General features: G+C 44.8%; 1 long non-coding RNA gene across 1 annotated transcript; it reads right to left on the reverse strand.

The window, feature by feature from the left end:
• Window positions 1-30,107: 30,107 nt before the first annotated feature.
• LOC129336715 (uncharacterized) lies at window positions 30,108-45,543 on the reverse strand. The gene is made up of 3 exons (XR_008597739.1): window positions 45,477-45,543; window positions 34,455-34,612; window positions 30,108-30,521 (listed from the first exon to the last, which is right to left on the reverse strand). It is a non-coding gene; the product is annotated as an uncharacterized LOC129336715 (long non-coding RNA).
• Between the last annotated feature and the right edge of the window lie 26,546 nt (window positions 45,544-72,089).

The following is a 72,089-nucleotide window of genomic DNA, read 5'->3' on the forward strand; positions in this document are numbered from 1 at the left end:
ATCTCTCAGTCCTGGGAAGCTGCTCTCCTTCAAGGCCAATGCTTGGTGGAACGGTGTTAGACAAAACAGTCGCCTCCGGTGGGAATGCTGCCTGGGAACTGGTGCACCTGGGAAGAAAGCACTTAAACACTAGAAGCATTAGAAAATGGAGTCAGTACAGTTTAGATATACACTGGACCTGACATTCTGCCCCCCTTAAAACAGATCCCCCCCTGGTTTATATGGGTAGCGAGTATGAAAAGCTTTGGTTAATTTAGGAGCATGAACATGTACAGAGTTCACCCACTCATCGTACCCAGAATCAAAGTCCTTCCATCTAATGAGGTAAAAAAGCTGATTACGTTTGAGTTTAGAGTCCAAAATTTGTTGCACCTCATAGTGTATTTGGTCGTCAATCAAAGTTGGAATGGGTGGAGCTTTGATGTGCCACTTGTCATCGGTAGGAGCTCTTTTTAAAAGACTGACATGGAACGTATCGTGTACGTGGCGTAAGTTCTTGGGCAAAGTTACAGCAACAGTCACTTTATTTATTATTTTGCGCACAGGGAAAGGTCCTAAGAATTTCAGAGCGAGTTTGCGGCTTGTCTGAGCTAGTTTCAGATTCTTTGTGGAAATATACACATGATCTCCAGGTTGCAAATCCCATTCGGCCACACGATGGCGATCTGCGTATTTTTTGTAATCCAGTTTGGCTTTTTCAAGATGTTTCTTAATAAGAGTCCATTGTTGCGCCGCCTCCCCCCACCACGAAGATACATCTGGCAAATTAGAGGAATGGAGAGGGGGAGCGTCCAACGGGAAGGGATTGAAGTGAGCTCCATAGACAATTTTGAAAGGGGCCTCTCCAGTTGAAGCGTGTACACTGTTGTTATATGAGAATTCGGCCAGAGGGAGAAGGTCTACCCAATTATCTTGTTGGAAATTAATGTAGCAACGAAGAAACTGTTCTAGTATCTGGTTTGTTTTTTCGGATTGTCCGTCGGTTTGTGGGTGGTGGCTTGAGCTGATGCCTTGCTCAATATTCAACATTCTCAAAAGCTCCCGCCAGAAGTTGGCAACGAACTGTCCGCCGCGATCCGAAATCACCTTGGACGGAAAAGAATGTAATTTTACGATGTGTTTTAAAAACAAATCTGCTAGTTTTCGAGCGGTGGGTATAGCAGTACAGGGAATAAAATGAGCTTGTTTGGAGAACAGATCTACCACGACTAAAATGCAATTATGTCCTTTTGAAACAGGTAGATCAGTGATAAAGTCCATAGATATTATTTCCCAAGGTCTGTTGGGTGTTTCCAATGGTTGCAGGAGACCCGGAGGTTTTCCTTTTCTGGTTTTGGCGCTGAGGCAAACGGGGCAGGAACTAACATATTGGGAAATGTCTTTGCGCATGCCCGGCCACCAGAACTGCCTTTGGATTAGATGCAATGTTTTCAGATATCCATAATGACCAGCAGTGGGAGCATCATGACAGCGCTGCAAAACCTCCAGCCGGAGGCTGTCTGGGACATAAAACTTGCTCCCCGCTAGCCAATCCCCTTGTGGGGATTGGACCAGCTTGTTTCGCGGAGCCTTATCCCCCTCCTTTTCCACCTCAGTTTTAAGTTTCGATTTCCACTCCTGGTTGGCCGGGAGGGGCTGTTTGGCTCGACTGCGAGTAGTCACCACGCCCCCAAGTTGCGTAGGCGAGAAGACCGTGTCGACAGTCTCCTCCCGTTTGCTCCTGTGTTGGGGCATGCGTGATAGGGCATCCGCCAAAAAGTTAGTCTTGCCCGGGAGATAATTTAGAGTGAAGTTGAATTTGGAAAAGAATTCCGCCCATCGCAATTGCTTGGCATTTAGTCTGCGTGGGCTTCGGAGGGCCTCCAGATTTTTATGATCTGTCCAAACCTCGAAGGGGTATCGCGCCCCCTCCAGCCAATGTCTCCAATTAGTAAGGGCTGCTTTTACTGCGAAAGCCTCCTTCTCCCACACATTCCAATTCCTTTCCGCCTCCGAAAATTTTCTAGACAAGAAAGCACAAGGCCGCAATTTTCCATCCTCCCCCTTCTGCAGTAAAACTCCCCCTATTGCCGTATCGCTGGCGTCGACTTGCACTACGAAAGGGGACTGTTCGTTGGGGTGGGAGAGGATGGGTTCCGTTACAAATTGCTTTTTCAGGCATTCGAAAGCAGTTTGGCAATCGGAGGTCCATTGTAGTTTGGAGGAGGGTTTTTTAGCTTGGTCCCCTTTATCTTTTGTTTTCAACAATTCTGTTAAGGGGAGCGTGATTTGGGCGAAATTTGCTATAAAGTCTCTATAGAAGTTGGCAAAACCCAGGAAGGATTGTAGTTCTTTACGGGTGGTGGGTGTTTGCCATTCTTGAATCGCTTGTATTTTGGTTGGATCCATTTTTAAACCCTCTTGGGAGATGCAATACCCAAGGTAAGTGAGTTCGGTTTTATGGAATTCACATTTGGACAACTTGATGGGTAGTTTATTATTCATCAAGGTGGCCAGGACCTTTTGTACCATTTGAATATGTTCTTCCTCTGTGTCTGAATAAATTAAGACATCATCAAGGTACACCACCACCCCTTTGTACAGAAATTCGTGTAGAACTTCGTTTATCATGGACATAAATACAGACGGGGCTCCCGTCAATCCAAAAGGCATAACTAGGTATTCATATTGTCCGAGGGGCGTATTAAATGCTGTTTTCCACTCATCCCCTGCTTTGATACGGACGTGGAAGTAAGCATCTTTTAAGTCTAATTTTGTAAAGATCTTACCTTGGGCCACGACGTTGAGAAGGTCTCGGATGAGTGGTATAGGATAGGCGTTGTTGGTGGACACTGCATTAAGTCCTCGAAAGTCCGTGCACAGTCGTAGTCCCCCATCCTTCTTTTTCACGAAGAGAACCGGAGCGGCGTGGGGGCTGTTGGCTGGGCGGATGAACCCTCGTTGGAGGTTGGTGTCGATGAATTTCCGGAGCTCTTCTCTTTCATGGAGACTCATGGGATAGAGTCGTCCTTTGGGCAGTGAGGCTCCGGGTAAAATTTCCACCGCACAGTCCGTTCGTCGGTGCGGGGGTAGAGTATCAGCTTCCTCCTCGGAAAAAGCGTTTAGAAAAGGCCAATACGGTTCGGGTATTTGGTTGATTTCTTCTTGAGTAAGAAGGGCCTTTTCAGTATGAGTTGGATCATTGCCCCAGTTTTGGTTCCAACGGTGATTTTTGCAGTTGGCATGACTGAAGGTGATACATCCTTGTGCCCAGTCTATGTAGGGATTGTGATCACATAGCCACTTGCTGCCTAGAATTAACGGGTATTTGGCAGTGGAGCTGATGACAAAAGACCTCTTTTCCCAATGTTGTCCCATGCCTGTGATCACTGGGATGGTCTCAGTGGTAACGGGGTTCATATTGGTGCCATCCATTTGTTCAAAGATTACTGGATTTTGTAATTCCCGAGTTGGTAAGACTAGTCCATTGACTAGAGCTGGGGCGATGATGTCTCTCGAACAGCCCGAGTCGATAAGGGCTTGCACTCGGATATGCATTTTTCTCTCTGGGTTGATTAGAGTTACTGGCATGAATAAGATGGACCCAGGCGGCCGGTTCCTTGCAGGGACGGGCTTGGGGTGGATCTGTCGTTTGGGCCCTTTTACGACAGATCCATCTCGTTTCCCGACTGGGGGCTTTCTGGATTGACTTCTGCGTTTGGGGAAGCGGGGTCGTATTCCATAACTTCTTCCGCTTCCAGTCCTCTCTCTGAGGCGGGCCTTTGGGAAGCGCCGCGGCCTCTGTTCGCGCGTGGCGCGGGAATCGGGCGTTGGAGAGTAGGAAATGGAGCAAGGGTTGGGCGCCGTAGTTGAAGCGGAGGTCTTTGCACAGGCCGGTAGGGGCATTGCGCTGCAAAGTGACCGGCTTGTCCGCATTGCAAACACAGCCCTTGTTGCCATCTAGCATCTCTCGCTCCACGGGTGGCGTACCCAGCTCCCCGTCCTCCCTTCTGTAAAGTCAAGGGTCTTCTTTGTCCCGTTTGTTGCTGTTGTTCAACCAAACGGACTTCCAAAATGCGATTCTCAACTTCGCATGCAAGTTGGATCCAACCTAACAACGTAGGGGGATTGTCCTGCATGAGGGCTCTGTCTAAAAGTCTCGGGTTTAGTCCTTGCTTGAACAGAATGATTTTGGTGGACTCCTCACACCTAGGGCATTTGGCGGCCAATTGTCGGAATTTCGTAATATAGTCTCTCGCCGACATGCTGCCCTGTTTGAGGGCTTGCAATTCTGTTCGGGCCCTGGTTTCCTCTAAGGGGTCTTCATATTGCGCTCGGATGGCATCCACCAACCCCTGGAGAGTATCGAGTTCCGGGGCCCCGATATTGTACAGTCCTACATACCAGTCAGCTGCTTTGCCTTGTAAGCGGGAGCCGAGATGTTCAATTTGACTGGCCTCGCTGCCGAAGAGGTGTCCCCACCGGTTGAAGAATTGCACTACTTGCACTAAGAAAAATCCCAGTTTGGAGGGATCTCCATCAAAAGTAGCTTCCAGTTTCACCCAACCCATCGGGAGGTCTTGCCTCGGAGCCGGTGCTGGGTAGAAGTCCGTTGGAAGCATCAATGGCACTTGAGGTATGGGGGGACCCGGTTGTGGTAGCGGTGCTGGCGGCGGCCTCACCGGTTGAGCCGGGGGTGGCGGTCTCGGCTGGGCTGGCGGCGGTGCTCTCGGCTGGGCCGGTGGCTGCAGTCGTGGTCGGACTTGTGGTGGCAATACAGGAGGTGCTGGCCGTAGCGGTTGAGGTGGAGGTGGCCTGTGCGGCTGAGTAATGACCGGCCGCTGAGGGATGGGTTGGTGGGGTCGTAGCGGTGTAGGTCCCACCGGTTGGTTCGGAGGTGGTAACACGGGTTGATCAAGTGGCAAACGTATCGGTTGCTGCAACGGGGTTAACTGCGGTCGGAGCGGAAGGGGCCGCAGCGGCGAAGGTCTGATGGGTGGTGGGTCGCGCGGGCTTGCCCCTCCCGACGCCGTGATCCTGGGAAGCAGAGGCTGATCTTGAGGTGCCGGTAGGCCATCCCTCGGGGTTAGTTGAATGGGGACCGTTTCTCGTGGTTGTTGTGGCAATTCCTCCCCAGGAGGAGCCGGAGGCTCTTCCGTCTGAGTTGGCCGTACCGTCGTTGTAGAAGCCGGAGGGGGTATCACCGTCGTCTCGGTTGGACGGGTTGGTCCTTCTTCCCCCTCTCCAGGCCGCTCAGCTGGAGTCTCCTCGGCAGGTGTATCCCCGTCTGATTTAGGGGTTTCCGTTGGAGTCTCTCCGGGTGCCTCAGCTGGAGTATCCCCGCTAGGCGGAATTTCGTCTAATCTAGGGGGTTCCTCGGGCGTTTCCCCCGGTTCTCCAACGTCCTCCACTGGATAGGACATAACGCTTTGGAGGGTAGCTATTTGTACAGCCATTTCTTCAGGTGAAAGCCTCTCTCCTGCCCCCATCGCTGAGATTAGGTGGATGGCATGAGCCAAACTTTCCTCCATATCAATCAGTCTAGCTTCCAACTGTTGCATTCGGCTTGGACCCGGTTGCCCCGTAGCGGAATCTCCCTCGGTTGCACTCACCGGGGAACTCGGCCCCCAAGGCGGAGGATCTCCTTGATCGACTCTCGATCTCGCTGCTAAAATTCCTTTGGCTAGACCCGTCACTGCCGAGATCCCGGAATCTACAGCATGGGTGCGACTTTGCATCTGCACCCAACTTTGTTCAGGAACTTCCGTTGGTTCTTTCCATGGAGCAAGTTCCGAATAATCCCAACTCAGGGCGCCGCGGTGGGATGTATTCCCGTCCGTACGTTCGGTCGTCCTGTTCCAAAACAGCCAAGGTTGGCTGCTATCCAGCTCAGGGACAGTTCCTAGGCTTCGGCGCCCGTCCATCGAAACTCTAGGATGTAGTCCTCCGGCCCGGCGCTCTCGCGTTTCTCGGGGTCTGGCTCCCCACTCCGACGGGGTGGGTAACGAGATCAAGGGGAGAGCGGTAGCCTTCGGCCTGGTCCCCTCACCGCCGAGGTCGATGAGAGGCGGTGTGGAGGTCGAAGCTCCGGCCCCGACCGACACCGTTTCTTGAGGTTCTTGGGGTTGCGCTGTTTGACTGTCGGGGGACGCATACGGATCAAACAAGGGATCCTTGTCCGGGACTCCCTTGGATTCCGCTGGGCCCGACTCAGGCATGATTGGTAACAAAATGTCAGCTTGTGGCTAGATAAGGCTCTTCCTACAGGTTCCCTTTCAAAAGCAAACAGGAGTCCATTGATTGAATAAGGAAACTTTACTGCAGAAAAGGTCCATTATAGTCCACAGTCCTGAATAGGAGACTCAGGATGGTACACAGTCATTGTTACCAATGAAGGGCAAAGCATGAGGTACAAAGTAACAATACCCATCTGGATTTGCCTCCCCCCACAGTTCTCAAAACAACATCTCTCAGTCCTGGGAAGCTGCTCTCCTTCAAGGCCAATGCTTGGTGGAACGGTGTTAGACAAAACAGTCGCCTCCGGTGGGAATGCTGCCTGGGAACTGGTGCACCTGGGAAGAAAGCACTTAAACACTAGAAGCATTAGAAAATGGAGTCAGTACAGTTTAGATATACACTGGACCTGACACTATAACACGGGGAAGGAAATGAGTCAGAGAACTGGAAAGAGCCTTCTAGGCCATCAAGCTCACCCCCCCCCCACACACACACACAGAGTGCTTCCCCAATAGATTGTGCCCATTGAAGTCCTTAGAGCTTCCGGAAGCTAATATCGGTGTCACCGAAATAAGTTCCCTCTTGCTTGCTTCTTATGAAGAAATGCATTTTATTTGGATGTTTGGGCTGCATCAAAACTCCCCAGTGAGTTTTATTTTATTTTTTTTTCATAGCTGAAAACAAGCAGAATCAAGCATTACTATTGGCCTCGCCAAGTGTTAATCTTCAAAGTTTTGGAAATCCTAAAGGCCTTCCTGGCCAGAGAGAATCAGGTGGACAGCTGACATTTTGTCTGGGAAACTAACACAAATGGAGGAGGGGAAGATTAGATTGCATCTTCTTTGACGCACAAGGGATGAGCTAACAGAGACAATGAAATCTCTTGGCATGGAGGGAGAAAGTCCAGTTTGGTTGATTCCAATTACGGAAAAGGGCTCTTACACCTGAACTCCCTCTTGATGGTTCACCATTGCCACATAGAACAGACCAATGTTCTGCTGCCTAGAAAGGTTCCAAAGTAATGAGAAGCTTTCAGAATCTGTAACTTTTAAGTTAAACAGTCTGCTACTAAATACATGCAGTCAGCGCATATATAGATTGAGGGACTCGGGCAGGACACATTTGCACCTTCTTTTTGTATTCTTCTCTTTGTCCCCTGCTTGTAAGAGAATATGTGTGCATGGATGTTTTTACTTTTAATTCAAATTCAGGTGCACCAGGAGCGTGGCATATTGCCATGTGGAGACTCGGGCATCTTATGCTTCCTAGATGCCACACAGAGCCAAACACAATTCGGCAGGGCCATTCCACCACACTCCTCATTGATCTATTGAGGTTGCTGTTGTCTATGCAGTTCTCCGATGTTTCAGTTCATGTAGTTTTAAGTTTTTATTGTTCATTTAAGTTTATATAGGTTTTTTTAATCCCATCTTTCAGGCAAGGTGTTCTGGTAAAATACACACAGTACATGTTCTATACCACAGGGAAGGAAATAAATAGAATCAGGCTAAGGAAGAAAACAATCAGGCCTGAAGCATCATCACGAAATTTAATGTTGTCATGTTAAATCATTCACATCCATGTCCCTCAACATATGTGTAAAACCAGAGCCAGTTTGGTGTAGTGGTTAAGAGCACGGGACTCTAATCTGGAGAGCCGGGTTTGATTCCCCACTCCTCCACAAAGCCAGCTGGGTGACCTTGGGTGAGTCACAGTTCTTTTGAGCTCTCTTAGCCCCACCCACCTCACAGGGAGATTGTTGTGGGGTAATAATAACACTTTGTAAACCGCTCTGAGTGGGCATTAAGTTGTCCTGAAGGGTGGTATATAAATCAAATGTTATTATTATTATTATATTATTATTCCAGAGATTCATGTTCATTCCACATTGTCCACATCCTGTTCGGGACATCAGCAAACTGGATAAGTCTGGTGGACATTTCCTGTGAGGAGGTGAAGGAACTGGGTATGTTTGAGAAGGAGAAGAGAAGCTTCCAAGGGTACATGATAACATTCTTCAAGAACCGAAATGACTATCACATAGAAGACGGGAAAGACGCGTTTGCTCATCCTCAAGAGGCCAAGATTAGGCTAGATTTCAGGAGGCTAGATTTCAATGGATCCGTAGGAGAAATTTCCTAATGGTAAAAGAAGTTCTACACACAACCAAATATCTTTGTGGAAAGGAGGTTCTTCTTCAATGGGGGTCTTCAAGCAGCAACAGAATTGTTATCTGTAGGGACTTCATTCAATAGCCCAAAATATTGGGGAACAGTTGATGATCTGTCTTGCTGAGATGGTCATGAATTTATGTTTCTGTACATCAGAGAAGAGAAATGGTCTAGCCTCTTACCTGAACATGCCAAATAGGGTCAAGAGACCTAGAAGTCAATAACCTTGCAGAGGTGTAAGAAAGAAATGAGTAACAAAATAACAGGACCTTTTGTGTATTAGAAACACTCTATATCAAAGGATAGCATGTGTTGAAATCCAGATGCAGAAGTCCCTGAGACTGACAAAAAGGTTAAACTTCGCAGAATTGAAGATATAGCTCAAATATGGGGGGATATTCCCCAACATTCCAGTGGCTCCAATAAATAAATCTTTGTGTGACCCCATTGTTTATTTTCACCACGGCAGGAACTGTCCATCTGCTCCTCTTATTTACTTTCTGTCATTTAACTAATCGTTGATCCAATAGAAGAACCACAATTAGAAGAACCATTAGCATGGAGTTCAGGTATGAGAGCGTGATCCCCTAGATGGAGTTATTCAAAATGGATCTTCTCCATTCATACCAGGAGATTTTATTATCTCTGTTTGCCCATCCCTTGTGGGTCAAAGAATCTTTTCCTGAAATTTCCAGGAAGGTGCACTCTCGCTTCCCCTCTTCCCTCAAATCTGTGTTCCATTTAGGTTTCAGATTCCCTGATAAGGTGTCCGCTGACCATTTCAGTCTCCCTGGGCTGGAATCGTACTATATAATTGAGTAAGCGTATTTCAGACAACTCTCTTTATACCCTGGTGCACCACCAGAGGGTGCTGCCATGGAGGGAAGCCTAGGCAAGGCACAATGTCCCTCCAGAAAATGTGCCACAGTGGGAAGCCCAGGATGGGAGCAAGATGAGAGCAAGCGACAATGCCCGCCTCCCACCTTTACCAGTTGGACATTTTAGTTGCGGCAATTGCCGGGTGTGCCAACTGATTGTCAGGGTCTGTTTGCATAGTACCTGAAGGGAAGCAACCTGAGTAATGCTATGTTTAATTCTGTAGTTGTTTAGTCTTCTTTTCCCTCTAGGCCCCACCACCTGCGAGGAGCCGATTCCATGGGAGAGGATACTGTTTTATCTATTCTTCGAGCTGATTCAACCTTGGCCAGTGTTCCCACAGAGAACTTTCCTGCTATGTGAACTCTGGGGAGAGGCTGGGCTCTGAGAGTGTGAAATGTAACAACTTTTGTTCTGTGTCTCATTCCTAACAATGCCTTGTTCAGCCAGGATCTCAAATCCTGGAATATGGACGTCTGGGCCTGAATGCTGTCTTTCAAAATAAAACCTTTTGAAATCAAAAGACCTTGTCTTCTTGCAGAAGGGAGTAAGACAGACACTCGTGTCTGGAATGCCATAGTCTGACACTGATGATGAAGTCGAGTGACAGATTGTGCCTGGGACTGCCCCCCTCAATAGATTCATGAACTGCAACACCCAAAATGTGGTTTACTTGATCCAGTGTCCGTGTCGTTTGTTGTACATTGGCAAAACTAACAGGTCCATTAAATTACGCATATTGGAGCATCTCTCTCGATTGAGAAATAAATTGCTGGAAGCTCCCATGGTCACTCATTGTTTGGAAAGGGGACACAAGGAGGCAGACCTTAAATATACTATCCTTTATGCTTCTTTGCAACATTTCCCTGATGCCATTAATGTGGATCTACTTAGGAGAGAGACCTTTTGGATCTATAAATTAAATACTATTATGCCAAATGGCTTAAACATCACGTCTGATTTCTCATGTTTCCTGTAATGACTGCATCCCAGGTCAATTTCCTTTAAGTGTTTTTTCCCTTTTGTTTGCCAGCTGTAATGGAGTGAGTGAGTACTTATTGACTGCTTGTAACTGCATTGTCATGCTGTATTATTGCCCTGCTCCTTCTGAAGTTAAGGGATAGCTTAGGTTATTAGGGTTAGGGTTGGGGTTAGGTTTAGTGTTGGGGTTAAGGTCAGGGTTAGGCAGGGTGCTGCATGCAAGTACTGGACCTGACATGACATTGCAGTTTTTGTCATTTCAAATCACTGTTGCTTTATATAAAAATTAAAAGTCCAATGCATATTTAATGTAGTCACTATACTCCATTTTCGAAGTGCCATGAAGGTTATTCATGGGCAGGTATTTCTGAAATATGCCTTGTGATATATCATACACAAGCAGAAATGCAAGATGACATATATAGTTTGTTTGAGGAAGGGCTACTTACTAGGGCTGGCTTGAGTTTCTACAAGGGTTGTCAATTTTGAATTGAGAAATTCCTGGAAATTTGGCAGTACAACCAGGGGAGGGTGCAGTTTCAAAAAGGGTTTTCTTATTATGTAAACAAATTATGAAAGCCTCAGCTTCATTGTTTTAACTTTTAGAAAGAATTCAGACTGGATTTGATCTAGAACCCACTTATTTGTCTTTTTGGCCATCCATTTTATCCACAAAATTCTCCTCTCCCTTTCTTATTCCAGCATGGATGGATGGCATTTCTCAGTCCATACATGGTAAGAATTTCACAGTGAGTCTGGAATTTTGAAACTCACTTTGCTTGCATAGAAATTAATGTGATGGTCCTGTAGTTGCTGTGAAATTTGGCAGCCTCTTTTATGGAAGTGGAATGTACACGGATAGTTTCCAGTCCATGGAGTATCACTTCGTTTTTTGTATTTATTGAAATATTCTTGTTAAGACTTTGATGGACTCAGTTTCTGTAGCTTGAAATAACTGTTTTGGTATATTATGTCCTCCTGATGATTTATTTCTCCTGATTGCTATGAGTGCAGGTTTCACTTCACTTTCTAATGCTATTATTAATGATCTATATATCCAGCTTCAATTTTTTCTGTTCAACAATGCATAATTCTTGTTAGATAAACTGGGATTAAGAAGAATCTGAACAGGACTGAAAATTAGCATCACTGCCTTTCTCATACCAAACAAGCAATGATTGTTCTCTAAAGTGACAGTCATCTTTACCCCTCCACAACTAGGAACATGCAAAACTTACACAAAAGAACAGAAAATTCAAAAATGAATCAAAAACACAAATGATGTTGTGATGCTAATTGATAGATTTTAATGGGAAGAAATACATTGGTGACATAATTTGTATTCTAATTATTCAGTACAGCAGAAGAAATCATGCATTTTCCCTTAAGAAAAAAACAAAATGAATGCAACTCTTTGCCTAAGATACCAAAATGGCTGACACTTGCAAAGCAATATTCAAACTTTTAAAGAGTGTTTTCAGATATGATTTCCATGATTTTTCTTGATGATCTAAGTTAAGCAAGTCAGTGCTAGGACACCTAGAAAGCCATCAACATGTCTTTCTGAGGAAGAATATTCTCTCATAATCGCTTCCTAAAAAAGTTGACATTGAAGATCATCTCAGTTATCTTAATCGGAAACGGTGGTTTAATTTTGAGAGGTTTTGGGTCCTTAATTGGAGAGGCATTACTGGACATCTTGAAAAGATACTGATGAATCTGAAATGTAAGACGATGGAGGTTTTAAATGTGAAACCCTCTCCAAAAAAGTATGCAATATCATTAATGCAATAGTCTGCTGGGTATCATGAATACTGCCCCGAAAGGTTCCTCATGATTTCCTTGGCGTACTCTTCCAAACAGAAGGTCATGGTTTATTCCAGCCTCAATGGAAACTACCGAAGTGTGTTGATCTTGCCCATCTGAAGAATGGAACCTGAATAAGGCCCAGAGTGAAGTTGTTGTGCTGGACCACAGGTAGAGGTAGTCTTGCACATATAAGGGTATTAGGCCATTAAAAACTTTGTATGTTATGGGCCAGAACCTTGAATTAGACCTAGCAGCTATTGGCCAGTCAGAGGAGTGACTACAGAGCAGGCAGAATATGCATGCACAGCCTAATTCTTAAGCTGTAGCTTTCTGAATTAAGTGGAATTTCCAAATTGATTTTGATTGCATAACTACCTGTAGAGAGTGCATTATAGTAGTCTAGCCTTGAGGTTACCATAGACTGGATCCTGACAGCCAGCCAAGTTAAGGTAAGGGACCATCTTTCAGGTTAAACTAAGTTGGAAGGGATTGTTTTCTTCAACTGCATTTGCTTTCCCAGCAGTTATCCTGGATCCAGTGTAACCCCTAAGCTCATGACCAAGTCAGAAAGGGTCAGCTGAAGCTCTCAAAAGTGGAAGCCCAATATCCTTCAAGACCTCAGTCCTCCCAACCAGCCTCTTTTCTTGTGTCGTTTTCAGGTTTTTTTCCTTTCATCCAGTTAGCAGTGGCTCAACACTTCTACAGCATCCCCAGGATAAAGAGATATAGAGTTGAGTGTCTTTAGCATACTGATAGCATCCAATTCTCAAGATACAAATTCTTTTTCCTAAGGGCTTTTCGTAGAGGTCAAGAAATGTGGGGATCAGACCGCACCCTGTGGAACATCATAAAACAAATTCCACACTGATCATAACTAATCTTCAACAGCAGCACTCTGAATCTGGTCCATAAGGAATAAGTTAAACCCATCTAAAGTACCTACTGCTCCCTCCAAATGTTTCAACTAAATCCAATAGGAAGGGAAAAAAGGAGCATGGTCCAATCAGAAAGAGGTCATCAGCTAAATCCCCCAGTGCCATCTCTGTCCCACAGACTTTAAACATGGGGCCAGATAACTCCTTCTTTGAGTGACTGTAGGATGGTGCCCTGAGTCAGTGACTGGATATGAGAGATTCCTTATTTATATGATCTGGGTATGATTTCAGCAGCCACAATGGACAAGGGTCCAGAGCACAAGTGGTGGCATTCATTGAACCCCGGATCCTGATAGCATCCATCAAGGTACCTGGGTCAAAATCATAACCCCCCTGCCTTTTGGAAAGCAGGGCCAAACTGGCTACAAAAATCCTATGAAGACCACATAAAGGAGTCCTTGGGGTCTATCATAAATCAGTCCCTAACTCAAGACACCTTCCCTCAGCTTTTCAAAAAAGTTGTTACATCTGAGCTATTTTAAAAAAAAGAATCTTGGCCAAGTGGTTGAGAAAGAAACAGCCAACCACCTCTAGGCCTGGTTGAAGAACTCTTGTTTGTTGGACCCTTTTCAGTCCTGCTATAGGCCAGACTGTTGAATGGAGCTGGCTCTGGTGGCTGTAGCTGATGACCCCTACCTGAATGTAGACAATCACCATGCTTTCTTCTTGCTCCTTCTGGATCTATCTATATAGCTTTTGCCACAATAGATCACACCATCCTGCTGAGGTGTTTGAAAGTAGAAGTAGTTATCAGAGGATGAATTGTTCCTCATGGCATGAACTCAAAGAGCTGCTATTGGAAATCAGCTATACTCAGTGAGGGAATTATCTCGAGAGGTTCCACAAGTTGCAATATTATCCCCATATTATTCAACCTCTATGTAAGACCTTTAGGAGAACTCATTCACAGCCATAGAATTGGATGCCATCAATATGCAAAGTCCACTCCACTCTATAGCTCATTATCCAAATCCCCTGGTGATGCAGTAGATGTAATGAGTCACTGCTTTACAGCTTTGTGAATTGACTGAAAGACAAGAAGTTGAAGTTGAACGCAGTCAAGGGGGAAGAGATGTTTGTTGGAGAAGCAAAGACCTTGAAGGACATTGTGCTTCTGACTCTGAATGGGTTCAACTGCTAAAAAGGCCTTCTCACAATGCAGATTGGCCCGGAAGACGACCCCCTACCTTGACATGGCTGATCTGGCCATCTGGATTCATGGCACGGTAACATAGAAACTATACTTCTGTAATGCTTTCTACAAAGCTTTCCCTTCAAAGTTGACTCAGGGCCAAGCTACAAGTGACGAATGACACTTGAACGGCAAGTGTATTTCTCCCTGTTCACTTGCCCTCCACTCAATCCACTTGCCGTTCAAGTGTCATTCGTCACTTGTAGCTTGGCCCTCAGAGACTCCAGTTAGTGCGGAACACTGCAGCTTGTTTATCTCTCAGGAGGCAGACGGAGCATGCATATCACTCCCATTCTGCAGTCACTCCATTGGCTTCCCATCAGTTACTGGGCTCAATTCAAGGCACGACTATCACATTCAAAGTCCTTCATAGCCTTGGCCCCTCATAGCTGTGTGACCATGCCCCCGCTATGTTCCGCCACAACAGCTTCGCTCATTTGAACACGTCCTTCTGCAGATACCACTCTTCAGTTGAGAGACATGGACACACATTTGCTTTGCTTCTGGTAGCCCCCACCTTATAGAATGGCCTGTCTGATGACATTCGGAGGTCTTCTGCTCTCCTAGCTTTCTGCAAACTATGTAAAACTGAACAATTCAGGAGAGCTTTCTACACACATTGCAGGGCTGTGTCGTAAGAAACTCAGAGTGATGCCTTGCTCCTCTCTGCTGACGTAGACATGCACCTTCTAGGGAGATTCTTCATTTTTAAACATGTCAGGTAGATTAGTTATGCTCTGTTTCAGAAAGATTTCATCTCTGCGCTTGACTTTATGTTCGTTTTTCGAATATCTACTACCGTATCCTACTGCATTTCTTCCTGTAAATGTCCTATCTGTTGTTTATTATAGTACTTTGTTCAGTGAAATGTCCTAGCAGTTGTCTAATCTGCCTTGAATCTCAGTCTGAAATGTGGACTACAAAATATAATATGTTCTCACTGTTTAGAATGATGCAAACGTACAGTTTCGCAATGTTGCTTTTACCGCTCTCACAGTAGTACTTCTGTAATATTTCTTTGGTCCTTCTACTTTCCTTTTTCAGTTGCCCTTGCCCCCCTAATTATCTTGGAAAGACAGTTTTGAAACCGAGTATTTATTTAATGTCATGGAAGACATTTAGTACCTTAATTTCCTAGAAACTAATAGAATGCTTTATGAACACATGACGTATAAACGTTGCTGTGTTCAAACGCAGAGTTCATGACTTTCCTCTGTGCCTTGAATATGCACTTGTTGGCAGAGGTCCCATTTCATACTTTTTTTTGCTTACTGATTTGTTTTCAATACTGCATTACTGACTGCCAGCAAACCCTGCCCTAAAAGTAAGGTATATTTGGGAGAAGTGTCTGAAGAGAGGTGGGGTTTCACTCTCTGTGGTATAGCACAGAGCCTGACATTTGAGGATAATACTTCCTCCCGGGGAACTGGTCTCTGTAGTCTCAAGATTGGGTGTAATTCCAGCCCCTTATCTAAACTTGGGAGCCAGCCCTTTAGCAGGTGTGCATTGTGATCTCTGCAACCATTTGCCCCCGTGTACCTAATTGTTAGGTGTCTCAGTGTCCCCACTATCGTTCAGCCCCTGGTATGCCTTGGATTTGCCACAACAGAGGTGCATCTCCAAGGTAACCCATATTGCTGGGTAGCTGTGCTGAGCTATAGACTTGTTTCTACCCCATAAAGAGTAAACTGTATATTTCCAGGGAGGTGGGAGTAGCAAACAAACACACAGCACGGGATACAAAAAGATCAAGTGAAATTATACTTACCTAGATCTCTGAGATGTAGAAGTCAAGAGAAGCCAACAAGCTGTTGGTTGGAAGATGCCGGTGTTGTCCGTGTTTTTATACTGTTTCTTGCAGGAAACGATTGTAAATCTTTAGCCCTTGGCCTGTAGCGATCAACTCATCCTAGTCAGAAGCGATGAGTCCCTCTGCTTGTAAAGCCATAGATGTTAATTAACCTCATCATCTCCAGTCTTGGCCCAGAGGCATAATGAAAGATTGATAAATACACAGCAATTGCTGTAGCAGTCTGTGAAGCTGACAGAATATGGCTCTCGTTAAGCAGCCATCAGGGCTCAAAAGGGAGAGCTTTCCTCCCTGACAAATGATTGACCCCCTGCCCTCACAGATGGTCAAATGTTGGGCCAGAACAGAAGAGTGTATAATAGGAAGACGGAACATTTGGGGAGGCTGCAGAAGGTTGTGCCTCTAGCTGCTTTAACTACAGGAATGCTGGGTCAAGTGGCAACTGGTGGGGCATTGGGGGGACTTACTGGGTCTGGGGCTCACCAGCAATGCCATTACATTTCTGGCAACATGCTCATGTCACTTTCTATGCACAAAGAAATGACGTCACCAGGAAGTGACTTCAATATGCTGACCACACACAAGGTTTCCTGGTTCTTTTCCCCCAGTTGGCCAACTGAATGGTGGCAGGAAGTCACCACAGGAAGCAGGGGGCCACTCCTACCAGCAGGCACATAGACAGCATGTCTACCAAGTACAGAGGTATGGGGAAGCGGGTAGATTAGGTGGTACTATGTCTTTGATACACTCTTTCTGAAGTCAAGAAGAGTTTAGGGTTTGGGTTTGGGTTTGGGTTCGGGTTCAGAAAGGTTCTTCATGCAAGTCCTGGACCCGATATGAAATTGTGGTTTTTTCCCTTTTCGATCACTATTGCTGGTTTAATGTAGTCATTACACTGCATTTTTGATGTGCAACATGATTGGATCTATTTAGTTAATTCTGCGGTGTGTATTGCTGAAATATGACTTTTGGTAAATCTTATACAAGCAGAAATGCATGACATCATATAGAAGGTTTCTTTGAGGAAGGGCTGCTTGCAAGGTCTTGCTTTTGTTTCCACAACGGTTGTCAACTCTGAGTTGACAAATTCCTGAAAATTTGGCAGTGTAGCCAGGGGTGGGTGGTGTTCGAGGAAAAGTTATCTCATGATGTGATGAAAATATGATGTTATTTCTTTATTTATTTTCTTTATTTTTGTTCTTATGATTTGACCAAAGAATGATAGCCCCAGTCTTGTCATTTTAGGGAGTTCTTCTAGGGAGAACTCAGGCTGGATTTGAACAAGAACCCACTAATTTTGCCATTCATGATATTTACAAATCTCTCCTCCAGTACCATATTTCAAAAGAATTCAATTTTCTTCCTGTCAGCTTTCTTCATTTCCGACTTTCACATCCCTACATAGCAAAGGGGACTACCACAATGTGGATTATATTGAACTTCATCCCCAAAGAGACGTACTTATCATCCTAAAGGATCTTTTCTAATTCCTTCATGGCTGCTCTCAATCTCCTTCTCATTTCTTGGTTGCAGTCTCCCTTTTCGTTGATGATTGAGCCAAAGAATAGAAAATCTTCAACAATTTCAATTTCATTAAAATTCTGTAATTCCTCATTATTTTTTTTCTTTTTGATGCTCACCTGTAATCCTGTGGACCTTTCTTCTTTAACCTTCATCATTATATCTTCACAACTTTTAGGCCAGTAATGAGGAAACCTGGAGGTTGACCCTGGAGGTCCCTTCTGACCTTACGATTCTATAATTATCTTCTGACACTATGATTCTATGATGATCTAAAATGACAGTCATTATTACAGCTCCACAACTGGGGAACATGTTGAAACTTACCCAAAAGAATAAGAAATTAAAAATGAATCAAAACCACAAATGATATAGTGATGCTAATTGCTAGAATTTATGGCAAGAAAGAAATTGATGGAATAATTCGTATTCTGATCATTCAGTACAGCGGAAGACAGAATCCATTTTTCATGGAGACAAAAAACAAGTGAACATAGTAGTGTGTCTGTTACCAAAATGGCTGTCACTGCTTTGAAAGATATAAAAGTGATTTTGTTGCAGCCTTCAGAAAGCTTTGACTCTGCAGTCTACCGGCTTTCCCAGCTCCTGTCTGCTGCAATAACTACTGACTTTAATTTGTTGAACTCTATCTTCCAACACAGTAATTTTTCTGCTTTTGGACCAGTTTTGAGCAACTTTCTCTCTCTTCCAGCGTATTTAGCCTCACAGATCCTGAATTTGGGAACTGGAATTTTTGGCTTTTTTACTGGAACTCTGCATTATTTTTGGCCGTTTCTCCTGGCTGCTGTGTTAATTTTGATTTGCGTCTGTAAAAGATGTCCTCCCTGATGCTACGTGAAAGATGGAGCCTTTCCAGATACAGAGCTAATCTTGCTCGTCTCTTGGGATGTGACAACCTTGCAAAGCTACACCCATTTGGTCATTTTTTCTTTCAACAAGACCATGGAAGGGTGACGCCTGTCTTCAAATGTTTTACTTGCAACGAGAGAATTTTTCTCAGAGATGTCTCTCTAGCTGGAGATGCCTTTGGAACCCAGATACGGTCTGCCTGCATATCGTTAATCAGAGCTCACCTCGATGTCTGCTGTTCGCTTCGTTTCCTGCCCTGGCTGGAAAGCATCACCTTCGAGGAGCCTATGTGTGTGCATTCTGGGCGGCATCTCCTGGATGCGCTATTTGCTCTGAATCGTGCAGAGCCTCAACCTGATGGCAGAGAAGCTGTGATTCAGCCCCGTGTCCTTCCTGGGCCATCTGGCCAGAATGGAATTGAACCTTGAGGGAATCCACACTCTGTCTGATTTATGACGTCTCTGCAAAGCAGCAGCATGCAGTTTTGTTTTTTAACTACGGCCTCACAGCGGAAGATGAAGCTTCGCTCACAATGAAAGATTTTTTCCAGTGATCGTGCTTTGCAATTTTGTAGTTTCATAAAATTTTTATACCTTACAAATATATATATTCACACATTATGCTAAGCATTTATATTTTTGCACCATTTTTATATTTACTGAAATAGTTAAGTTTTCCGATCAGGGGAGGGTGTTATGCCAATATAGATTAAAATCATATGCCAATGATCAATACTGAACAATACTAGGCCTAGCTTCTATACTCTCTAGATGAACTTTTAAACTTTACATGAACTTTCAGTGTATTTTTTCTATGTGTAAGGTAATTCAACAGGTGTGCTTTCATCCTTTGACAATTAATTAAAATAGTGGACTCTACTGAGATTGATGTTCTTCTATCAGAGATTCAACCAATGGTGATCGTCCAACTTAACTTTTCCTGACACTTGTTAGAGATTTGTAGTTTTGTTTTGCAGTTCTGACTATGACATAATTTTTTAACTAATTGGAAGGCTGTACTATGAAATTATGAATATTCAGTGAAGTGTCAAACCAATCAATATTTGTTTGTGCTATCATGTGAATAGACCCTAAATATTTGCATATGATTAGGTATATAATTGCAAACACAAAAAGAATAAGCAGGGTACTGATGGAAGAGATCTCTTGGGAGAATTTAGGTGAGAAAATATTTCTACCTATGTATTTCATGGAAACTTTGAGCAATGTTAAACTTAGGATTTATTGAGAAATGTTAGTGAACTTATTTCTTATTGCCTTTCTATGTTCTGTTGTTATAGGATTCATATTAATAGCCATTTATATTTTGATTGCTTGCTTCATTAAAAAACTAGGGTATGTTTTCAATAAAGTGAAATAAACTCTAGATTGGTGTCTGTGTGTTTGATGGGGAGTTGCAAAGCAATATTGAACCCTATATAAATAAATGTACTGATAAACAGCTGGTTCAAAGAACTTATCTGTTTGACAGGTCTAAGGACTAACTGCTTTCGGCTTCCCCGGAGAGAGATCCATCTTTCTCCTGGCAAGTTGAAACTTGGTCTTAGACACGGGCAACTGTCCCGTTACAAACCCATATGGATTTTTACATGCTTTAAAGTAAAGATTTGAAGCCATATTTGAAACCATATTTGAGCTGTTCCGTGGACAATGCTGTACTTTCACTCTGTAAGTGATCTTTGCTCTGGAAAACAAGTTATACAAATCGTTTGCAAAGGTTATGTACAGAAGTCTTAGCAAACAGTGGCTATGACCGAGAAAAGGAATGAAAGGCAGATACAGTATTTGGGTTCTAAAATGGGCTGCTTCATTAAAATTACAACAATTAAACATCAACTACAGCAAGGGCCTAACTAGAAATACAGGTCAGGCCCTGGGGCCACCCCTTCTGGCGCCCCCAGTGAAACACCTAGGCTAGACATTCCTTCCAAAGCAAACAAACGAGACAAAATATTAGTTAAAGAAGCCTTGGAAACATCCCTAAGCAGCCTTTAGGTCAACCCCGTGCTTGCTCTACAGCTGCCAACCTGGCTAAAATGTCCTGCCTGCTGGGACCCTTGTCCTCCTCATCTGAGGAGGACAATGCGACAATGGGCCTCTTTTGACAGCGCCTCACAGGCTGCTTGCCCTTGGATGTGCCCACCCTCTTTTTGGGTGGCATAATTATGATCCCTAATGTTGAAATTCCTTCAAAATTCAAGCCAAATTGCACGAACAGGAGGAGAGGGGGCCAAATTCAATGTGGGCAAAGGAATAAAATGGCTGCCACCACCAAACAGCAAAAATGGCCACCAAGGGCAAATAACCCACCAGCTCCAAAATGGTCAACAAGGCCCAGTGCACTAATGCCCACCGGAGAGGAGGCCTAAATGCTATCCCCAGTGAACTGGGCCCCTGAATGCCCTCTCCAGGGGCAAAGAATGCTCTTTATTGGGTGGGGGTTATAGAGTCCAACTCACCGCCCTAGGAAGACCAACTAGATAAGGAGGCCTCCACGGGGCCTAATGACACAGCCATGGAACACCCCAGGCCAAGGCCCCGCGGCAAAGCCGCAAATTAATAAGCCCACGCCAGCAAAAGTAAAGGGGCCAGGAATATGGGGAAAAAACAGCAAATAAATGAGCGGCCAAAGCGCCGTGTTAGGAAGCACCCATGCTGAGCAAAAAGTGCGGCCCAGGAAACGCTCCTCAGCCCAAGTGCCCCACTGCTGCCTTGCTCCAGCAGCGCACTCGTTGAACAGCCAGCTGAACACATAAAACACCTCCCTCAGAAATCCTCTATAAGCGCAGCCGAGGGAAGCACTCTACTGTGCAAAGAGCCCAGCCACAGCCTCAATGATCACTGCAGCCAGCCGGGAGGAATCCCCCGATGCAGCCTCGCCCAGCCAGAGCAACAGCCAATGGGTCCCGCTGCATCTCCAACACTCCTCATGCCGGGTAAGCTAAACAAGTGTCCTGCTTGACCCGAGCCCAAGGCACAACTGAGGCAACGGGGATGGAGAAGCCAGCTAAGGCTACAAAACTCCACCCCCTGAGCTAAGCCCCAGATGCAGGGCATGCCTTCTGCCTTCCTCCTTCTGAGGAGGCAAAGAGTGGCCACCGGCCTGAGTGGCTATTGCCACTGGCCAGGATGGCCAAATTTTGAAGAAACTTGATCTGAATAAATTTTACAACTTTATGGATTGGCTACGTGGTTTCTTTTTGTTCTCCATTGGAACTGTGTTTCCAGTCCAAACTAGTAAAAAGATACTATCTAACAGCTGGATAAAGGCAAGGGAGCATTTCCACCTACTCCACTCCTTGTACCAGCTGAGTTAAGGCGGGGGGGGGCATTGCCACAGCTCTGCTCCTTATACCAGCTAGGTTAAGACAGGGAGTGGGCATTGCCACCTACTCCGCTCCTAATACCAGCTGGGTTAAGATAGGGAATGGGCATTGCCATCTGCTCCGCTCCTGATACCAGCTGGGTTAAGGTGGGGGATGAACATTTCCAATTGCTCCGCTCCGGATCCCAACTGGTTCAAAGGGATCCTTTGAACCCAATGGTTCAATGGAGCAGGTGGCATTGGAGCAGGTGGCATTGCCACCTGCTCCATTGCTGATACCAACTGGGTTATGGTGGAGGTTAGGCATTGCCACCTTCTCCGCTCCTAATACCAACTAGGTTAAGGCAGGGGTGGGCATTGCCACCTCTCCACTCCTAATATTAGCTGGGTTAAGTTGGGTGGTGGGCATTGCCACCTGCCTCACTCTTAATACGAAAACTACAAAACCCACCAGAATTATAATTTTTAGTTTTAATTTATAAAAGTGCCAAAGTGCAATGCAAAAATGCAATACCAGTGAAATAATAATAAATACATAAATAGGTGTTCAAAATACAAAAGGTGCGTCCATACATTATATACAAAATACAATAAATGCAATCAACAATTCACAGTCCGAAATATAGGAGTAAAGTGCAAAGTTCCAGCGAGGTGGAAAAGCGCTGCTTGGTGGAGAGCCAACCGCAGACCAACTTTGGAGCGTTGGGAGAGCAGAGCATAGAACTGTTGTGAATTTCATAGTCCTAATTGCTTCATGCCTGATGATGAAGTGAGTTTGCCTCACAAAACGCGTTAAATAGAAATAGTGCTTGCTAAACCCTGTCGGCACCATAACGTGTTTATTTTGGGACTGTGAAACTTCATGAGAAGACACTCGGTGGGCTCTCCACCAAGCAGCGCTTTTCCACCTGCTTTGTGATATATCATACACAAGGAGAAATGCAAGATGACATATCTTACTATATAATTGAGTAAGCGTGTTTCAGACAACTCACTTTATACCCTGGTGCACCACCAGAGGGAGCTTCCGCAATGGAAAACCAAGGTATCTCACCATATTGCTCCAGAAACCATGCCATGGTGGGAAGCCCAGGCAGGGAACAGAAGCGGACCAAATGGAAATGCCCTCCATGTGCCTTAACCTGGCTGGTATTAGGTCCGGAGCAGGTGTCAGTGCCCACCCCCCAACATTAACCCAGCTGATATTAGGAGCGGAGCAGGGGGCAATGCCCACCCCCTTTCAGCCAGCTGGTATTAGGAGTGGAACAGTTGGTAATGACCACCACCACCTTAACCCAGCAGGTATTAGGAGCAGAGCAGGTGGCAATGCCTGCCCCCTGCATTAACTCAGCTGATATTAGGAGCAGAGCAGGTGGCAATACCCACCAGCCTTCAGCCAGCTGGGATCAGGAGTGGAGCAGGTGGAAGTGCTGGCCCCCCACCTTTACCTAACTGATAATAGGAGTGGAGCATGTGGCAATGCCCCCCTTCATGCAGCTGGGATCAGAAGCAGAGCATTTAAAAATGACCACTCTCCCCCTAATCCAGCCAGTATTAGGAGCAGAGCAGGTGGCAATGCCCACCTCCCGCCTTAACACAGACAGTAATAGGAGCAGAACAGGTGGCAATGCCCACCCTTACCTTAACATAGCTGGTATTAGGAGCAGAACAGGTGGCAATGCATGCCAACTTCAGACAGCTGGGATCAGGAGTGGAGCAGGTGGCAAGGCCCACTCTCTGCCTTAACCAGCTGCTATTAGGAGCAGAGCAACTGGCTGTGCAGGCCCCCCACCTTAACCCAGATGATATTAGGAACGGAACAGGTAGCAATGCCCTCCCTTCACTCAGCTGGGATTAAGAGCAGAGCAGGTGGCAATGGCCACCCCCTCCTCAACCCAGCGGGTATTGGGAGTGGAGCAGGTGACTGTCAAGGAGTTCCAGACCCCTGGGGCCCAGCCCAGCTCAGGGGAAGGGACACAGGCTGCCTGGAAGGTCCTGTTGCAAATAGCAAACCAAGTAAGCTGCCACCAGCTCCCCAGTCTATCCCTAGGCTAAGGAGTTAGGGAGCAAAGCTCCAGAGCCTATTAGGGAACTTAGCCAAAGCAAAGTCTACCTTGCAAGGATAAATTTACAGGCAGAGTTCACAGCAAAAGAATAGTTGTTTGGTAGGTGGATCTCAAGCACACATAGGGTGAGTTCAACAAAGGTTTTATAGCAGTGAGGCTTCAGAGTCTTAATAACCCACACAAGATAAAAATATAAAGGTTTATTAATTCCAGGTGCAGGGTTATCACACATGAGACAAAAAGTGAGTACAAACAAACAAAAACCTACAGCAGTAAGCTCTACATACCACAGTAAATTCTTAGGAGGCAAAGCAAGTTGGTTTCTCAGTTGTAGCAAGCAAAAGTCCCACAAAACAGCAAGGCAAAAGATGGAGCTTCAGTCCTTCTCAACAAATAGAGCCAGAAACAAAGCAAAAAAGCATAAGCAGAGGTCTAAGGTAGACACTCAACATAAGCTTCTCCATGTTGGTTAACAGCCGGTTTATATTGGTTCAAGCTGGAACCAAAGTGAGGCAGGCCTAACCACACCCGCTCCCAACCTGACCACATCACCTGACAAGTACACAAAGGGACGTGTGGAAGGTCTGCAGCTCTTGGCACACGACCCCAAACTACAGGTGTGAAGTTAATTACCAATTAGCTAGTAAGGACAGCTTATCTTGACTCAAGGACAGAGCATACATAACTTACTGCTAGCAAAAGTGAAAAGCCTCTCCAAAAGGGGGGAGGGAATTTCTCCAGCCAAGGAAGCCTCCAACCTAGCTCTCAAAAGGGCTTCCTATACTCTTAAACATTTTTTCTTTACAGTGACAATGCCCATCCCCCACCTTAACACAACAGCTATTAGGAGTGTAAGAGGTGGCAATGCCCACCCCCACCTTAACCAAGGTGGCATTAAAAGCAGAGCAGGTGGCAATGCCCACCCCCCTTCAGCAAGCTGGAATCAGGAGTGGAGCAGGTGGTAATGCCTGCCCCTGCCTTAACCCAGTTGGTATTAGGAGGGAAGCAGGTGGCAATGCCCACCCCCACATTATCACAACTGGCATTAGGAGCAGGGCAGATGGCAATGTCCATCCCCCGCCTTAGGAGCAGAGCAAGTGGCAATGCCCATCCCCACACCCCACTGTAACCCAGCTGGTATTAGGAGCAGAGCACATGGCAATGCCCACTCCCTTAACCCAGGTGGGAACAAGAATGGAGCAGCTGGCTATGCCCACTCTCTGCCTTAACCCAGCTGGTATTAAGAGTGGAGCAGGTGGCAATACCCACCATCCTTCACCCAGGTGGGATCAGGAGCAGAGCAGATGGCAGTGCCCACCCGGTGCCTTCACCTGGGTGGGATCAGGCACAGAGCATTAGGCAATTCCCTTCTTCCATTCACTCAGCCGGGACAAGAAGTGGAGCAGGTGGAAATGCCTTCCCCCTTCCATCAACTGGAATAAGGCATTGAGCAGACAGCAATGCCCACCCCATCTTCACCCTGTTGGAATCAGGAGTTAAGCAGGCAGCAATCTCTGCCCACCTTCAACCGGCAGAAGCAGAGAAGGTGGCGATGCCTGCACCCCCTTCACCCAGTTAGGATCAGGAGCGGAGCACATAGCAAAGCCCACCACCTGCCTTCTCCTGTCGGGATCAGTCAAGGAGCAGAAGGTAATGCTCGCTCCTCCTGTCACCCAGCAAGGAACAGGTGGCAATGCCCACCTCCCTTCACCCAGCTGGGGTCAGGCTTGGAGCAAGCATCAATGCCTGCCCTCCTTCACCTAGCCATAATCAGGTGCAGAGCAGAAGGTAATGCCCATTTTCCCTTCACCTGGCTGGGATCAGGAATGGAGTAGGTGGTAATGCCTGCCCCCCCCCCTGTACTCAGCCTGTATCAGATTTGCAAACCCCATCACACCTTCATGTTACTTAGATCAGGAGCAGAGCAGGTGGCAATGCCCACCCCACTCCTTCACTTGACAGGATCAGTGACAGAGAAGGAGGGAATGCCTGCCTGCCCTCTCTCCCCTTTCTAGAGCCCATTGTATTTTTTCCCACAACGGGCTTTGTTTCTAATATAGTATGTTTGAGGAAGGGCTACTTACTAGGGCTTGCTTGAGTTTCCACAAGGGTTGTCAATTCTGAATTGAGAAATTCCTGGAAATTTGGCAATACAACCAGGGGAGGGTGCAGTTTCAAAAAGGGTTTTCTTATTATGTAAAAAAATTATGAAAGCCTCAGCTTCATTGTTTTAACTTTTAGGAAGAATTCAGACTGGATTTGATCTAGAACCCACTTATTTGTCTTTTTGGCCATCCATTTTATCCGCAAAATTCTCCTCTCCCTTTCTTATTCCAGGATGGGTGGCTGGCATTTCTCATTCCATACTTGGTAAGAATTTGACAGTGAGTCTGTGGAATTTTGAAACTCACTTTGCTTGCATAGAAATTAATGTGATGGTCCTGTAGTTGCTGTGCAATTTGGCAGCCTCTTTTATGGAAGTGGAATGTACACGGAGCGTTTCCAGTCCATGGAGTATCACTTCGTTTTTTGTATTTATTGAAATATTCTTGTTAAGACTTTGATGGACTCAGTTTCTGTAGCTTGAAATAACTGTTTTGGTATATTATGTCCTCCTGATGATTTATTTCTCCTGATTGCTATGAGTGCAGGTTTCACTTCACTTTCTAATGCTATTATTAATGATCTATATATCCAGCTTCAATTTTTTCTGTTCAACAGTGCATAATTCTTGTTAGATAAACTGGGATTAAGAAGAATCTGAACAGGACTGAAAATTAGCATCACTGCCTTTCTCATACCAAACAAGCAATGATTGTTCTCTAAAGTGACAATTAGGGGTGTGCAAAGGCACACTGTTTCGTTAAGAATCTGTTTCGGATACAGGCAAAAGTTTTGGTTTTCGGCTTTCGGGTTTGTTTCTGCTTGTTTCGGCTTACTTTCGGCTTTTTCAATGGGCAAATGCCTCCGTATTCCCGGACGCCTGGGGGAGGCATTTTCCCACCGAACCATCCCACAATTGGTGGGGACCTTCCGCTAACCCCTCTTTAACAACCCCCCAAGTTTCAGAACGATTGGACTTTGGAGGGCCATGTTATGGCCCCCCAAACCAGGTCCCCCTATCCTCGCATAAGAAAGGGAAGGGTGAGCATATTGTTAGCTTGCTGCTGCTCATCTTCTTCTTCATTATTTCCTATGGGGGAAAAATGAAGAGGCAGGCTTCCTTTGCCAGGGGTGGTATTCTGCATGCAAAATGCCCCCCAACCCTCTGGGGCCCTTCTCCCACCCTTCCTCCCACCCCCCACCAAGGCACAGCCTGCTCCCACTTGGGGAGGCATTTCATGGCCTCCCCAAGTAGGTGCTCTTTTCTCTACTACTTACAGCTGGGAGAGGCTTGTCTTGCCAGGGGTGGCATTTTGCATGCAAAATGCCCCCCAACCCTCTGGGGCCCTTCTCCCACCCTTCCTCCCACCCCCCACCAAGGCACAGCCTGCTCCCACTTGGGGGGGGCATTTCATGGCCTCCCCAAGTAGGTGCTCTCAGCCCCCAGAGTCCACCTCCTACAGCCCCACACAAACCCAATTCCCCCCAGCTGCCACACACAGACCCAAATCCCCACATTAGCCCCTCACAGACCCAAATCCACCCCCAGCAGCCCCACTCCCATAACCCCAGGAACAGGCTGGCAAAGGCCAGCCCTCTCCCTTTGTTCCCTATGCTGGGAGCTTCTAAACTCTCTTTACGTGGGCAATTCTGCACAGCCCAGGAGTGCCACAATGGTGGGCACACTTCTGAGTGCCAGCTGGTCCTTGTGAAAGAGCACCTGAACCACAGACACCCTCCCTCAAATTCCCCCACCACCTACAGAGATGGCTGGCCAGCCAGCCCCATTGTTCCCTATGATGGGAACCAACTGCACAACAAAGAATAAAACATGAACAACACAAAATAAAGTTTTTTAAAAATTATTTTCTCCCTTTCAAAGTACAAGTAGGCAAAGCGTTATGATACATTGCACCAGCAGTCCCCCACACAGAAAAATAACACAACTCACTTCACATCAGAGAATCACAAAAGCACAATTCCTGTCAAAAACACTTTATTTCTTGAACAGCTTTAGGTTACACAGCAGGGGAGCACACCAAAGGGCATTCCAGCATTCCTCCTCAGAAAAATAACACAACTCACTTAACATTAGAGAATCACAAAAACACAATTCCTGTCAAAAACACTTTATTTCTTGAACAGCTTTAGGTTACACAGCAGGGGGGCACACCAAAGGGCATGGCAGCAGTATCTTACACAAAAATAACACAACTCACTTCACATCAGAGAATCACCCAAACACAATTGCTGTCAAAAACGGTGAAGTGGGTTGTATTATTTTGTGTATGTCCTGTATTATTTTGTGTAGCATGTCCTGTTGTGCCCTCCTACTGTGTAACCTAAAGCTGTTCAAGAAATAAAGTGTTTTTGACAGGAATTGTGTTTTTGTGATTCTCTGATGTTAAGTGAGTTGTGTTATTTTTGTGTAAGATACTGCTGCCATGCCCTTTGGTGTGCCCCCCTGCTGTGTAACCTAAAGCTGTTCAAGAAATAAAGTGTTTTTGACAGGAATTGTGTTTTTGTGATTCTCTGATGTTGAGTTGTGTTATTTTTCTGTGTGGGGGACTGCTGGTGTAATGTGTCATAATGCTTTGCCTACTTGTACTTTGAAAGGGAGAAAATAATTTTTAAAAAACTTTATTTTGTGTTGTTCGTGTTTTATTCTTTGTTGTGCAGTTGGTTCCCATCATAGGGAACAATGGGGCATCTCTATAGGTGGTGGGGGAATTTGAGGGAGGGTGTCTGTGGTTCAGGTGCTCTTTCACAGGGACCAGCTGGCACTCAGAAGTGTGCCCACCATTGTGGCACCCCTGGGCTGTGCAGAATTGCCCAGGGAAAGAGAGTTTAGAAGTTCCCAGCATAGGGAACAAAGGGAGAGGGCTGGCCTTTGCCAGCCTGTTCCTGGGGTTATGGGTGTGGGGCTGCTGGGGGTGGATTTGGGTCTGTGAGGGGCGAATGTGGGGATTTGGGTCTGTGTGTGGCAGCTGGGGGGGAATTGGGTTTGTGTGGGGCTGTAGGAGGTGGACTTTGGGGGCTGAGAGTACCTACTTGGGGAGGCCATGAAATGCCCCCCCCAAGTGGGAGCAGGCTGAGCCTTGGTGGGAGGTGGGAGGTAAGGTGGGAGAAGGGCCCCTGGCAAGACAAGCCTCCCCCAGCTGTAAGTAGTAGAGAAAAGAGCACCTACTTGGGGAGGCCATGAAATGCCCCCCCCAAGTGGGAGCAGGCTGAGCCTTGGTGGGGGGTGGGAGGAAAGGTGGGAGAAGGGCCCCTGAGGGTTGGGTGGCATTTTGCATGCAAAATGCCACCCCTGGCAAGACAAGCCTCCCCCAGCTGTAAGTAGTAGAGAAAAGAGCACCTACTTGGGGAGGCCATGAAATGCCCCCCCCCAAGTGGGAGCAGGCTGTGCCTTGGTGGGGGGTGGGAGGAAGGGTGGGAGAAGGGCCCCTGAGGGTAGGGGGGCATTTTGCATGCAAAATGCCACCCCTGGCAAGACAAGCCTCCCCCAGGTGGAATTGGTGGAGAAAAGAGCACCTACTTGGGGAGGCCATGAAATGCCTCCCCAAGTGGGAGCAGGCTGTGCCTTGGTGGGGGGTGGGAGGAAGGGTGGGAGAAGGGTCCCAGAGGGTTGGGGGGCATTTTGCATGCAAAATGCCACCCTGGCAAAGGAAGCCTGCCTCTTCATTTCCCCCCATAGGAAATAATGAAGAAGAAGATGAGCAGCAGCAAGCTAACAATATGCTCACCCTTCCCTTTCTTATGCGAGGATAGGGGGACCTGGTTTGGGGGGCCATAACAAGGCCCCCCAAAGTCCAATCGGTCTGAAACTTGGGGGGTTGTTAGAGAGGGGTTAGCGGAAGGTCCTCACCAATTTTGGGATGATTTGGTGGGAAAATGCCTCCCTCAGGCGTCCGGGAAGACGGAGGCATTTTCCCATTGAAAAACCAGAAACAACCCGAAACTTTTCGAGTTATTTTCTTTCGATTAACCTGAAACGTTTCGGGTTTCCCAAAACGTTTCGGATAACCTGAAACAACCCGAAACAAGTTTGTTTCGGGTTTCTTTCGGGTTTCAGAAACCCGATTTGCACAACCCTAGTGACAATCATCTTTACCCCTCCACAACTAGGAACATGCAAAACTTACACAAAAGAACAGAAAATTCAAAAATGAATCAAAAACACAAATGATGTTGTGATGCTAATTGATAGATTTTAATGGGAAGAAATACATTGGTGACATAATTTGTATTCTAATTATTCAGTACAGCAGAAGAAACCATGCATTTTCCCTTAAGAAAAAAACAAAATGAATGCAACTGTTCACCTAACATACCAAAATGGCTGACACTTGCAAAGCAATATTCAAACTTTTAAAGAGTGTTTTCAGATATGATTTCCATTGTTTTTCTTGATGATCTAAGTTAAGCAAGTCAGTGCTAGGACACCTAGAAAGCCATCAACATGTCTTTCTGAGGAAGAATATTCTCTCATAATCACTTCCTAAAAAGGTTGACATTGAAGACCACATCAGTAATCTTAACTGGAAACGGCAGTCTAATTTTGATAGGTTTTGGTTCCTTAATTGAAGAGGCATTACTGGACATCTTGAAAAGATACTGATGAATCTGAAATGTAAGACGATGGAGGTTTTAAATGTGAAACCCTCTCCAAAAAAGTATGCAATATCATTAATGCTATAGTCTGCTGGGTATCATGAATACTGCCCCAAAAGGTTCCTCATGATTTCCTTGGCGTACTCTTCCAAACAGAAGGTCATGGTTTATTCCAGCCTCAATGGAAACTACCGAAGTGTGTTGATCTTGCCCATCTGAAGAATGGAACCGGAATAAGGCCCAGAGTGAAGTTGTTGTGCTGGACCACAGGTAGAGGTAGTCTTGCACATATAAGGGTATTAGGCCATTAAAAACTTTGTATGTTATGGGCCAGAACCTTGAATTAGACCTAGCAGCTATTGGCCAGTCAGAGGAGTGACTACAGAGCAGGCGGAATATGCATGCACAGCCTAATTCTTAAGCTGTAGCTTTCTGAATTAAGTGGAATTTCCAAATTGATTTTGATTGCATAACTACCTGTAGAGAGTGCATTATAGTAGTCTAGCCTTGAGGATACCATAGAATGGATCCTGACAGCCAGCCAAGTTAAGGTAAAGGGCCATCTTTCAGGTTAAACTAAGTTGGAAGGGATTGTTTTCTTCAACTGCATTTGCTTTCCCAGCAGTTATCCTGGGTCCAGTGTAACCCCTAAGCTCATGACCAAGTCAGAAAGGGTCAGCTGAAGCTCTCAAAAGTGGAAGCCCAATATCCTTCAAGACCTCAGTCCTCCCAACCAGCCTCTTTTCTTGTGTCGTTTTCAGGTTTTTTTCCTTTCATCCAGTTAGCAGTGGCTCAACACTTCTACAGCATCCCCAGGATAAAGAGATATAGAGTTGAGTGTCTTTAGCATGCTGATAGCATCCAATTCTCAAGATACAAACTCTTTTTCCTAAGGGCTTTTCGTAGAGGTCAAGAAATGTGCGGATCAGACCACACCCTGTGGAACATCATAAAACAAATTCCACACTGATCATTACTAATCTTCAACAGCAGCACTCTGAATCTGGTCCATAAGGAATAAGTTAAACCCATCTAAAGTACCTACTGCTCCCTCCAAATGTTTCAACTAAATCCAACAGGAAGGGAAAAAAGGAGCATGGTCCAATCAGAAAGAGGTCATCAGCTAAGTCCCCCAGTGCCATCTCTGCCCCACGGACTTTAAACATGGGTCCGGATAACTCCTTCTTTGAATGACCGTAGGATGGTGCCCAGAGTTAGTGACTGGATATGAGAGATGCCTTATTTATATGATCCGGGTATGATTTCAGCAACCACAATGGACAAGGGTCCAGAGCACAAGTGGTGGCATTCATTGAACCCCGGATCCTGATAGCATCCATCAAGGTACCTGGGTCAAAATCATAACCCCCCTGCCTTTTGGAAAGCAGGGCCAAACTGGCTACAAAAATCCTATGAAGACCACATAAAGGAGTCCTTGGTGTCTATCATAAATCAGTCCCTAACTCAAGACACCTTCCCTCAGCTTTTCAAAAATGTTGGTACCTCTGAGATATTTTTTTAAAAAAAAATCTTGGCCAAGTGGTTGAGAAAGAAACAGCCAACCACCTCTAGGCCTGGTTGAGGAACTCTTGTTCATTCGACCCTTTTCAGTCCTGCTTTAGGCCAGACTGTTGAATTGAGCTGGCTCTGGTGGCTGTAGCTGATGACCCCTACCTGAATGTAGACAATCACCATGCTTTCTTCTTGCTCCTTCTGGATCTATCTATATAGCTTTTGCCACAATAGATCACACCATCCTGCTGAGGTGTTTGAAAGTAGAAGTAGTTATCAGAAGATGAATTGTTCCTCATGGCATGAACTCAAAGAGCTGCTATTGGAAATCAGCTATACTCAGTGAGGGAATTATCTCGAGGGGCTCCACAAGTTGCAATATTATCCCCATATTATTCAACCTCTATGTAAGACCTTGAACTCATTCACAGCCATAGAATTGGATGCCATCAATATGCAAAGTCCACTCCACTCTATAGCTCATTATCCAAATCCCCTGGTGATGCAGTAGATGTAATGAGTCACTGCTTTACAGCTTTGTGAATTGACTGAAAGACAAGAAGTTGAAGTTGAACGCAGTCAAGGGGGAAGAGATGTTTGTTGGAGAAGCAAAGACCGTGAAGGACATTGTGCTTCTGACTCTGAATGGGTTCAACTGCTAAAAAGGCCTTCTCACAATGCAGATTAGCCCGGAAGACGACCCCCTACCTTGACATGGCTGATCTGGCCATCTGGATTCATGGCACGGTAACATAGAAACTATACTTCTGTAATGCTTTCTACAAAGCTTTCCCTTCAAAGTTGACTCAGGGCCAAGCTACAAGTGACGAATGACACTTGAACGGCAAGTGTATTTCTCCCTGTTCACTTGCCCTCCACTCAATCCACTTGCCGTTCAAGTGTCATTCGTCACTTGTAGCTTGGCCCTCAGAGACTCCAGTTAGTGCGGAACACTGCAGCTTGTTTATCTCTCAGGAGGCAGACGGAGCATGCATATCATTCCCATTCTGCAGTCACTCCATTGGCTTCCCATCAGTTACTGGGCTCAATTCAAGGCACGACTATCACATTCAAAGTCCTTCATAGCCTTGGCCCCTCATAGCTGTGTGACCATGCCCAAGCTATGTTCCGCCACAACAGCTTCGCTCATTTGAACACGTCCTTCTGCAGATACCACTCTTCAGTTGAGAGACATGGACACACATTTGCTTTGCTTCTGGTAGCCCCCACCTTATAGAATGGCCTGTCTGATGACGTTCGGCGGGCTTCCGCTCTCCTAGCTTTCTGCAAACTATTTAAAACTGAACAATTCAGGAGAGCTTTCTACACACATTGCAGGGCCGTGTCATAAGAAACTCAGAGTGATGCCTTGCTCCTCTCTGCTGACGTTGACATGCACCTTCTAGGGAGATTCTTCTTTTTTAAACATGTCAGGTAGATTAGTTATGCTCTGTTTCAGAAAGATTTCATCTCTGCGCTTGACTTTATGTTTGTTTTTTGAATATCTACTACCGTATCCTACTGCATTTCTTCCTGTAAATGTCCTATCTGTTGTTCATTATAGTACTTTGTTCAGTGAAATGTCCTAGCAGTTGTCTAATCTGCCTTGAATCTCAGTCTGAAATTTGGACTATAAAATAATATGTTCTCAATGTTTAGAATGATGCAAACATACAGTTTTGCAATGTTGCTTTTGCCGTTCTCACAGTAGTACTTCTGTAATATTTCTTTGGTCCTTCTACTTTCCTTTTTCAGTTGCCCTTGCCCCCCTAATTATCTTGGAAAGACAGTTTTGAGACTGAGTTTTTATTTAATGTCATGTAAGACATTTAGTACCTTAATTTCCTAGAAACTAATAGAATGCTTTATGAACACATGACGTATAAACGTTGCTGTGTTCAAATGCAGAGTTCATGACTTTCCTCTGTGCCTTGAATATGCACTTGTTGGCAGAGGTCCCATTTCATACTTTTTTTTGCTTACTGATTTGTTTTCAATACCGCATTACTGACTGTGAGCAAACCCTGCCCAGAGTGTTTGCCCAGAGTGCACAGAGCCTGACATTTGAGGATAATACTTCCTCCCGGGGAACTGGTCTCTGTAGTCTCAAGATTGGGTGTAATTCCAGCCCCTTATCTAAACTTGGGAGCCAGCCCTTTAGCAGGTGTGCATTGTGATCTCTGCAACCATTTGCCCCCGTGTACCTAATTGTTAGGTGTCTCAGTGTCCCCACTATCGTTCAGCCCCTGGTATGCCTTGGATTTGCCACAACAGAGGTGCATCTCCAAGGTAACCCATATTGCTGGGTAGCTGTGCTGAGCTATAGACTTGTTTCTACCCCATAAAGAGTAAACTGTATATTTCCAGGGAGGTGGGAGTAGCAAACAAACACACAGCACGGGATACAAAAAGATCAAGTGAAATTATACTTACCTAGATCTCTGAGATGTAGAAGTCAAGAGAAGCCAACAAGCTGTTGGTTGGAAGATGCCGGTGTTGTCAGTGTTTTTATACTGTTTCTTGCAGGAAACGATTGTAAATCAACCTTGCATTGTCAAATGTGCTGCTACTGCTGGTAGATTATAGGGTTTCTGTTTGGGCAAAGCATAAAAAATAATTCTATAGTTAGTAATGTTCTTCTGAGGAATAATAAAGTTGCCAGGTCAGGGGGATATGGGAGGTGCAGGAATTTACCAGGGAGGTGTGATTATCATTTCTGCCCAATGTCACTTCTAGCAAGAACTGGAAGTGTCACATTGGGGCTGAATCTTTAGCCCTTGGCCTGAAGCGATCAACTCATCCTAGTCAGAAGCGATGAGTCCCTCTGCTTGTAAAGCCATAGATGTTAATTAACCTCAGCATCTCCAGTCTTGGCCCAGAGGCATAACGAAAGATTGATAAATACACAACAATTGCTGTAGCTGTCTGTGAAGCTGACAGAATATGGCCCTCATTAAGCAGCCATCAGGGCTCAAAAGGGAGAGCTTTCCTCCCTGACAAATGTTTGACCCCCTGCCCTCGCAGATGGTCAAATGTTGGGCCAGAACAGAAGAGCGTATAATAGGAAGACGGAGCATTTGGGGAGGCTGCAGAAGGTTGTGCCTCTAGCTGCTTTAACTACAGGAATGCTGGGTCAAGTGGCAACTGGTGGGGCATTGGGGGGACTTACTGGGTCTGGGGCTCACCAGCAATGCCATTACATTTCTGGCAACATGTTCATGTCACTTTCCATGCACAAAGAAATGACGTCACCAGGAAGTGACTTCAATATGCTGACCACACACAAGGTTTCCTGGTTCTTTTCCCCCAGTTGGCCAACTGAATGGTGGCAGGAAGTCACCACAGGCAGCCGGGGGCCACTCCTACCAGCAGGCACGTAGACAGCATGTCTACCAAGTACAGAGGTATGGGGAAGTGGGTAGATTAGGTGTTACTATGTCTTTGATACACTCTTTCTGAAGTCAAGAAGAGTTTAGGGTTTGGGTTTGGGTTTGGGTTCGGGTTCAGAAAGGTTCTTCATGCAAGTCCTGGACCTGATATTAAATTGTGTTTTTTCCCCCTTTTCGATCACTATTGCTGGTTTAATGTAGTCATTACACTGCATTTTTGATGTGCGACATGATTGGATCTATTAAGTTAATTCTGCGGTGTGTATTGCTGAAATATGACTTTTGGTATATCTTATACAAGCAGAAAAGCATGATGTCATATAGAAAGTTTCTTTGAGGAAGGGCTGCTTGCAAGGTCTTGCTTTTGTTTCCACAACAGTTGTCAACTCTGAGTTGACAAATTCCTGAAAATTTGGCAGTGTAGCCAGGGGTGGGTGGTGTTCGAGGAAAAGTTATCTCATGATGTGATGAAAATATGATGTTATTTCTTTATTTATTTTCTTTATTTTTGTTCTTATGATTTGACCAAAGAATGATAGCCCCAGTCTTGTCATTTTAGGGAGTTCTTCTAGGGAGAACTCAGGATGGATTTGAACAAGAACCCACTAATTTTGCCATTCATGATATTCACAAATCTCTCCTCCAGTACCATATTTCAAAAGAATTCAATTTTCTTCCTGTCAGCTTTCTTCATTTCCGACTTTCACATCCCTACATAGCAAAGGGGACTACCACAATGTGGATTATATTGAACTTCATCCCCAAAGAGACATACCTATCATCCTAAAGGATCTTTTCTAATTCCTTCATGGCTGCTCTTTCAAGTCTCAATCTCCTTCTCATTTCTTGGTTGCAGTCTCCCTTTTCATTGATGATTGAGCCAAAGAATAGAAAATCTTCAACAATTTCAATTTCATTAAAATTTCTAATTCCTCATTACTTTTTTTTTTCTTTTTGATGTTCAGCTGTAATCCTGTGGACCTTTCTTCTTTAACCTTCATCATTATATCTTCACAACTTTTATGCCAGTAATGAGGAAACCTGGAGGTTGACCCTGGAGGTCCCTTCTGACCTTACGATTCTATAATTATCTTCTGACACTATGATTCTATGATGATCTAAAATGACAGTCATTATTACAGCTCCACAACCGGGGAACATGCTGAAACTTACCCAAAAGAACAGGAAACTAAAAATGAATCAAAACCACAAATGATATAGTGATGCTAATTGCTAGAATTTATGGCAAGAAAGAAATTGATGGAACAATTCGTATTCTGATCATTAAGTACAGCAGAAGACAGAATCCATTTTTCATGGAGACAAAAAACAAGTGAACATAGTAGTGTGTCTGTTACCAAAAGGGCTGTCACTTGCAAAGGAATGTTCACAATTTTAATACAGAGTGTTTTCAGATGTAATTTCCCCAATTTCCCCTGATGGTCAAAGTTAATCATGATGATAGAAGGGCACATGTCTTTACGAGGAAGAATATTCTCTCATAATTGACTCGTAGAAAACTCGAGACAGAATTCTGGTATTGGCACTTGAACGGGAAATGGTTTTGGCACTGCTACAATCGACGGTGGTTGTTTCAGTACAGGTTCTTTATTTAAAGCAGCATTACTGGACATCTTGAAAAGATTGGAGAATCTGAAATGTCAAATAATGGAGGTTTTAAATTTGAAAAAAAAGTATGTGATATCATTAATACTATAATCAGCTGTATTTTACTAATACTGCCCCCAAAGCTATCCAATGAATTGGAATACTGTTCCAGATAGAAGCTCATGGTTTATTCAGGCCTCAATGGATACTACAGAAGTATGTTGATCTTGCCCATCTGTAGAATGGAACCTGTAGAAGGCCCAGTTCAGATGAGTGAAGCAGTTGTGTTGGAGCATAGGTAGAGGTAGTCTTGCACATATAAGGGTATGAGGCCATTAATGACATTGCATGTGATGGGCCAGCATCTGGAACTGGACCTAGCAACTATTGAGCAGCCTGAGGAGTGACTGCAGAGTAGGCAGAATATGCATGCACAGCCAAATTCCTGAGCTATAGCTTTCTGCATTGAATGGAATTTCCAAATTGATTTTGAGGAGATAACTACCCATATAAAGTGCATTACATTCAGGGCTTTTTTCAGCCAGAATGCAGTGGAACAGAGTTCTAGCACCTCTTGAAAGTAATTGCATGTCTGGTGGTCCCGCTCCCCTTATCTTGTTTCCTCCCCACAGAGCCAAACTGTTGCTGCTTTCAAAGCCGGCAGCTTTTTTCAACTGAGAGAAGGGGGATTCCCCTCTCATCAGCTGAAAAAAGCTGCTTTCAAATGCCTGCAGCTTTTTCAGCTGTGGGGAGAGGGAGGAGGGACCCCCTCCTTCCTCTTCTTAGTTGAAAAAAGCAAAGACATTTGAAAGAAGCAACACTTTTATTTTCTTTTTTGATAGTTTTTTATTGGTTTTTGAGTACAAATAAAGGAATGGGGATAAAGAAAAAAGGGAAAAAGGGGTGTGTCTTCATGATGATCTGCTCATAGTAGCATCTAATATATCTTTCAGTATTCTTAATAAGTGTATTATAATGTTATATTAGAACATATACTTACGTTTATATTTTGTAAAATAAAAAGATTCATCATTGTTGTTCATATGTGTTATCATTCCAGCAATAGGGTAGTCTCTACCATCCAGCAATCTCCTCCATCTCTCATGGTCTTTATTACCTTCATCTAAGAGAAGCTTCAGTAACCAACACATCCATCTTGAAGAATATAAGTGTCTATATGATAATATTAGCTAATATATATATGATCTAATATTATCTAATCACTATATAAAACCTTAGAAAATTGTCTGGAGCCTTAGACAATTGTTCCTTCTCTTACCAACTTTTTATATACTTTCTATTTTTTCTAGCCTTTACTTGAAATAGTCTTACATATTTTACATCTGTTATTTAAACATATAATAACATCCCTAGAACCTTTTTAAAAGAATTCTCATTTACATTTAACATGTTAATTGTTAGTATCTTGGTTTTCTATAGTTTATTCTATTGTTCTGCGTCTTTCTCCTAATTTACTTTTTGAGAGTACTTAATCTTATATTCTTTTATCTTTTTCATTCTTTACCTTAGTATACATACATTTTTTCTTTTTATCATTTCATCCAAAGCATATCACACAAGTTATTATATTCTTACATTGGTCCACCCTATATCGATGTTACCACTTTTCCATATCAAAAAGATAAAATTCCTTCAATTCATTTTCCAAATCTTTATAGATCCCAACTTTATCATATTCCATAAATATATGTCTAGCAGTTTTCGAGGCCTTGAGTTCAGCTATCGGTTGTCATCATTCCAGCAAACTTGTTGTTTACAGAGCTGGATGTCATGGTTATACTCTCCCCCCCCCCCTTTTTTCCAATATGCTTTCAGTTTGATTTTCAGTTTTTTTCCTTGATAGGTAAACTTTGGAGTTAATTTATTCAAACCTTTAAACATGTATTGGTTAATGTAGCTTAGATTGGCTTGAAATTTAAATGTGTAGCGTAGCAGAGTATCTTCCAACTCATCTTCCTTTAAGCCTTCCAAATGCTCCTCTGTCCTCTGAAAGAAGCAACACTTTTGTTGCCGCAAGTAAAGTGTTGCTGCTTTCAAAGCCTGTAGCTTTTTTCAGCTGTCAGGAGGGGGATTCATCTCCTATCAGCTGAAAAGTGGCTGGTGTTTGAAAGCAACAGTTTTCTTGCTGTTTGCAAATGGCAAGTAAAGTGCTGCTTTGAGCTTCAGTGTGCTTTGTGAAGATTCCCAAATCTTTAAGGAGCATACCAAAGCGTTTAAATACCCAAATCCCAAAGAGCCTTGCCACTTGCCACTTGAGAGTTCCACCACCTCTTTTCCCAGAAAAAAAAGCCCTGCCAGAGGTGCTGGAAAAGATAACATTATATAGTCTTGCACGTATGAGCATATAGGGACATTCAATAGTTTGTATGTGATGGGCCAAGTGAGGGAGCTTTAAGAGGGGACCATTTGCCTGACCAAATAACTTGCACCTAGACCGTGTAATCTGCCTTGAATTTCAGTGATAAAGGTGGACTATAAAATCATCATCATCATCATCATCATCATCATCATCATTAGGGGTGTGCAAAGGCACAAAGTTTCGGGTTTCTCGTTTCAGAAACAGCAAAACACGAAATGGCTAGCCGTTTCAGGTTTCACGTTTCGGGTATCGATTCGGGTTGTTTCAGGATGTTTTCAATGGGAAAATGCCTCCGTCTTCCCGGACGCCTGGGGGAGGCATTTTCCCACCGAATCAAACCAATATTGGTGAGGACCTTCCTATACCTCCTCTCTAACAACCCCCCAAGTTTCAGACCGATTGGACTTTGGGGGGCCATGTTATGGCCCCCCAAACCAGGTCCGCCTATTCTTGCCTAAGAAAGGGTAAAGTGAGCGTCTTTTTAGCTTGCTGCTGCTCATCTTCTTCATTATTTCCTATGGAGGGGAAATTAAGAGGCAGGCTTGTCTTGCCAGGGATGGCATTTTGCATGCAAAATGCCCCCCAACCCTCTGGGGCCCTTCTCCCACCCTTCCTCCCACCCCCACCAAGGCTCAGCCTGCTCCCACTTGGGGGGGGGGGCATTTCATGGCCTCCCCAAGTAGGTGCTCTTTTCTCCACCAATTCCACCTGGGGGAGGCTTGTCTTGCCAGGGGCAGCATTTTGCATGCAAAATGCCCCCCAACCCTCTGGGGCCCTTCTCCCACCTCTACTCCCACCCCCCACCAAGGCTCAGCCTGCTCCCACTTGGGGGGGGCATTTCATGGCCTCCCCAAGTAGGTGCTCTCAGCCCCCAAAGTCCACCCCCTACAGCCCCACACAAACCCAGTTTTCCCCCAGTAGCCACACACAGACCCAAATCCACCCTCAGCAGCCCCACACCCATAACCCCAGGAACAGGCTGGCCAGCCCTCCCCCTTTGTTCCCTACGCTGGGAACTTCTAAATTCTCTTTCCCAGGGCAATTCCGCACAGCCCAGGGGTGCCACAATGGTGGGCACACTTCTGAGTGCCAACTTGTCCCTGGGAAAGAGCACCTGACATACAGACAACCACCCCCTAACACCCCCACCACCTACAGAGAAGGCTGGCCAGCCTGCCCCATTGTTCCCTATGCTGGGAACCAACCTCACATCAAAGAATGAAGCACACACACACACACACAATGATTCAAGTTTAAAAAACTTTATTTTCTCACTTTCAAAGTACAATAGGTCAACACATCATGGCAAATCACACTAACCATCCCCCACACAAAAGGACAACACAATTCACTACACATCAAAGAATCTTTAAATTTTTTTTTTTTTAACAAACTCTAAATTTTTGAACAGATTCAGGTTACATAGTAGGAGGGCACAACAGGGCATAGAAAAAGAAGTCCACTAGACAAAATTAACATAACTACTAGCTTCATACAACAAAACCACAAGACCTTTCAAAAACTCCTCATGAACAGCTTAAATTTACACAGCAGTAGGGCACAAAAGGGCATGAAAGCAGCATGCTTGCAGTGAGCCACACTACTCAAACATAACACAACTCAATAAATATCAGACAATCACCAAAGCTTCAAAACATCTGTTCAAGATGTGTGTAACACAGCAGGAGGGCAAAATGGGTCAAAAACACTTTCGTTCTTGAACAGATTTAGGTTACACAGTAGCAGGGCACACCCACAGGCAGGTCAGCATTGTCTTGGTCAGAAAACAACACAACTATCAAAAACTTATTTGCTTAACCCCTCCACACCTCCGCCATAACAACAAAAAACCAAACAAAGACCTTTTCTGTTTCAAAATTTCTTTATCTCTATGCGCGTGAGCCCATCTCCCAACCATCCCTCCATAACCAAACTTAATGGGGGGAAACCACTGCAACAAGGTCCAGCAGAACCAATGTCATTTCCTCTGGCTATGCTTTCAGTTCAACCACAAAAAGCTGGACTGGGCACTGCCAAGGCACTGGACAGTGGTATTTCTGGAGCAGTGTTGCAGAGGTTTCCCCCCACCCGAACACCAGCCTCAGCATTTACCTGGAAACATCTGCAAGACATCATCATTGGCTGGTGCCCAGCCCCAACTCTTCCCGCATTCTCCCCCCCCCAGCAAACCAAACAGTAACATTTCAACTTTTTTGTTGTTGTTTTTTAATTATAAATGAACATTGTTCAACTGTGAAAAAACATTATTACAACTTTTTTGGGGTTTTTTTTTTTTAAGAAAATCAACTCTTAAAAAACATTTCAATTTTTCGGTTTTTTTTTTAAACAAAGATTTCAACGGTGAAAAACATTTTAAACATTCCAAACAGCAGGATCTGACATTTTCCCATTCCCTAATCCCCACCTAAGCAATCCCTATCAAACCTATTTCTCCCTCCAGTGGCAATCCATGTTTCTGGGGCATTATTTTTCTGAATAAGTTTGGTCCCACAGGGTCTGTCTCAGTGCTGGGAGATGTTTTGAATTCCCTTGGGGGGGGTTCAAATTGCTGGGTGGATTCCCTTTGCCACTGGTTCCTAACAACCCTCCCTCTACTGGCTGGTTTCAACTGCGTCTACAGGGTTTTATGCAGGGGAGAGCACGATTCCAAAGGACTGGACTCGCAGAGGATGCAGGCCACAAGTTGGGCTCATCTCAGTCACTCTGGTAGTCCAGTCCTGAGAAATCGAAGAGGTGAGAGTTGACCTTCAGGAAGGTCAACTGCTCGACTCTCCATGGGAGAAGGCGAGTGCGATGTGGGCCGACAATGTCGCCCGCATGAGAAAACACACGCTCACTCTCCATGCTCTTCGGAGGGCATGAGAGCAGCCACTGCGCCTCGAGGGAGAGGTCCAGCCAGAACGTCTCCTTCCTGGCCCAGTAGCTGAGCGGATTGGTGGAGAGCGACTCGCAGGGCTCCATGAGGTAGTCCCTGACCATTGCCTCCGCCGGATCCTCTCTCATGGTCCTCACGACCCCAGAGGGGACGAGGGCCCACTGGAGCATCTCCATCTCCATCGGCAATCTGGTGGTGGCTGCGGGGGGTGGCAGAAGGGGTGTCAGAGGGGTGTCAGAGGGGCAGAAGGGGTGTCCCCCCTGTCGACAGGTGTCCCCTCTCGGCCTGCCTGCGCCTCACCCAAGATCAGAGCCCGTCTCTGGCTTGGGTGAGGTTCCCATCCCGCTCAGCAAAATTGCCCTTTATGCATGTATGACTTGATCTGCATGAGAGGAGTTAGCCTGGCAACTATGCCATGCTGCAGCCTTCTCACCAGTGCGCGCATGGCTGGAACAAGGTCAGCACGGGGCGCGACCCGGTCTGCAAGGGTGGCCAGATTCCTCTGGAGTGTGTGCACCAGGGGAATGACCAGACCGAGGGTTGCCGTGTCTGACGAGACTGCCACAGTGAAGTCCTTGAAGGGCTTCAGGACCTCCACTGTCTGGGAGACGGTGAGCCAATCCTCCCGGCTGAACTCACCCACCTGGCTCGCACCGCGGCTCTCGGAGAGCCACGCGTGGAGTGCGGCCTACTGCTCCACCAAGCGCTCAAGCATGGCACAGGTGGAGTTCCAGTGAGTGCTTACATCAGTGATCAGAGCGTGCTCCGGCACACCTGTCCTGACCTGTGTCTGGCGCAGTTCGTGCGTGGCTTTCACGCTGCATGAGAAGTGACTCGTGAGCCTCCGACATTTCTGGATCAGTAACTGGAGTTCACGAGTCCGGGTATCAAGGGGTTCCTTCGAGGAGCCGACCCCCAGCACATCTCTCACCACTAGGTGAAGTTTGTGAGCCGCACAGTAGATGCACTCTCGGCTCACTAGATGTGCCGCTGCCCTCATGTTCTTGCCACCGTGCATCCCACGGTGGCGGGTCCCTGGCCTACCCACGCTTCCAACTGTCTCCTCAAGGTGGCAGCGATGTTCTCTGCCATGTGGGACACATCGAGCACTTCAGTGTGAAGCAAGGCCTTGCAGTAGCCGGCCCAGCGGTCTCCCTTCCTTCCCTTGCTAGCTGTGCTAGGCACCTCCCGCTGGCCCCCACCCAGAACCGCCTCAGGTTCCCACCAGTGAGCAGTAAGCGAGAGGTACACTTGTTGCACACTTGGGCAGGTCCAGATGTCGGATGTGAAGTGCACAGTTCTCCCGGCAACCCGGGACAGCTGTGCCTTCATATGGTCCCTGGCAGCCCTGTAAAACGAGGGCACCACCGATCTGCTCAATGTCGTGCAAGCAGGGATGGCGTACCAGGGAAAGAAATTGTGGAGCAGCCCTGAGAAGCCGAAGTCTTCTACTATGGAAAACGGTCTCCCATCCACCACTACCATGTTGACGATGTGGCGCATGAGGCGCTGGCTCGCCCTCTGGATCCCCTCTCTGGGCACACTAGGGCCCTGCGTACCAAGCATCTCTGGGAGAGAGGCTTGGCGTCCCTTCCCTACAGGAACCCTTGGGGAGAGAGCACCAGAGGAGCTTGCCTCCTTCTGCCTAGCTGGCTGCCATGTGGCACCACTTGAACTTTTCCCCCAAAGAAGCACAAAGAAGCACCGCCTGGTGGTGCCTCTTCATGTGGGTCCTCATCCCAGACGTGGAGAGATGGTACACATCTCTACCACGGCTGACGTGCTGCCTACAATGCAGGCACTGGGCTGCTCGGGGATCCTCCGTTGTCTGGAAGTGCTTCCAGATTTCGGAGTAACAGGACGGCCCATGCTTCACAGGAGAATCGCTTTCGGGCCCACTCTGAGGCACCTCCTGTGAGGTGCTCTGGCCGGACACACCGTGTCCCACTCTCGGCTGGGCAGTTGGGGATGGACAAGGCTGAAGGGGCAGAGATGTGGGCTCTTCCACCACAGTCTCTGCCTCTTCCTCCTGCATCCTCTCCTCCTGCACAGCCGCGAGAGGCCTGCTGCTGGCCTCAGAGGAAACTGGGGTGGACCACCCCAGGGGGGGTCTCACGGGCAGTTCCTCCAACATCCTCTGGGTTCCTGGGGTGATTGTGAGGGATGGAAAAGTCACATGCCCCATGTCCATCCCAGGAGACACCACATGCTGCCCCTCCTCCAGCAGCTGGCTCGCAACCACTGGAGGAGGAGCAGCCTCAGCAGCAGACCCCTGCCCAGTGCCAGCCCCTGCCTCACGCACCCAGGTTGGGGGTGGCCCTCCAGCAGCTGCCTCAGGAAAGCCTTGCGAACCCTCTTCCTGTCACCAGAAGCCAGGCTGGTGAATGGCAGCAGCGCAGGGGAGGGCCTCCTCCGCTCAGATGGGGGGGCTGCCGCAGCAGTCCCCCTCTCCTTCCCCTCCTCCCGTCTAGATTTCTCCCTAACCTTTCCCCCGGGGCCCCTCTCTGCTTTCCTTTCTGCCATCCTTTCCCCTCACGGAAGCTACACTAACAACTCTGAAACCAAGGGAAAACAAAGGTCAACTTTGTTTTCGAGACCTAAGTTACCTGCTCTAAATCTTTGCTTCTAGTGGCTCTGTGACTTGGAGATGAACAACTAAGTGCCTTTTTAAGTGATCCTCTTTATGTCGGGGAACCTGAGCCTGCCAAACAGCTGAATTCCTCCGGAATTGAGCTGGCCCTAAACCCCAATAGCTGGTGACAGCCTTAGACACTCACACACTAGTATGCCCAGGCCAGCCTGGCACCACCACAGGTGCCAGAGATGGGCAGTGGAACCCTAGTTATGGGGGCACTAATGGGAAGCCTATTGACAGCTATTCCAAATTTGTATATATATAGAATTCAAACCTAGCTCTCACTCACTAATGCTTTTCCTGCTGAGTCCCTATTTAGTTTTTTTAAGAAAACTATGCTTGGTTTCCCTATTGATTACGTTGAGGGCAATTAGCCACTGAATACCTACCAACTGGCCTACCTACCTAAGACACTATTTAGCGGGAACAATGTTTCTGTGGTGTGTCGGTGTGGGGTGTGGATGTGGTGGTCTGAAAATGTGCCTCCCCCCTCCCAAGCTAGCACGAACCCACCCCTAAGCCCACCCAAATGTAAACCCGGACTCACCAGTCCTGCAGTCCAGCGATGTTCAGGCAGTCGTGCAGCTGATCCTCCTCTCCTCCACGATGCTGTCAAGAAAGGTGGAATGTTAACAGAGTCAATAACACACGCTGCACACACAACCCCCAAAAGTCAAGGCCCCGATCTGCTTTGGGCCTAGACAGTCATGAAGCCATTTTGAGGAAGTGGTGCCAGAGTTAAAAGTCAGGTGGCATGCAGGAACCACCCCCCCCAGAAAGGCTAGGGCCAACCAGTGGTAAAACACAACACATCCACCCTGCAGAGCAGGCCTGTGTGTAGGCCCGAAGCTGGCACACTCATTTTTTAGTCCTGGGAAACAGTAGATCAAGTCCACCCCACACTCAAGCATAACAAAGGAAACATTAAAGAAAGCAAGTACAACAATCAATACTGAACCCCCCCAACCCCCAAACAATGTCCTCTTGCCCAACTAGAAAATGTCCCCCCTAGCCCAAGCCATAAAGACCAAACTAAAGCATATGCTAGCAGATTGCCACAGCAGCAGCAATAAATTCAAAAAACATTTTTTTAAAAAAACCCTACCAGTCCTCCTCTCCAGATGTCCAGCGGCAAAGTTGATCCTCCACACACGCAGAGGTCTCCAGGCCGATGTCCTCCAAGTCCAGTCCAGTCCAGAAGAGGTCCACGAACGGCCAGCAACCTGTTTGAGAAGCATGCTTGTGTGTAGGCCAGAGGCTGGCACACTTGTTTAAGAGCCTGGTGGGAAGCATTGGATGAAGGGGACCAGACACAGCAAAACAAGCCACACCAATCCAGTTTGTGAAGCATAATTGTGAGAGCCAGCCAGCAGAAAGGCACCAAAGCCACCCAGCAGAGCTTCTGGCCTGTGTAGGCCCAAAGCTGGCACACTCATTTTTTAGGCCTGGGAAACAGTAGATCAAGCCCACCCCACACTCAAGCATGACAAAGGAAACATTAAAGAAGGCAAGCACAACAACCAGTGCTGAACCCCCCCCCACCCCCAAACATTGTCCTCTTCTGCCCAACCTTTCCCACCAGGCCATGCCAAGACAGACTAAACTGAAGCATCTTTTTGCAGAGGCAGGCCACAGCAGCACATTGCCCAGCATCAATAAATTTACAAAAATTTTAAAAAAGCCTACCAGGTCTCCTCTCAGGATGTCCAGCACAATTGATCCTCCAGGCAGATGGTGCAGTCTCTCTCCTCCTCTCTTGGGCAGCAGCAGCAACAGCAGCAGTGTTCCAGACCAGTCTTGCCCCAAATTTAAATCCCCTGCTGCAGCCTCAGCCAAAGATTTGAATCTATTGGCTGGCAGAAGGATGCAGCAGTGGGATTGGTGACTCCTAAAGTCCCCCCTCCCTTGCCTGTTAATTTTGGCTGGAATCTCAGATTGCTGCGGGCATTGCTTTGCAAATGCAAAGTGCAATGCTAATGCACCTTGCATTTGCAAAGCAAAGGATTCCCTCCTATGCAAGAGGGGTGAGGGGTGAAAGAAGGAGTGAGTCAATCACTCCTTCTCCCCCCCCTCCCCTCTTCTAAGAGCCTGTAGGAAGCCCTAGCTTCCAGCAGGATTTTGCTAGACGCTTGCAAAGGCAAACGCCTAGCAAAATCAAAATGGCGATTCTCGGTATCCGAAACAAAACCCGAAACAACCCAAAACATTTCGGGTTTGGTTGTTTCAGGTTACCCGAAACGTTTCGGGTTTCCCGAAACATTTCGGATAACCCGAAACAACCCGAAACAACTTTGTTTCAGGTTTTTTTCGGGTATCTGAAACCCGAACTGCACACCCCCAATCATCATCATTACCATTACCATTACCATTACCATTTTTTCCAAATGTCCACTCTCCCCAATGTAGTTTACATCATTTTCCTTTCCATTTGTTTGTCCTCATAAAAAACATGTGATTCAAGTCTGGCTGAGGTGGTGCGATTGGCCAAAGGTCAGTTAGAAACCTTCCTTCGGTTTCATATCCCTCACCAGTGATGGGATATGAATCTGATACAGTGATGGTCACAGGCAAAGGCAGCTTTAAACATGGATTAGGGAAGGCCTTGATCTCTATGCTCTATTGATAGCCCTAGAGAGTAACTGGTTGGCCACTTAGTGAGAGAGGCTGTGGGACTAGAAGGGCTACTGATCTGATCCAACAGAAATCTGCTTGTGTTCTTACATTTTTATGTGTTTGGGGAAGCTTGAAATAAAGCCAAGTTAGTCACCCCAACCCTCTGTATGCAAACGATGCTGTGTTTCAGCCTTCTCCAAAGACAGATATTGTGGGAATATATTAAAATCTCATCTCTGGAGTGGTTTTCTAATCTGCCTCCCCTCTCTATGCTAATAGCCACAAATCAGATTCAACAAGTAGCATCTTTGCACATGTGTAGTTCCATGAAAACGTGATGCAAAACAGATTGGCAGGCATTTCTGGCTTTGGTTGTTAACCACCAAGATGTCCTTTTGACTTCTTGGTATTTCATTTGAGTTTCCAGGCATTGTGGAAAGGGTTAACAGTTCTTACATTTTTTGCAAAGTTCCCTCCTTCTGAAATCTCTTCGGCTTTGGGGGCAACTTTCATTCACTTTTAGTCAAAACAGATTAGGTTTTGTTTAGAATTATACATACAGTTTTGCAATGTTGCTTTTGCTACCCTCACAGTAGTACTACTGTCATATTTCTTTGGCCCTTCCATTTTTCTTTCTCAGTTGCCCTTGCTCAGAATTTACAGGGTGGAGCCCCCTTATTATCTAGGAAAGATAGTTTTCAGACAGAGTTTTTATTTAATATTTTTATTTAATAGCATGGAAGACATTAAGTACCTAATTCTCCTAGAAACTAATGGAATGCTATATGTTCACATGGCATGTAAATGTTGCTGTGTTAAAATCCAGAGTCCAGGACTTTGTGCCTTGTATATGTAATTGCAGATACAGGTCCAATTTCACACTTTTTTGCTAGTAAGGTTGTCCACTCCAGCTTGGGCAATTCCTGCACATTTGGGTGGTAGTGTCTGGAGTGGGAAAATTGGGGTGGGATTTCTCCAGGGGAACTGGTCTCTGTAGTCTCTAGGTGTAATTCCTGCCCCCACACCAGGTTCACAACCCTATCTGGACTTGGGAGCCAGCCCTCTAGCAGGCATGCATTCTGATCTCTGCACCCTTCCCCCCAGTATTCCTCATTGTGAGGTGGTTCAGTGTATACAATATCTTTCAGCCCCTGGTATTCCTTGGATTTGCCTCAATATAGAGGTATCCACAAGATAACCCATATTGCTGCCTAGGTAGCTGTGCTGAGCTATGGATTTGGTTCTAGGACATAAGCGTAAACTGTATATTTCCAGAGAGAGAGAGAGTAGCAAACAAACACAAAGTGCTAGATATAAACAGATCAAGTGAAAAGATATTTACCTAGGTCTCTGAGATGCAGAAGTCAAGGAATGCCGACAAGCTGTTGACTGGAAGACTCCTGTGTTGTGAGGGTTTTTATACTGTTCCTTGCAGGAAAGAAATGTAAATCAACCTTGCGTTGTCAAATGTGCTACTTCTGCCTGCAGGCTATAGGGCTTTTGTTTGGGCAAAGCATAAAAAATAATTCAATAATTTGCCATGTTCCTCTGAGGAATTTTGGTAATGCTCTTTATAATTAGTTCCCTATAACCTTTTTCTTTCTAATGATGATTCCACATCTTAATTTAATTTTATTTCTAACCTGTACATTATTACCTCTCTACTTTTTTAAGGATCTTAGATTCTTATGAGAAGGAAAAATGGGAGGAGCTTAAAGAAGCCAAGGTGGCTCCATAAAGATGTTTCTAATCAGTTGAGAAATAAGCAAGACCTATTTAGGAAATGAAAGGAGGGCCTTATAACCAAGGATGAATGTAAACAAATAACCAAGGCTTGTAGGGAGTGTGTTAGAATAACTAAAGCTCAATATGAGCATAGGCTAGCAAAAGATTGTAAAAAGAAGAAGAAAGGGTTCTTTGTTTAAAAGAGCAAAGACATGGTAGACCTATTGCTTGAGTTTCTCAAGAACAAGTCATGTCAGGCTCAACTTATCTATTTTTGAGTAAGTTACAGGAGGATGCAGGATGATCTTGACAGGCTGGAAAACTGGGCTAAAAGAAATACATTGAATTTTAAAAGATATAAATCTAAAGTTCTGTATTTTGGTAGGAAAACTCAAATGCATAATTATTGGATGGGGGAGACTTGTCTTGGCAGCAGTATGTGTGAAAAGGATCTGTGGGTCTGAGTAGACATACACTGAACACGAATCAGTAGTGGAATGTAGTACCTTAAAAAGCAAATGCGATTGAGGGCTGTATCAATGGATGTACACTGTCCAGATTACGCAAAGCGATGGTATCATTCTACTCCACTCTGCTTAGACCTCACCTAGAGTATTGTGTTCAGTTTGGGGCACCACAATTTAAGAAGGATATAGAAAAGTGGGAACCTGTCCTGAGAAGAGCAAAAAAGATGATGAGGTGTCTGTAGACCAAGTCCTATGAAGAAAGGTTGAAGGAGCTCGGAATGTTTAGCCTGGAGAGGAGACGACTGTGAGGTGATATGATAACCATCTTCAAGTACTTGTAGGGCAGTCATATAGAGGACAGCTTGGAGTTGTTTTCTGTCTCCCCAGAAGGTAAGACCAGAACCAACAGGTTGAAATTAAAAGAGTTTTCATCTAAAAGTTAGGAAGAACTTCCCTACAGTTAGAGCAGTCCCTCAGTTGAACAGACTTCCTCAGGAGGTGATCGGTTCTCCTTTTTTGGAGGTTTTTAAACAAAAGCTAGATAGCCATCTGACAGCAATACTGATTCTGTGAACCTAGGTAGATCATGAGAGGGGGGCAGGAAGGGTTACATCAGTGCTTAGCCAGAAGACTCATCACTTACTTGCCCCAGGGCAAAGCTTCTCAACTTTGATCACAGAGGCAATCCAGTGAGGAGATTGCTTAATGTATCATCAAGGGTGTTGAACAAAGTGATGCAGAACTTCTCTACCTGAAACACGGGAGAACTGTATAGACAACAGCAACCTCAATAGATCAATGAGGAGTGTGGTGGAATGGCCCTGCCGAATTGTGTTTGGCTCTGTGTGGCATCTAGGAAGCATAAGTTGCCCGAGTCTCCACATGGCAATATGCCACTCTCCCGGTCCACCTGAATTTGAATTAAAAGTAAAAACATCCATGCACGCATATTCTCTTACAAGCAGCGGACAAAGAGAAGAATACAAAAAGAAGGTGCAAATGTGTCCTGCCCGAGTCTCTCAATCTATATATATACCCTAACTGAACTTACTCTGTAGCAGACTGTTTAACTTAGTAGTTATAGATTCCGAAAGCTTCTCATTACTTTGGAACCTTTCTAGGCAGCAGAACATTGGTCTGTTCTATGTGGCAATGGTGAACCATCAAGATGGAGTTCAGGTGTAAGAGCCCTTTTCCGTAAATGGAATCAACCAAACTGGACTTTCTCCCTCCATGCCAAGAGGTTTTATTGTCTCTGTTAGACCATCCCTTGTGGGTCAAAGAAGATGCAATCTAATCTTCCCCTCCTTCATTTGTGTTAGTTTTCCAGACAAAATGTCAGCTGTCCACTTGATTCTCTCTGGCCAGGAAGGCCTTTAGGATTTCCAAAACTTTGAAGCTTAACACTTGGCGAGGCCAATAGTAATGATTGATTCTGCTTCTTTTCAGCTATGAAAAACAAACAAACACACACACTGGAGAGATTTGATGCAGCCCAAACATCCAAATAAAATGCATTTCTCATTAAAAAGAGAGCAAGAGGGAACCTATTTCAGTGAAACCCCCATTAGCGTTCTGAAGCTCTAAGAATTGCAATGTGCACAATCTATTGGGGAAGCACTGTGGGTGTGGAACGAGGGTGAGCTTGATGGCTCACAAGTCTCTTTCCAGTTCTCTAACTCATTTCCTTCCCCGTGTTATAGAACATGTAATTTTCATTGTGAAGTCCTCTTTCATTTGGGATGATTATAAAGTTTGTCAGCATGTTTGAATAATGTTGTGTGTTCATTTAAGTGCACGTAGTTTAAAGTTTTTATTGCTCATTTAAGTTTATATAGGTTTTTTTAATCCCATCTTCCAGGCAAGGTGTTCTGGTAAAACACACAAAGTACATGTTCTATACCACAGGGAAGGAAATAAATAGAATCAGGCTAAGGAAGAAAACAATCAGGCCTGAAGCATCATCACGAAATTTAATGTTGTCGTGTTAAATCATTCACATCCACGTCCCGCACCATATGTGTAAAACCACATTCCAGAGATTCATGTTCATTCCACATTGTCCACATCCTGTTCAGGACATCAGCAAACTTGATAAGTCTGGTGGACATTTCCTGTGAGGAGGTGAAGGAACTGGGTATGTTTGAGAAGGAGAAGAGAAGCTTCCAAGGGTACATGATAACGTTCTTCAAGGACCTAAATGATTATCACATAGAAGAGGGGAAAGACATGTTTGCTCATCCTCAAGAGGTCAGATTAGATCTAATATGCCGAAATTGTAAGAGTCTAGATTTCAATGGATCCGTAGGAGAAATTTCCTAATGGTAAAAGAAGTTCTAAACACAACCAAATATCTTTGTGGAAAGTCGGTTCTTCTTCAATGGAGGTCTTCGAGCAGCAGCAGAACTGTTATCTGTAGGGACTTCATTCAATGGACCAAAATATTGGGGAACAGTTGGTGATGTGTCTTGCTGAGAAGGTCATGAATTTATGTTTCTGTACATCAGGAAGAGAAATGGTCTAGCCTCTCACCTAAACATGCCAAATAGGGTAGAGAGGCCTAGAAGTCAATAAACTTGCAGAGGTGTAAGAAAGAAAGGAGTCGCAAAAATAACAGGACCTTTTGTGTATTAGAAACACTCTACCCTATATCAATGGATAGCATGTGTTGAAATCCAGATGCAGAAGTCCCTGAGACTGACAAAAAAGGTCAAACTTGAAATCCCTTCTTAGTGAACCTCTACATCACAAAAGGAACCTTATAGCCAAATTTCATATTTCTAGGTCCAGGGGTTTGGGCTGGGCTTTAACAATTGATAGCTTGACTAACGGAGGTCTGTGTGGCCCAAAGAACAACTACTAGCATTCAAAATAGTAAAGCATTTATTAAACGTACAAATGCCCATGCACACATACTCTCTGACAATCACTGGACAAAGTGAAGAATACAAAAGAACAGTGGAAATGTGTCCTGCCACTGTCACTCAGTCTATAGATGCCCTAACTGACCTTATTCCATAACAGTCTATTTAACTTAGAAGTTATAGATTCCTAAAGCTTTCCCTTACTTTGGGATCTTTCTAGGCAGCCAGCCATTTGACTGTTCTATGTGGCAATGGTAAACTTCAAGATGGAGTTTAGGTTTAAGAGCACCTTCCTCTAGATGGAATCAAACAAACTGGACCAATCTCTATGCCAAGAGATTTTATTGTCTCTGTTTGCCCATTCTTTGTAGGTCAAAGAATCTTTTACAGAAATCTCCAGGAAGATGCAATCTGCGCCCCCCCCCGCCCAATCTGTATTCTTCTTATGTGTCAGAGCCAAGCTACAAGTGACTCCAGACACAGGTTGGACACTTGTCAGCTTCCCTCAAGTTTTGATGGGAAATGTAGGCATCCTGGTCTTGCAGCTGCAATGGAGAGCCAGGCTGTAAAACCAGGATGCCTACATTTCCCTTCAAAACTTGAGGGAAGCTGACAAGTGTCCAACCTGTGTCAGATGTCACTTGTAGCTTGGCTCTCAGTTTCCCAGATAAAGCGTCAACTGGCCATTTTATTCTCTCTGGCCAGGAAGGCCATTAGAATTTCCAAAGCTTTGACAGTTGGTATTTGTCAAGGCCTGTAGCAATTGGATTTCCCCATCTGCCTGTCTTCAGCTATGAAACAGAACAAAAAACAAAACTCATTGGGGAGGTTTGCTGCAGGCCAAATGTCCAAATAAAACGCATTTCTTCACAAGAATCATCCAAGAGAGAACCTATTTTAGTGACATCCGTGTTTCCTTTCTGAAGTCTTATGGTCTGCATTGCACAAAATTCTTTATATCAGCTGGGATGTGAAAAGAAGATGTGTCAATAGAAGGTACAGGCAGGGTGTAAGTAGATCAATCAAGCTTGCTGTCCCAGAATTAAAATGTAACTTTAATTGAGGTATCACATTTCACAGAGAATCTTCCACAGCTATAGAAGTACATTCAAAACATAGATTTTCTTTCAAGTTCCACCCCAATAGAGGACTTCAGTGATTCCGGCAAGGATCAAGGGCACATCTCATAAGAAAAAGTTTTAGGACTTGGGAAGAATTTGTCTGCTGAAGAAAAGAGGTTGATGGGGCAGGAACGATAAGTGAAAGGTGGTCACCTGGAACATGATATGGCAAATATTTGGTATCCGTGTTTCCAGAGGTCTAAAAATAGAGGATTTACATTTCAGTTGACATAAAGAGAACATTCTCAATGGGAAGAGCAGCCCTAAAATAGAATCTAGGATCTGAGTGGAGGGGAAATTCTCCCTTGCCATAGGCCTTCAGCAGAGACTGGACACCCATCTGTTGGGGAAGCATTGTGTGGGGGGTGTTACCAGAACTGTTCTTTTAATGGGGGAATTAGCTTGCAGTCTGGATTTAAATTAGTGTGGGATCTTGACCAGCTATAGCAGAGTCCTTCTTTCAGAACACTCGTGCAATAAAGAGGCAAGACTAATAAAGATAAACGTGTTTTTACTAATAATGTTGTGTATGCCTAAACTAGCACACACCAACAAGGTAAACACAAGAGACTAAAAAATAAAGAGTAGGAAAAACAGAGCCGGTCGCATTTGCAGGAGAGCCCACTTGAGATCGATGGAACTGGGTATACTCACCTGGTCACGGCATGGAAGAAAGATGTAGCAGCAAAGCATGATGGTATCTAATGCCTGCACTAGACCCGTAGAGAGAGGCAGCGGAGGTTCAGGATAGGAATGGCACGCGCACCTCATGGCCAGGGAGGCCGGCTTAAATACCCCAAAACGTACCCTGGGGCAGGTGCCTTTCCCTGTGGTTCTCAAAAAGGGAACAAAGGCTTGATGGCTCTACAACTACCCTAGATGGGCCACTTTAGTGTGTGGTTGTAAGATTGTGACACCTCGGGAAGAAGGTACAAAGGAGGGGAAGGGAGTGCCGAGCGGGTTGATTGGATCGGCCAGGAGGCTGGCGTTGTCTTGACGGCATCAGTTCTGGAATGCGGTGGCTGCATTGAGACACGTCCATTAGCTGTTCTGGACAGTTGGCACTTAGCTTCCATTCCGGGGCGGTTTCCGAGATATGCAGAGCGGGGCGAGGTCGGCCACTGCGGACGTGACCAGCTCGCTTTCACGAAATGGCAGCCTCAAAGTAAACTGTCCAGGCTGGCTCCTTACTGCTTTGGGGACATGGCTTCTTCCTTGGCACAGCTTGGGCTTGTTAGCAAGTTGCCCAGTGGTGAGGGTAGACTCAGTGACCGGCCTGCAAGGGGCCCTCTGCTGGGACTGACCAGGGGGTGCCTGGCCGGGCTCGTGGAGACTCCCTCCAGCTGGCACTTTTGCTGCTGGCAGCATGGCTCTGGGCCTAGGTGAGATAAGCACCCAAGGAGGCAGGAGGCAGACATGGATGGCACAGTCCATTGCTGCAAGGAGAACAGGAAATAGGCACGGGCAATGCTGCCCTTAAACAGAGTCCTTGGTGGATCTTTAATCAGCAACACAGGAAACTGACACAGTTCATGGCAGGCCTCATTAACAGGAGGAGGAGGGGGTCCTTGGCAACAGGGGGGGCAGGGGTTGATCTTGACCACCTAGAAGGTGTACAGACAAATAACCCCCTGACCTCAGTCAAGAGCAGCAACTGCTCCCCAATATTTCTTGCTATGAATGAATCCCTACAGATAACAGTCCTGCTGCTGCTCGAAGACTCCACTGAAAAAGAACCTACTTTCCACAAAGGTATTTGGTTGTGTTTAAGACTTCATTTACCATTATGAAATTTATTCTCCTGATCCATTGAAATCTAGCCTTCTGAAATTTAAGAATATTAGATCTAATCTTGGCCTCTTGACGATGAGCGAACATGTCTTTCCCCTCTTCTATGTGATATCCATTTGGTCCTTGAAGAACATTATCATATACCCTTTGATGATTCTCTTCTCCTGCCTAAACCCATCCTGTACCTTCACCTTCTCCTCACAGGAAATGTCCACCGGACTGACAAAACTTGCTGATGTCCTGAACAGGTTGTGAACAATGTGGAATGATCATGAATCTCTGGAATGTGGTTTTACACAGATTTTGTGGGCTGTGGATGTGAATGATTTATCATGCCAACATCAAATTTCCTGATGATGCTTCAGTCCTGATTGTTTTCTTTCTTAGCCTGATTCTATTTATTTCCTTCCTTGTGTTATAGAACATGTACTGTGTGTATTTTACCAGGATACCTTGCCGGAAAGATGGGATTAAAAACAAAAACACTACATAAATTTAAATGAACAACATAAACTTAAAACTGCATGAATTTAAATGAACAAACAACATTATTCAAATTTCCTGATGATGCTTCAGGCCTAATTATTTTCTTCCTTAGCCTGATTCTATTTATTTCCTTCCTTGTGTTATAGAACATGTACTGTGTGTATTTTACCAGGATACCTTGCCTGAAAGATGGGATTAAAAAAAACACTACCTAAACTTAAAACTACGTGAACTTAAATGAACAAACGACATTATTCAAACATGCTGACAAACTTCATAATCATCCCAAATGAAAGAGGACTTCACAATGCAAAGTACATGTTCTATAACACGGGGAAGGAAATGAGTCAGAGAACAGTGCTTCCCCAATAGATTGTGCCCTTTGAAGTGCTTAGAGCTTCCAAAAGCTAATATCGGTGTCACTGAAATAGGTTCCCTCTTGCTTGCTTCTTATGGAGAAATGCATTTTATTTGGATGTTTGGGCTGCATCAAACCTCCCCAGTGAGTTTTATTTTTTTTTTCATAGCTGAAAACAAGCAGAATCAAGCATTACTATTGGCCTCGCCAAGTATTAAGCTTCAAAGTTTGGGAAATTCTAATGGCCTTCCTGGCCAGAGAGAATCAAGTGGACAGCTGACATTTTGTCTGGGAAACTAACACAAATGGAGGCGGGGGGAGATTAGATTGCATCTTCTTTGACCCACAAGGGATGAGCTAACAGAGACAATAAAATCTCTTGGCATGGAGGGAGAAAGTCCAGTTTGGTTGATTCCATTTACGGAAAAGGGCTCTTACACCTGAACTCCATCTTGATGGTTCACCATTGCCACATAGAACAGACCAATGTTCTGCTGCCTAGAAAGGTTCCAAAGTAATGAGAAGCTTTCAGAAACTATAACTACTAAGTTAAACAGTCTGCTACAGAGTAAGTTCAGTTAGGGTATATATAAAGATTGAAGGACTCAGGCAGGACAAATCTTTTTGGATTCTTCTCTTTGTCCACAACTTGTAAGAGAGTACGTGTGCATGGATATTTTTACTTTTAATTCAGGATTCAGGTGGACCACAAGAGAGCACATTGCCATGTGGAGACTTGGACATCCACTGCTTCGTAGATGCCACACAGAGCCAAACAGAATGTCACTTGTGATTCGGCAGGGCCATTCCACCACACTCCTCATTGATCTATTGAGGTTGCTGTTGTCTATGCTGACTGAGCAGTTCTCCCTTCTTTCAGATAGAGAAGTTCTCCATCACTTACTACATGATCCCTTTAATTGGAGATGCTTGATATAGAATCAGGATGTCCTGCCTATGAAGCAAGGGCTGTTAACAGCTCCTCTCTTCAGGGGGAGATTAGCAGGCCTTTCTAGGCTAACTTACCCCAGAACATTTGAAATAAAGTGCCAGTCCTTCAGAATGGGACCACTGAGATTGCTACTGCCCTCTGTCCCAGGATTAGCCATTCTACCATCACAACATTACCATCCTGACTCTCAGTGCTGCATGAACCAAGAAGTTTTTAGCACCAAGGGCTCTCACTCGAGTTCCCCTTAGTGGTGGGGCCGTGGTTTGGAACCTGTGTCATAGGTGTAAATTGCACATTTTGAGAGAGTGACAATTACATAAAAACACCAAGAGAAAATGTGGCATAGGATAATGAATTCTTTGACACCATCACAGTTGGCAGGTGAGCTTTCCATGTTCAACACCCTTGATGATACATTAAGCAATCTCCTCACTGGATTGCCTCTGTGATCAAAGTTGGGTTGAGAAGCTTTGCCCTAGGGCAAGTAACTGAAGAGTCTTCTGGCTAAGCACTGATGTAACCCTTCCTGCCCTTCCTCTCATGATCTGCCTAGGTTCACAGAATCAACATTGCTGTCAGATGGGTATCTAGCCTCTGCATATAAACCTCCAGAAAAGGAGAACCCACCATCACCTGAGGAAGTCTGTTCTACTGAAGGACTGCTCTAACTGTCAGGAAGTTCTTCCTAATGTTTAGCTTGAAATTCGTTTAATTTCAGTCTGTTGGTTCTGGTCCAACCTTCTGGGGCAACGGAAAAGCTCCAAGCTGCCCTCTATATGACAGCCCTACAAGTATTTGAAGATGGCTATCATATCACCTCTCAGTCGTCTCCTATCTAGGCTAAACATTCCGAGCTCCTTCAACCTTTCTTCATAGGACTTGGAATCCAGACCCCTCACCATCTTTGTTACCCTTCTCTGGACATGTTCCAACTTTTCTATATCCTTCTTAAATTGTGGTATCCAAAACTGAACACAATACTTTCGTCCTGTATCCTGACTCTTTCTTCTTTATTTGCTACCCCTCCCAATCTCATATCATCTGGAAATTTAATTAGCATTCCATCCATTCCTTCATCCAAATCATTTATAAAACTATTGAACAGAATAGGTTCCAGGATCGATATCTGAAGCACTCCACTTCTCACTCTTCTGAAAGAGGAAGAGGAACCATTAACAAGTACTCTTTGATTTCAATCTATCAACGAGTTACATATCCAACAAACAGTAATAGGATCCAAATCACATTTTACCAACTCTTCAACATGGATATTGTGCTATTCTCACACCCCTATGGAACATCGCACCTGTATTTGTGGTTTACCTACAGTGGAGAACCTTTCCCACTACCTACTTTATTGTCCATTATATAGTGTACCCAGAGCTAAATTTTTGGCCAGAATGCTACCAGTGACAAACACATACTCTGAAATCGAGAAGATTGTGTTTTTGTTATCTGACACTGATAATCATGTGTCCTATAGAGTCTATCAGTTCGCACTCGTAGTCAAAAAGATAAGATCTAAGGTGGTACTGAATGAGGCTGCATCGTGATCCCTGGGAGAGTTTGGCATACTGTTTTGTTTTAATTAATTTTAGTAACTTATATAAACTATGATAAGGGACTTAATTGTTTATTAGTCAATATTTGGCGAATTGTGATGGCCTATGGCTATAGACAATAAACTCTTTTGATTGACTGATTGATTGATTGATTGATTGATATTGTGTTGAACCTTATCAAAATCCTTACTGAAATCAAGATAAACTATGTCTACAACATTTCTCTGATCCAGCAAGGTAGTAACTTTCTCAAAAATAAAGATAAGGTTAGCCTGATATGGCTTGTTCTTGAATAGACATGGGCACAAACAGAAAAAATATGAACATGGTGTTTGTTGTTCGTTGCCATCCATGAACAATGAACAACAAACATTGACAAACATGATCCTGTTCACGAACATGCCCGTTGTTTGTTGTTCGTGGGGGCCAGCAGGCTCTCCTCCAGCCATCCAGATCCCTACTGCACCACTCCCAGAGTGCTCTGAGCAAGCACCAGGAAAGGTACCAATAATAAATAATAGCTTGGCCCCAGAGCCTGGCAGCAGCCCTGGAACTTGAAGAGGTAGATCCCTAACAAACCACTCTCAGAAACCTTACCTGAGCAGGCAGCTCAGGTAATTAATTTATTTTTAATTAATTTTATTTTATTTCTATCTTGTACATTATTACCTCTCTACTTTTTTAAGGATCTTAGATTCTTATGAGAAGGAAAAATGGGAGGAGCTTAAAAAAGCCAAGGTGGCTCTATAAAGATTTTTCTAATCAGTTGAATAATAAGCAAGACCTATTTAGGAAATGAATGCAGGGCCTTAAGTTATAACCAAGGAGAAATATAAACAAATATCCAAGGCTTGTGGGGAGAGTGTTAGAAAAGCTAAAGCTCAATATTCCAGAGATTCATGTTCATTCCACATTGTCCACATCCTGTTCGGGACATCAGCAAACTTGTTAAGTCTGGTGGTCATTTCCTGTGAGGAGGTCAAGGAACTGGATATGTTTGAGAAGGAGAAGAGAAGCTTCAAAGAGTACATGATAACGTTCTTCAAGGACCTAAATGATTATCACATAGAAGAGGGGAAAGACATGTTCGCTCCTCCTCAAAAGGCCAAGATTAGATCTAATATGCTGAAATTATAAGAGTCTAGATTTCAATGGATCAGTAGGAGAAATTTTCTAATGGTAAAAGAAGTTCTAAACACAACCAAATATCTTTGTGGAAAGTCGGTTCTTCTTCAATGGAGGTCTTCGAGCAGCAGCAGGACTGTTATCTGTAGGGACTTCATTCAATTTCCAGAAATATTGGGAAACAGTTGCTGATCTGTCTTGACTGAAAAGGTCATGAGTTTATGTTTCTGTACATCAGGAAGAGAAATGGCCTAGCCTTTCACCTGAACCTGCCAAATAGGGTCGAGAGACCTAGAAGTCAATAAACTTGGAGAGATGTAAGAAACAAAGGAGTAACAAAATAACAGGGCCTTTTGTGTATTAGAAACACTCTACTCTATATCAAAGGATAGCATGTGTTGAAATCCAGATGCAGAAGTCCCTGAGACTGACAAAAAAGGTTAAACTTCACAGAATTGAAGATATAGCTCCAGTGGCTCCAATAAATACCCATCTTTGTGTGACCCCATTGTTTATTTTCACCATGGCAGGAACTGTCCATCTGCTCCTCTTATTTACTTTCTGTCATTTAACTAATCGTTGATCCAATAGAAGAACCACAATTAGAAGAACCATTAGCATGGAGTTCAGGTATGAGAGCGTGATCCCCTAGATGGAGTTATTCAAAATGGATCTTCTCCATTCATACCAGGAGATTTTATTATCTCTGTTTGCCCATCCCTTGTGGGTCAAAGAATCTTTTCCTGAAATTTCCAGGAAGGTGCACTCTCGCTTCCCCTCTTCCCTCAAATCTGTGTTCCATTTAGGTTTCAGACTCCCCGATAAGGTGTCCGCTGACCATTTCAGTCTCCCTGGGCTGGAATCTTACTATATAATTGAGTAAGCGTATTTCAGACCCAGAGGAGTTAGCCATGTTAGTCTGTAGTAGCAAAATCAAAAAGAGTCCAGTAGCACCTTTAAGACTAACCAATTTTATTGTAGCATAAGCTTTCGAGAATCAAGTTCTCTTCGTCAGATGCATGATCCGAACTGGTCAAATACAGAAGAGGAGGGGAGAGAGGGGAGAAAGAAGGGGACATATATCACAAGGGGACAGGATGCAATTAGCGGGGAGGCAACTCAAACATTCCTTTGCTAGTAAATGTAAACATCTCCTTTTGGTGTGGAGTCAGTTTGCCGTGTTAGTTTGCAGCAGTGAAAGCATCCAATTACTATGTAGTATAAGCCTTCGATAACCACAGCTCTCCCTGCCAGATGCATCTGACAAAGAGAACTGTGGTCCCCGTATTTCAGACAACTCTCTTTATACCCTGGTGCACCACCAGAGGGTGCTGCCATGGAGGGAAGCCTAGGCAAGGCACAATGTCCCTCCAGAAAATGTGCCACAGTGGGAAGCCCAGGATGGGAGCAAGATGAGAGCAAGCGACAATGCCCGCCTCCCACCTTTACCGGTTGGACATTTTAGTTGCGGCAATTGCCGGGTGTGCCAACTGATTGTCAGGGTCTGTTTGCATAGTACCTGAAGGGAAGCAACCTGAGTAATGCTATGTTTAATTCTGTAGTTGTTTAGTCTTCTTTTCCCTCTAGGCCCCACCACCTGCGAGGAGCCGATTCCATGGGAGAGGATACTGTTTTATCTATTCTTCGAGCTGATTCGACCTTGGCCAGTGTTCCCACAGAGAACTTTCCTGCTATGTAGCTGCCTCGCGAGATCATCATTGATTTTTCATCTAAGAGGATCCGGGACACTATCCTATATAATTCATACAATGCAGATTTGGACTTTCTGGGTAATAAAGTTAAGATATTGAAAGACGTCCCATTTCTAGTTCGGAAAAGACGTTTTAAGTATAAAAAGTTCGCAGCTCTTCTGAGAGAACGTGGAATAAAGTACAAATGGTTATTTCCGGAAGGAATCTGGTTCAGTCACAAAGATCAAGCTTTCAAGATATTATCAGAAGATCAACTAAGGGATTTTGAGGATAAAAATCCGGAATTTCAGTGCACCAAGCAAGACGAAAAGGAGAAGTCTGAGGGGGGGGGGGAGGAAACGAGCACTGCGGCTGCAGCTGCTCAGAGAACATAAGAACATAAGAACATAAGCAAAGCCATGTTGGATCAGGCCAGTGGCCCATCCAGTCCAACATTCTGTCACACACAGTGGCTAGAAATCCAGTGCCATCTAAAGGACTGTCAGTGAGGCCAGGACACCAGAAGCCCTCCCACTGCCTTCCTTCCAGCACCAAGACAACAGAGCACCACCTCCCCACAAAGAGAATACCATCTATCTCCTGTGGCTAATAGCCACTGATGGACCTCTGCTCCATATATTTGTCCAGTCCCCTCTTGAAGCTGGCAATGCTTGTAGCTGCCACCACCTCCTGTGGCAACGAATTCCATGTGTTTATCACCCTTTGTGTAAAGTAGTATTTTCTTCTATCTGTTCTAACCCGACTGCTCAATAATTTCATAGAGTGCCCACGAGTTCTTGTATTGTGAGAAAGGGAGAAAAACACATCTTTCTCTACCTTCTCTAACCCGTGCATTATCTTGTAAACCTCTATCATGTCTCCCCTCAGTCGTCTTTTCTCCAGGCTAAAGAGCCCCAAGCGCCTCAATCTTTCCTCATAGGGAAAGTGTTCCAACCCTTTAATCATTTTAGTTGCCCTTCTCTGTACTTTTTCCAGTGCTATGATATCTTTTTTAAGGTGTGGCGACCAGAACTGTACACAGTACTCCAAATGAGGCCTCACCATCGATTTATACAGAGGCATTATGATACCGGCTGATTTGTTTTCAATCCCTTTCCTAATAACCCCTAGCATAGCATTAGCTTTTTTTATGGCAGTCGCACACTGTGCTGACGTTTTTAGTGAGTTATCTATCATGACTCCAAGATCTCTCTCTTGGTCAGTCTCCGCCAGTTCAGACCCCATCAACTTGTATTTATATTTTGGATTTTTGGTTCCAATGTGCATTACTTTGCACTTGGCTACATTGAACCTCATTTGCCACATGGATGCCCACTCTTCTAGCCTCGACAGATCCCTTTGGAGTGCCTCACAATCCTCTCTGGCTTTCACCACCCTGAACAATTTCGTGTCATCTGCAAATTTAGCCACTTCACTGCTTAATCCCAATTCCAAATCATTAATAAACAAGTTAAAAAGCATTGGACCCAATACCGACCCCTGTGGCACCCCACTGCTCACCACCCTCCACTGTGAGAAGTGCCCGTTTATACTCACTCTCTGTTTCCTATTAATTAGCCAGTTTTCGATCCACAAGAGGACTTGGCCCTTTATCCCATAGCTACTGAGCTTACTTAGGAGCCTTTGATGAGGAACTTTGTCAAAAGCTTTCTGGAAGTCAAGATAAACAATATCTATCGGGTCTCCCTTGTCCACTTGTTTGTTCACTCCCTCAAAGAACTCTAACAGATTGGTGAGACAAGATCTTCCCTTACAGAACCCATGCTGAGTTTTCCTCATCAGCTTTTGGTCATCAATGTGCCCACTAATTTTATTTTTGATAATAGTTTCCACCAACTTACCCGGTATTGACGTCAGGCTGACTGGCCTGTAATTTCCCGGATCTCCCCTGGAACCTTTTTTAAAGATGGGGACAACATTAGCTACCTTCCAGTCCTCAGGAACAGATGCAGAGTTTAATGACAGATTACATATTTTTGTGAGGAGATCTACAAGTTCACACTTGAGTTCTTTCAGAACTCTTGGATGTATGCCATCTGGGCCCGGTGATTTATCAGTTTTTAAATTATCTAGCAGTCGCATAACCTCCTCTCTCGTCACCTCAATGTGACTCAGGTCTTTCAAAACCCCTCCCAAAGTCAGTGCTTCCGGAGTGGGCATGCACTTCTTATCTTCCACAGTGAAGACAGAAGCAAAGAACGCATTCAGCTTCTCGGCCATTTCCCTATCACCCTTTAGTAATCCTTTTACGCCTTGGTCATCCAAGGGCCCCACTGCCTCCCTAGCTGGTTTCCTACTTCTAATATATTTAAAGAATTGTTTATTGTTTTTCTTTATGTTCTTTGCAATATGCTCCTCATATTCCCTTTTTGCCTGTCTGATCACAGACTTGCACTTTCTTTGCCACAGCTTATGCTCCTTTTTATCAACCTCACTCCGACTAGTTTTCCACTGCCTAAAAGAATCCTTTTTACCTTTTACAGCTTCTATTACATTGCTTGTTAACCATGCTGGCCTTTTCCTAAACCTATTTGTGCCTTTCCTAACCAGCGGTATATATTTAATTTGAGCTTCCAGGATTGTAGTTTTAAATAGTCTCCAAGATTCCCCAAGTGTTTTGACCTTTTTTACTTTCCCTTTCAGTTTCTTCTTCACGTACCCCCTCATCTCAGAAAAGTTACCCCTTTTGAAGTTAAACATGGCTGTGTTGGTCTTATTTGGCAATTTCCTATTTATACATATGTTGTACTCAATAACATTATGGTCACTGTTCCCAAGTGGTGCAATCACATTTACATCTCTCACCAGGTCTTCAGCATTACTGAGGACCAAATCCAGGATCACCTCTCCCCTAGTAGGTTCTGTAACCATCTGTTCCATAGCACAGTCATTGAGACAGTCTAGAAACTCACTTTCTCTCCCCCGATTCGAACACCCATTGGCCCAGTCAATGTGTGGGTAGTTAAAATCACCCATTACAACACAGTTTTTTTGTTTAGCAGTCATCTTTAATCCTGTCATCATTTTATAATCCTCCTCTATTTTCTGATCTGGAGGGCGATAACAAACTCCCACAGTTAAGTTTCCATTTGGGCCCGTAATTTCAACCCATAGCATTTCCAGAAGCGAATCTAATTCAGTTACCTTCTCAATCTTACTGGAATGTATACCTTCTCTGACATATAGAGCCACCCCACCACCAACCCTTCCCTCCCTATCCTTCCGATATAATTTATATCCAGGAATCACCGTGTCCCACTGATTTTCCTCATCCCACCAAGTTTCTGATATGCCCACAATGTCTATGGATTCGCCCAACACTAAACATTCCAGCTCCCCAATTTTACCTCGGACACTTCTAGCATTTGTATATAAACACCTGTAACTTCCCCGGCACACTTTGCCTCGAGACGTAGTTAGGTCATCTGCACTGTTTGTCTCCATCTCAGTTGACAACTCTAATCTATCTCCCTGTAGAAGTGTTATATCTAGCCCTTCATCTCTCTGAGATGAACCATCCTGAACCAGAGACCCTTTATCTCTTGTCGGCTTTCCCCTAGCATTTAGTTTAAAAACTGCTCTGCCACCTTTTTGATTTTAAGTGCCAGCAGCCGGGTTCCTTCTCGGGACAAGTGGAGACCGTCTCTCTTGTACAGCTCCCGCTTGTCCCAAAAAGAATCCCAGTGCCTAACAAACTTGAACCCTTCCTCCCTACACCATCGTCTCATCCACGCATTGAGACTCCTGATCTGCGTTTGTCTCTCTGGCCCTGCGCGTGGAACAGGTAGCACTTCTGAGAAGGCTACCTTGGAGGTCCTGGCCTTGAGTCTCCTGCCTAACAGCCTAAATTTTTGTTCCAAGACCTCACGACTGCATTTCCCAACATCGTTGGTTCCAACATGGACCACGACCGCTGACTCTTCCCCAGCACTATCTACCAGCCTATCTATAACACGCGTAATGTCCGCTACCTTCGCACCAGGCAGGCAAGTCACCATACGGTCAGAACGCGGTTGTGCCACCCAGCTATCTACTTGTCTAAGGATCGAATCACCAACTACCAAGAGCCTCCCTCCCGCCCCACCCAGGGATGGTTCCTTGATGCGAAAGGAAACCTGCTCACCAACTGAAGAAGAGGTCCCTTCTGAGGGCATGTTCCCCTTATCCTCAGTACAGTGCCCTGATTCCACAAGATCCTCATTCTCCTTGACAACAAGAACGCTGCCATTTTTAGAGTGGGACACATCTATCCTGTCCCTGAGAATCTTGTCCTCGTGCCTATCTAACTGTCTCCGCTTCTCCAGGTCAGCCACCTTGGCCTCAAGGGTACGTACTCGTTCCCTGAGAACCAGGAGCTCCTTGCAGCGAGCACACATCCAGGACTTCTGACCAGAAGGCAGATAGTCATACATGTGACACTCAGTGCAATACACTGGAAAGCCCCCAACCCCCTGCTGGCATTCTGACTTCATTATTCTGTTTTAGGAATAACACAGAAAGAGGAAAGAAAACGGCTATGATCCCCCGGCTAAGAGCCACAGGCCAAGAGCCCTTTAGCTCTCGCCCTTCGGCTCGCGCCAAAGGCTCGCGCCCCTGCCCAGCAGTTGCCTTTTCAATGCAAAAGGTCACTTCCTGCTAAGCACAGGAGGTGAGCACAAAGGGGGTGTGTGGCTTGTACTCCAGCAACCCCCAGCAGCCTTACAAACACACTCACCCTCAAACACAATCAAGCCCAAACACACTCAGCCTCAAAACTACTCTCAAATCAACACAAAACTACACACAAAAAGCCCCAAAGCTAGAGAGGACCACCCTTAGCTTCTCAGCTTAACCCACCACAGCCAAGAAAGGCAAAAAGCCCTTACCTCCTCTAGCAGCTGCAGACCATGTGCTCCTGAGCCCAGGTGACTCTGCTCTCAAGAGAATTGCGTCCGGGACCCAGGAGGGGAAGGAAAATTTAATTTGAATTTAAATTGTAATTTGCATTTAGTAAGGTCAACCACTCCATCAATATAACATAAAGCTTTAACTTTTGAATAATGGCAGTATGAAGGGAAAACATTTTGTGTAGCATAGTGGTTATATGTTGTAGTTGTTGTGTTTTTTTTTTCCTTCCTCCCCTTGTTCCCTTTCTTCCCTTTGTATTGTTAGTTAATGTAGTTAATAAAAAATAAAAAAAAATAAAATAAAAAAGAGAACTTTCCTGCTATGTGAACTCTGGGGAGAGGCTGGGCTCTGAGAGTGTGAAATGTAACAACTTTCGTTCTGTGTCTCATTCCTAACAATGCCTTGTTCAGCCAGGATCTCAAATCCTGGAATATGGACATCTGGGCCTGAATGCTGTCTTTCAAAATAAAACCTTTTGAAATCAAAAGACCTTGTCTTCTTGCAGAAGGGAGTAAGACAGACACTCGTGTCTGGAATGCCATAGTCTGACACTGATGATGAAGTCGAGTGACAGATTGTGCCTGGGACTGCCCCCCTCAATAAATTCATGAACTGCAACACCCAAAATGTGGTTTACTTGATCCAGTGTCCGTGTCCTTTGTTGTACATTGGCAAAACTAACAGGTCCATTAAATTACGCATATTGGAGCATCTCTCACGATTGAGAAATAAAATGCTGGAAGCTCCCATGGTCACTCATTGTTTGGAAAGGGGACACAAGGAGGCGGACCTTAAATATACTATCCTTTATGCTTCTTTGCAACATTTCCCTGATGCCATTAATGTGGATCTACTTAGAAGAGAGACCTTTTGGATCTATAAATTAAATACTATTATGCCAAATGGCTTAAACATCACCTCTGATTTCTCATGTTTCCTGTAATGACTGCATCCCAGGTCAATTTCCTTTAAGTGGCTTTTCCCTTTTGTTTGCCAGCTGTAATGGAGTGAGTGAGTACTTATTGACTGCTTGTAACTGCATTGTCATGCTGTATTATTGCCCTGCTCTTTCTGAAGTTAAGGGATAGCTTAGGTTATTAGGGTTAGGGTTGGGGTTAGGTTTAGTGTTGGGGTTAAGGTCAGGGTTAGGCAGGGTGCTGCATGCAAGTACTGGACCTGACATGACATTGCAGTTTTTGTCATTTCAAATCACTGTTGCTTTATATAAAAATTAAAGGTCCAATGCATATTTAATGTAGTCACTATACTCCATTTTCGAAGTGCCATGAAGGTTATTCATGGGCAGGTATTTCTGAAATATGCCTTGTGATATATCATACACAAGCAGAAATGCAAGATGACATATATAGTTTGTTTGAGGAAGGGCTACTTACTAGGGCTGGCTTGAGTTTCTACAAGGGTTGTCAATTTTGAATTGAGAAATTCCTGGAAATTTGGCAGTACAACCAGGGGAGGGTGCAGTTTCAAAAAGGGTTTTCTTATTATGTAAACAAATTATGAAAGCCTCAGCTTCATTGTTTTAACTTTTAGGAAGAATTCAGACTGGATTTGATCTAGAACCCACTTATTTGTCTTTTTGGCCATCCATTTTATCCGCAAAATTCTCCTCTCCCTTTCTTATTCCAGCATGGCTGGCTGGCATTTCTCATTCCATACATGGTAAGAATTTCACAGTGAGTCTGGAATTTTGAAACTCACTTTGCTTGCATAGAAATTAATGTGATGGTCCTGTAGTTGCTGTGCAATTTGGCAGCCTCTTTTATGGAAGTGGAATGTACACAGATCGTTTCCAGTCCATGGAGTATCACTTCGTTTTTTGTATTTAATGAAATATTCTTGTTAAGACTTTGATGGACTCAGTTTCTGTAGCTTGAAATAACTGTTTTGGTATATTATGTCCTCCTGATGATTTATTTCTCCTGATTGCTATGAGTGCAGGTTTCACTTCACTTTCTAACACTATTAATAATGATCTATATATCCAGCTTCAATTTTTTCTGTTCAACAATGCATAATTCTTGTTAGATAAACTGGGATTAAGAAAAATCTGAACAGGACTGAAAATTAGCATCACTGCCTTTCTCATACCAAACAAGCAATGATTGTTCTCTAAAGTGACAGTCATCTTTACCCCTCCACAACTAGGAACATGCAAAACTTACACAAAAGAACAGAAAATTCAAAAATGAATCAAAAACACAAATGATGTTGTGATGCTAATTGATAGATTTTAATGGGAAGAAATACATTGGTGACATAATTTGTATTCTAATTATTCAGTACAGCAGAAGAAATCATGCATTTTCCCATAAGAAAAAAACAAAATGAATGCAACTGTTTGCCTAAGATACCAAAATGGCTGACACTTGCAAAGCAATATTCAAACTTTTAAAGAGTGTTTTCAGATATGATTTCCATGATTTTTCTTGATGATCTAAGTTAAGCAAGTCAGTGCTAGGACACCTAGAAAGCCATCAACATGTCTTTCTGAGGAAGAATATTCTCTCATAATCGCTTCCTAAAAAAGTTGACATTGAAGATCATCTCAGTTATCTTAATCGGAAACGGTGGTATAATTTTGAGAGGTTTTGGGTCCTTAATTGGAGAGGCATTACTGGACATCTTGAAAAGATACTGATGAATCTGAAATGTAAGACGATGGAGGTTTTAAATGTGAAACCCTCTCCAAAAAAGTATGCAATATCATTAATGCTATAGTCTGCTGGGAATCATGAATACTGCCCCAAAAGGTTCCTCATGATTTCCTTGGCGTACTCTTCCAAACAGAAGGTCATGGTTTATTCCAGCCTCAATGGAAACTACCGAAGTGTGTTGATCTTGCCCATCTGAAGAATGGAACCTGAATAAGGCCCAGAGTGAAGTTGTTGTGCTGGACCACAGGTAGAGGTAGTCTTGCACATATAAGGGTATTAGGCCGTTAAAAACTTTGTATGTTATGGGCCAGAACCTTGAATTAGACCTAGCAGCTATTGGCCAGTCAGAGGAGTGACTACAGAGCAGGCAGAATATGCATGCACAGCCTAATTCTTAAGCTGTAGCTTTCTGAATTAAGTGGAATTTCCAAATTGATTTTGATTGCATAACTACCACTGGACCCAGGATAACTACCAGTTATCCTGGGTCCAGTGTAACCCCTAAGCTCATGACCAAGTCAGAAAGGGTCAGCTGAAGCTCTCAAAAGTGGAAGCCCAATATCCTTCAAGACCTCAGTCCTCCCAACCAGCCTCTTTTCTTGTGTCGTTTTCAGGTTTTTTTCCTTTCATCCAGTTAGCAGTGGCTCAACACTTCTACAGCATCCCCAGGATAAAGAGATATAGAGTTGAGTGTCTTTAGCATACTGATAGCATCCAATTCTCAAGATACAAATTCTTTTTCCTAAGGGCTTTTCGTAGAGGTCAAGAAATGTGGGGATCAGACCGCACCCTGTGGAACATCATAAAACAAATTCCACACTGATCATAACTAATCTTCAACAGCAGCACTCTGAATCTGGTCCATAAGGAATAAGTTAAACCCATCTAAAGTACCTACTGCTCCCTCCAAATGTTTCAACTAAATCCAATAGGAAGGGAAAAAAGGAGCATGGTCCAATCAGAAAGAGGTCATCAGCTAAATCCCCCAGTGCCATCTCTGTCCCACAGACTTTAAACATGGGGCCAGATAACTCCTTCTTTGAGTGACTGTAGGATGGTGCCCTGAGTCAGTGACTGGATATGAGAGATTCCTTATTTATATGATCTGGGTATGATTTCAGCAGCCACAATGGACAAGGGTCCAGAGCACAAGTGGTGGCATTCATTGAACCCCGGATCCTGATAGCATCCATCAAGGTACCTGGGTCAAAATCATAACCCCCCTGCCTTTTGGAAAGCAGGGCCAAACTGGCTACAAAAATCCTATGAAGACCACATAAAGGAGTCCTTGGGGTCTATCATAAATCAGTCCCTAACTCAAGACACCTTCCCTCAGCTTTTCAAAAAAGTTGTTACATCTGAGCTATTTTAAAAAAAAGAATCTTGGCCAAGTGGTTGAGAAAGAAACAGCCAACCACCTCTAGGCCTGGTTGAAGAACTCTTGTTTGTTGGACCCTTTTCAGTCCTGCTATAGGCCAGACTGTTGAATGGAGCTGGCTCTGGTGGCTGTAGCTGATGACCCCTACCTGAATGTAGACAATCACCATGCTTTCTTCTTGCTCCTTCTGGATCTATCTATATAGCTTTTGCCACAATAGATCACACCATCCTGCTGAGGTGTTTGAAAGTAGAAGTAGTTATCAGAGGATGAATTGTTCCTCATGGCATGAACTCAAAGAGCTGCTATTGGAAATCAGCTATACTCAGTGAGGGAATTATCTCGAGAGGTTCCACAAGTTGCAATATTATCCCCATATTATTCAACCTCTATGTAAGACCTTTAGGAGAACTCATTCACAGCCATAGAATTGGATGCCATCAATATGCAAAGTCCACTCCACTCTATAGCTCATTATCCAAATCCCCTGGTGATGCAGTAGATGTAATGAGTCACTGCTTTACAGCTTTGTGAATTGACTGAAAGACAAGAAGTTGAAGTTGAACGCAGTCAAGGGGGAAGAGATGTTTGTTGGAGAAGCAAAGACCTTGAAGGACATTGTGCTTCTGACTCTGAATGGGTTCAACTGCTAAAAAGGCCTTCTCACAATGCAGATTGGCCCGGAAGACGACCCCCTACCTTGACATGGCTGATCTGGCCATCTGGATTCATGGCACGGTAACATAGAAACTATACTTCTGTAATGCTTTCTACAAAGCTTTCCCTTCAAAGTTGACTCAGGGCCAAGCTACAAGTGACGAATGACACTTGAACGGCAAGTGTATTTCTCCCTGTTCACTTGCCCTCCACTCAATCCACTTGCCGTTCAAGTGTCATTCGTCACTTGTAGCTTGGCCCTCAGAGACTCCAGTTAGTGCGGAACACTGCAGCTTGTTTATCTCTCAGGAGGCAGACGGAGCATGCATATCACTCCCATTCTGCAGTCACTCCATTGGCTTCCCATCAGTTACTGGGCTCAATTCAAGGCACGACTATCACATTCAAAGTCCTTCATAGCCTTGGCCCCTCATAGCTGTGTGACCATGCCCCCGCTATGTTCCGCCACAACAGCTTCGCTCATTTGAACACGTCCTTCTGCAGATACCACTCTTCAGTTGAGAGACATGGACACACATTTGCTTTGCTTCTGGTAGCCCCCACCTTATAGAATGGCCTGTCTGATGACATTCGGAGGTCTTCTGCTCTCCTAGCTTTCTGCAAACTATGTAAAACTGAACAATTCAGGAGAGCTTTCTACACACATTGCAGGGCTGTGTCGTAAGAAACTCAGTGTGATGCCTTGCTCCTCTCTGCTGACGTAGACATGCACCTTCTAGGGAGATTCTTCATTTTTAAACATGTCAGGTAGATTAGTTATGCTCTG

Source organism: Eublepharis macularius, chromosome 1 (assembly GCF_028583425.1).
Source record: "Eublepharis macularius isolate TG4126 chromosome 1, MPM_Emac_v1.0, whole genome shotgun sequence".
NCBI lineage: Eukaryota > Metazoa > Chordata > Lepidosauria > Squamata > Eublepharidae > Eublepharis > Eublepharis macularius.